The 60948-nt window shown below is 47.7% G+C and overlaps 1 protein-coding gene and 1 long non-coding RNA gene across 6 annotated transcripts; one reads left to right on the top strand and one right to left on the bottom strand.

The window, feature by feature from the left end:
* Positions 1 to 294: 294 nt before the first annotated feature.
* Positions 295 to 10969, bottom strand: LOC115319916. The gene is made up of 4 exons (XR_006077509.1): positions 10612 to 10969; positions 8771 to 8827; positions 6122 to 6178; positions 295 to 481 (listed from the first exon to the last, which is right to left on the bottom strand). It is a non-coding gene; the product is annotated as an uncharacterized LOC115319916 (long non-coding RNA).
* Positions 10970 to 11262: 293 nt separating this feature from the next.
* On the top strand, positions 11263 to 48349 carry LOC8043651. 5 transcript variants are annotated; one of them, XM_040207890.1, is made up of 17 exons: positions 11263 to 11626; positions 11950 to 12049; positions 13683 to 13730; positions 14614 to 14694; positions 16029 to 16079; positions 16167 to 16262; positions 16393 to 16461; positions 17008 to 17254; positions 17777 to 18037; positions 19801 to 19889; positions 21282 to 21336; positions 24119 to 24239; positions 38052 to 38167; positions 38851 to 38912; positions 41743 to 41858; positions 43497 to 43577; positions 46837 to 48349. In XM_040207890.1, the coding sequence occupies exons 2-17, from the start codon at positions 11955 to 11957 to the stop codon at positions 46845 to 46847; spliced, it is 1599 nt and encodes a 532-aa protein (XP_040063824.1). In that variant the 5' UTR covers positions 11263 to 11626; positions 11950 to 11954; the 3' UTR covers positions 46848 to 48349. The 5 variants fall into 5 exon arrangements, with proteins under 5 accessions (XP_040063824.1, XP_040063823.1, XP_040063825.1 ...); XM_040207889.1 differs by having other exon boundaries at positions 38052 to 38197; XM_040207891.3 differs by lacking the exon at positions 11950 to 12049 and having other exon boundaries at positions 38052 to 38197.
* The last annotated feature ends 12599 nt before the right edge of the window (positions 48350 to 60948 follow it).

Here is a 60948-nt window from a genome sequence, read left to right as displayed (position 1 = left end):
GGACACAAACAGGGCTCTATCTGCAACTGAAGCTTTATTCGTGCTGGTGTCCGCTATAAACACTACTGACACCAACAAAATGTGGCTTGTTTTGTTGGCGTCTGTAGTATTCATACTGGATGCCAACACGAATAAAGCTTCAGTTGCAAGAAACGCCGTGTTTGTGTCCTTGCGCTGAATTTGCAGTCATGAATTACCAACCAGCACAATTATCAACCCCCTGAGGGCCCATGCTGGTGAAACCGCTGTTAAGATTGCTATCCTTCCTTCTCCACAGGCAGCACACAATAAAGGTAAAGTATAAAACATTTTTATTGGCCCCAACCTGTGGCACAGACCAGCGGGCAAGGTGGATGATGATAAACTTGGCGGGGTTCCCACGAACAAACGCTTGGTTTCTGTGCAGTGGCCACGAACAAGCGCTGCAGTGTGCCTGATGGCAAAGGCAGCCAAAGAAACGATTCCACTGGAGGGTCATCTACTGGGAAGAAAAAAATGGATTGCAACAACCTCAGGCTCTGTTCTAAGCTCATCAAAAATCAGAGCCGCAAAACACCCCAATCAAATACTTCTCACATTATTATGAAGTGGAACTACATATTACCATAATTTAATTACATTTTTGGAGTAACTTGTAGCTTAACTTAGTCCGGTTACTGTCACTTCTTAAAACCTATGCTGACACACACACCAATTCACCAGACTCATTTCGTGTCAACATCGTCGTGCAATGTTGTCGCTATCTCGAGCGCTACTGTGAGAACAGTGCTGAATCAAAATGGAACGGTGCCAATGCGCCGAGAAACTAAAACAGGAGGAGGAGACGAGAGTGTGCAGAGACGTCAGAACACCGAGCTCTGATTCGAAGGATTAGTGGTTAGACCTAAAGCTAGCTGCTTTTGTCTCCACTGCACTCGTCGAACGCGTTCGAATACGAAAGCTAAACACTGGACGCTGGGGTTCCGCATTCTAGTCTGTTCGACAAGTGCAGTGGAGGAGCCAGCCAAAAAAAAAAAAATGAAAGCCGTTTACAACTTCCTGTAACGCCGAAATAGAGAATTTGCTTTAAGTGCTGGACAAACGAAGGGCACTTTGTGTTGTGTTCTCATGTGACGTGTTGGGGCGGAACTCGCTGCTTGTGTTTTTGCTGCTGAGACATCCCACAAGTATACAGTGCTGTAAGCATTGCCAAGCAATTCCGAAAAAAGAAAAAGAAAACTTGCTATTGTTTTACTGGTTCCCGGCGTGACAGATTTTTATGAAATGTAAGCAGACGTAAAACAATGGATTGCAAGCGTCCCGGCTGGTGCCTCTCGTGCAATCATGTTGACATGCACATGAGGGCAACTTCGCAGGCTTGCAGTTATACGTGCTTCATCGCGCAAGCGGAGACAACGGCTGCTCGACCGAAACCAAAACCATGCCACTCCGCTCCGTCGCCAACTGGTTCCCAAAATAGTACGCAAAATGTAACTGTCCAGCATACGACAATAAACAGTCCAGCAGCGCATGCTTGCAAGGCCGGCAGGCAAGGTACAGGCTAAACACACAGAAAAAAAGAACCTGAGCGTATCGATGCAAGACATTGCGAATCAGGGTCAAAAAGCTCTTGGAGCGTATTGTGCAACGACTGAACTCGAGACAAACAAGCGCGGTGTGCGGGTTCAGCGTGCAGACATTGCCTTCTTTGCTTTAGCTCACTTCTCGTCATGAACTTTCTTTCGCGGCAGATTTTTCATGTACCGGGGTCCCTCTAAAAAAAAAGCCCACCGAGAGAAACCTAGGTAATCAATACTTCGCCAAGCAGTTGAGTTAAAGAGGAATTTTTATAGCAGCGTATGATTTAAACAAGAGCAAAAATGTCGATGCATTTCAGTTTAGAAAGCGTCATATCTGCATGCAGCAACGTGGGGATGGCAACACACGACGCTCTCGCGCGACCACAGTCGCCGTGGTCGCGCGAGAGCTTCAGCTCACAAAGTAACTCTCGCCGCGCAAAAACATGGTTTTGTTTCACAGCATGACCGCATGTCTGGCATACAGCACACTAACGTCGAAGTGTCCGCACACGCCCGCGTCTATCGCTAAAAAGTTAAAAAAAAAGAAATTAGAAAAAAGACGAGACGAGATTTCCGAAACAAGAGCCCGAAACGCGAGACGGCGGGAAAAATCATGCAAGACCGAACAGGCGATTGATGCAGGGTACTTTGTGTCGGGCGGCGTCTTGTGCCACCTAGCTCACGCATGCTCAGTTATGGTTCTTAGTTTAGTTTCGTTTTTGAAATGCGACCAAAATTGGTCCTTTGGCGCAGGCTTGGCGCAGATTAGCCATATTTTGGCGAAATGTAGCAGGATGTAGCAGGGTTAGGCCCTTGGCACAGTTTGGCACAACAATCACTTCACTGCAGTCCACAATGGGCTGCAACTTTCCAGAATAGTAGAGAATCGTAAGATCTGGACTGCGCAGGGCTCGAGTGGAATTTGAACCTTGTTTCTCAGCGTGGCGACCGTGTGTGTGGCCAACAGGCGCCAATATGCTTCCCAAAGTAGTCCTTACAAGATTGGCTTCTCTGAAGAAGATACGCTTTCTGCACTTGAAACATGTACATCCGGATAAAAAAAAAAAGAACACTGATCTAAAAATACATGCAGCAGTACCTTCCACTTACCAAACAAGAGGAAAATTAGTTTCGCTCCATGAGGAGCCAGACATATTTACTATAGGTTTTGAAAAGAGAACGAGTATGATAAACTGAAGAAAAGGAACTTCGTTTACTTTTTACGAGCAACTTTTACACCTCTGTACGACATGCATTTCATTTCAACACACTTGTCAAGCTACGACTGGAGAAAAATTATTTCTTAACACCAGAGTTTTGACGACTTTGATACATCTGATGGTTCGCGTATTCAGGAATGAAATCAACAGTACAGTTAAGTACACTAGCTTGTATCGCCTATAAAGCATTGCAAATAACAAATATGAGCTTTTCAGAAGATGGAAGTAATTTCTTGACAAAGGGACGGACAACTGGGACTGCTGAGACAATCCATGTATTCCACAGGCCCACATAAAACACTGACATCGAAAGGCAACAACCTTAACTTGCAGTAAAAAGGCTCAACTGCAGGCGCCCTTTTTGTCCGTGCATAAACAAATAGAAAAAGCTGGAAGGAAGAACTTGGAAAGCAATTTCACGGAAGCCTCACAGCTGTGTTGTACATGTCCTGTCCTTCAATGTGTCATTCTTTCGCAAGTTTTTACACAATGCCAATGCACCCACCTCTAAACAGCCTCAAAGTAGCAGTCAAGATTTCGCTGAGACATTTAGCCTCTTTAGACACAACTATGACTGCAGTGATGTGATTGGCCTGAATCATTTGGGAGCAGCTTTTGGAGCAGCCAAAAGTCCATTTTGGAGGAACAAAGATCTTTTGGACCATAAGCAGACCCTTCATGTTTATTCATACCACTGCGAATAAAAAGGGGCGATGCAACGATTTTTGTACTTTTTTCTTCTTCGCAAATACAGCTAGAACTGATTTCTGACGTTAATGACCTGTGAAACACCCGTTCGTTCTTCACCAGAAGCAATCGAAGTCGAAGAAAAATTAAGGAAAAACGAGCAGCGTTCACCCTTCAACTCGCAGCCAGAACAAGTGGCCACGTGATCTGGAGTCGATTATATGACGCCAATGCTGACCATAGCCACGCGCTGAAATTGGCAAGGCGCAGGACACACACTGAGTCTTAGACATTGTTATGGTTCAGCTACTGTCGTCATTGCAGCAATTGGACACTTGCCACTTCCCGAATGTTCCTCGAGCTATCCATTATCACGAGCCCAAACCAAATCGAGTGCCCATGCAATGCTCAAGTTCAATCTATTAGCCGCATTCAAATATTGTCACTGGAGGATACTGCGGCTCCCCAGTTACGTCAAGTTTTGCGAAGGAGCGACTGAACTGAAACACTCGCTTTTGTCCTTGTAATTACACAGCAACAAAGGAGTTTTTTAGCCGGTGGCCTTGTGTGCGAGTATCCTTAAAGTGAAAAACATTCCAATTGAATGTTGTAGCACCGCTCCTTTAAGATTTGAGTGTTGGCCGATCCAAGTAGAAAAACATGCCCACTTTGCCTTCACACTTCTGTTCAACTTTTTGTTAGGATAAACTGAACAGCAGGTTTGACTCCCTTGAACACAGAAGAAGCTGTTTAGTTGCACATAGAAGCACTAGCCATGGCAACAAGAAGCTGACTGATGAAGGTCAGTATAGACTGCTGTGAATGGTTAAAGCAAGGAGGCAGGCAAAAATGAAATGTAAACCAAATAGTATATTCCTCAGAAATAATGTAAGAATAATCTCAAGCACAGAAATTGATGCTTCATTTAAGTTCTAAAAGTTGTACCAAAATTAAAATTATTCATTTAGATTAAAAATAATACATTTTGTCATTGGATTATGAACATAACCATCAAACTCCATGCTAGCAGAAACCGGCATGTGAATGATAAATGTACTAGTAAGGTTATTCCCCACTGCATCTAATTTAGTTTTATTTCATTCCATGGACTGTACTTCAAACACACAAAACCTATGTAAAGGCGGTAACTAAACAGAATAGGTGAAAGTAAGAACTTGTGGAGCAGTTAATATAAAGTTTCTTGCAAATAGTACCCTCGCTAAATATTGAATTAAAAAAAAGATATCGCCAGGATACTTCAGTCTATCATAATTAGTAGCGGCAGTTAAAAACTTTTTCCTGCAAAGTAGTCGTTACATTAGCACTCAATAAGTTCTCCCTCCCTTTTTTTTAAAAAATATATCCGACGCCTGCATGTTGAACATATCCCGCTTTAGGGAGTGCATTCCCTTTAACAAGAGAGTGCACTGTGGCAAAGCAAAACAAGCAAAATCAGGCAATTACTTCGCGGTTGTTGTTTCACTGCAGTACATGAGAGTGCGGTAAGAAGCACATTGACAAAACTAACTTGCTGCAAACATGACTCGATATTGTGAAATTCTGAGTAATGCCAGTGTTCGACAGAGAGATCAAATCGAATAGTATGTTATCTAGGGCGACAATTGAAAGTTCTGAAAATTCGCACAAGCCTGCCATTACCATTCGGATGTGTAGCGGGGGGAGAGCAAATTTCTCACATTTTGGCTAAATGTAGCAGGATGTAGCAGGATAAACCCGTTGGCGCAGCAACTGCATCACAGCGAATAACATATAAAATTGATTTAAAACTCCCTTTTTTTGCAGATACCGGCTACTTGAACAGGTCAGTAGAGATGCCCACCTTCCTGACATACCCTCTCTGGAGCAGAATGCATTTGTGCTGTTTGTGGCAGCTTTTCCATGCCCTGCTAAAACCACTTTTCGGAAGTGCACCGCACCCACAGCCGAACAGCTGCTTCCAGCTCATCAATGACCGCTGAATGGCTTTTTCGCAGGAGTTCTTTCATGGGCCCAAGCATGCGATAGCCACTGGGGGTCAGAGCCCTACTTCACGTGATTGCATGCGACGCCGTGAGCGCACAAACGTTTGGTCGTTCATAGAGGCAGGCCTACTTTCAGACACATGAACCATCTTTTAGACACGTCACAGGACCTGCTGGACGTGCATGTGAAGGGGCCAAATTCGCCCCTAGTGGCTGTCACCCATTTGTGGCCACATAAAAACTCCCTTGAGAACATTAGTTTGCAGCCACTGATGAGCGGCTGTCTAGGCCGTGGGTCCAACGTACTTCGAAAAAGTGGTTCTGGCAGGGCATGGAAAGGCTGCTACACAGGCGGCGCAGACGCATTCGGCTAGAGGGGGAGTATGTTTGGACATGTTTACTGACTTCTAAGTGGCTGGAATTTGCAGCAAAAACATCAACTGTAAATGAATGTGGTACACTCCTTGTACAAGACAAGTCTCCCAGTGAAACAAAATGTCGGTTGCCACTTTAGTTGCATGATTCAACACACCAAAATTTCATGCAGCCAGAACATGAAGCCGTGAAAAAAGGTTAGAAAAAACCTGGTCGGACTAGGCAAAGGGCAAAGGAGAAATATGCCTGATGCATAGCAGTCATGCAGTCAGGTATAGAGACTGACAATTCTACTTACTCAGCTGTATAGGCAAGGGCCGCTTCAGTTAGGATGGCTAACTTTGGTCCGGCAACCCTGCAGGTGGGAAGAGCATCAGTTGAGAATCCAGCAATCAAGTAGACCCTTTTCTCACACTTGGTAGACACAAATATTGAGAGCTAGATCGCCTTATAAAAATCTTCTCAGAATTAAAACTGGGCTGCCAGTTTTATAAGTGGGAAAAAATTGGGAAGCTTTTACAGGCTAAATCTAGAATACATGGTCCCTCCAATGAGGGTGAGATGTTCTGGCAATGTTAAACAATCACGGAGCAACCCTAATTAGGAAATGTAAAACTTTCCTCCCAACTGACTTTGAAGGGGTGCCAGAATGCCGAAAATAAATTTATGTGAGATAAACCCTGAATGGTTAAAAATAAAAGTTTCTGAAACCAGTTTTTTGGAAGTTAATATACACAAATATAACATTTCTAAAAACATTTTCTCAAATTTTAAATTTCCAGGATAACACACAGCAGTATCTTTGTTCACCACATAAAAGTGAAAATTAGTTGCGCTCCATGAGGAGCCAGAATTTTATACTAGGGGTTTGAAGTTGAAATGAGCATAGATAAACTGAAGAAATTATGTTTTATTAATTTCATTACTTTTTATCATGCTTGTCACATATTACTGGACAAAAATTACATCTTAAACCCTCAAATGGGGAGCGTTTCTTTGGTGTGCGACCATGCCTTGGTGAGCTTTTCATTTTCACTAAAAATCTCAAGAATTATTTTTGCACAAAAAATTTTCTCTTCTTTTTCTATGCGAATGAGTAACATGTTGCTTTTTTTTTATGCTTAAGCACAGGGAAGGGGAGAGACTGTTAATTTTTACTTGGCTTTGTAAAGTAGGTAATGAAGACAGGTGTCTTATAAGTAGATTCGAGAAAAAAAAAAATACAATGTCATGGTTGGCTTTTATATATTCCCAAAGTTTTGCTGTCACTCAGCATGTACTCATTTCCAAGTCATCGCCACCACTTCGCTGAAGTAGTGAAGTGATTTCCGAGTCTCAAAGCTTTGCACCGCTTCCAAGCATCCATGATCCAGAACGGAAACAAGTAGATGTATTACCTGACAAAGCACTTCATTTATTTCTCCAGCCAGTGAATGCAAATCAACTGAAATGCATTTAGTATTGCATTCAAGAGATGAGAGCATTTATACCCTCCATCAAAAATTGGTACACATTCCACAGCACGCTCTCCCCCTCCATCTAAAGGAAGTGCAATGAGTTTTTAGACACACTCCATATTTCAAGGTCAAAATAGAGGCATGCTTAGAGGCACGCCCCAGTTAAGGGGACTGACACTGGAGTTTTCAAGCCTTCCGATATATTCGACGGCTCTTGTATTCCAGAATGAAATCAAAAGTATGGTGAAGTGCAGTAGGTTGTATCAGCGTTACAGAGTTGCAAAGAAATATAAACTTGTAGAAAGATTGCAAGAATTTTTTGATGAAGGGACAGACTACTGGGACAGCTCAGACAATCTTTGCACTCCAGAGGCCCACATGAAACACCGATGCTTAAAGGACAAACGCAACTTGCAATAAAAAGGCACAAGTAAAGGTGCCTGCCTTTGTCTGACTGGCCACAAGTCACCAAGTAGTCAAGGCTGCTAGAAAGAACTTGAAAGCGACCTCACGGAAGCCTCAAAGTGGCAGCAAGGATTTCCTTAAGAGGTTTAGCTTCTTCAGACATAAATATGAGGGGTGTAACATACTGATTTACAATTAATTTACTGCACATGCCGGCCACACAGAGGTTAGCAGAGATGTCCACCTTCCAGACATACTTCACCTCGTGCCGAATACATGTTCACCACCTACGTCGCAGCCCCTTCCATGCCGTGCCGAAACCACATTTTGGAAGTCCATTCCACCCATGCCTGGACAGCTGCTTCCAGCTCATCAATGATTGTGGAACGGCATCCTCACAGTAGTTATTTCATGGCCCAAAACAAGTGATAACCATTGGGGTCTGGATCCCCGCTTTATGTGAATGCATGCGACGCCGTGAGTGACCACCGTCTGATCGGTTTGGACCATCTTTCAGACATGTCGTACGACTACCCAGACATTTGGTCGTGCATGTGTAGAGCCTGACCTGACCATCAGCAGTTGCCACCTGTTCGGGGCCATAAAAAAACCTCGCGAGAATGTCATTTTGCCGTCACTGACGAGCTGGAAGCAGCTGTCGAGGTGTGGGCATGATCTACTTCCAAAACGTGGTTTCAGCAGGGCACTAAAAGGCTGCTATACAGGTGGCACAAATGCATTCTGCACCAGGGGGAGTATGTCAGGATGGCAGACATATCTACTCTCCTTTAAGTAGCTGGAAACTGCAGTGAAGAAATTAACTATGAATCAATATGGTACATCCCTCATACAAGTCACCCAGTGGAATGAAACGTCAGTTGCCACTAAGGCTTCCAGGAGGGTCCTCCCACGATTTGTTTAGCCGCGTGATTTGACACACCAAAGTTTACTAGTACCATGCAGCCAGAACATGAGGCTGCAAAGGTTAGAAAAAGCTCTGTTGGACTAGGCAACAGCCAAAAGAAAAATATGCTTAATGCATAGCAGTGATGCAGTCCAATATAGAGGCTGACATTTCTACTTACCCATCCGCATAGGCAAAGGCCGCTTCAGTTAGGATGGCTAACTTTGGTCTGGCGACCCTGCAAGCGGGAAGAGCGTCAGTCGAGAATCCAGCAATCAAGTACACCCTTTCTTCGCACTTGGTAAAAACAAAAATCGGGAGCTAGATCTCCTTACAAAGATCTTCCCAGAATTATAAGCGGGCTGTCAGCAGAAACGGAGGTACGATTACCACAGGGGCCAAAGCAGTCCTGCGATTCACGCCCATAAAGCGCAGCGTTATCAGTATGCTGGAAGCAGTGCCACATTGCACTCTGGGACTTTTAAAGGAAATACTAACAAAAAAGGGCAGATTGAGCATTTTATTTTACTCTGTAGAGCTACTGTTCAGCTGTAAATGGGAACCCGACAACCTTATGTTTTTGGTCTTCTCGTATAAAACACTACTGCCAGCTTACCCATGGCACTGATAGGAACACAGGAGGCATGAATTGGGCAACTACTTGGCCGAGCAAGCGCTGGCCAAACCTCCCCTTCTAGCCCAGCATATGCACGTGCTGTGAACTTCGCACTAAAGGTTGTGATTTTGTGAACACTGAAAAGGTGTGCAGATGCCACATGGAGTAACCCGTGTGTGTGGAGCACACCAGGGGCCCTAAACTCGTAAAACACGAAGTTGGGGCCGAAGTTGAGGGAGTGCACCGATTGGACAATCACAACGATGACTTGGCGTTTTTGTCGCCAACATCCAATCGGCGCACTCCGCGAACTTTCGGCCCGAACTTTGTGTTTCACGAGTTTAGGGCCCCAGCTGTGCAGTCAAAGGCAACGTCACTTGATCAAAGAATGCCTGGTGCCTTTTCGTGGCACGTGCACTCGCTACAATAGAGAGTTTTAGTAGATCGTTCCAATGACTCCGATAACGATACCCGATACTCCGCCACCGCCTCCCCTTGCGCATGCATAGTATCGTTATCGGGGCTATCGGAACGATCTACTAAAACTCTCTACTATGAGCCCGCTTAATGCACAGAAGCTGACGAATCGGTGAAATGTCAGATGCACGTTACCTGCAGTGGAAAGGAATTTTATCGGGATATTTATGGTAAACAATATCAGCGCAAAGAGAGCGTCCTCGAAAATTGTTCTCCTCCGCTGTTCATGGAGGCATTGACGCCGGTGGGGCTAGGAACGTTACCAGCCCGCACCTGCTCGTGTGCAAACAGAAAAGAACCGATTTCGAACGCCGCCCTTTTTGTCAGCTGATAGATTTAAGAACGTTGGTCAAAGGTGCCCATGCGCTCGCGCACCGTGGGTGGACTAAAGCGGTACAGTACACACTACTTTTCAGAAATGCCACAGAGTTTGTTTACAAATCCGCAGCACGCGCGCGTTCGTCGCTTCAAAAAACTACCAAAGCACGCGCCGTAATTGCATCAGCTAGAAACCAGCTCGCGGACAATGCAATGAAAGGTACTTACAAGAGCGCGCGCTCGAACACTTTGACCGCTGATTAGGGCTGTGTACGTGCACACATCTTTTCGGAAATGAGTGGAACTACTCGGCTAGGGTGTCTCTTGTATGGTACGGACCCTCGGAGCCGGCTTTCGCTTATCAAGGAAAACGGGCTGGGAGGACACTTGGCAAACACAGGCTCTAGAGCGACAATCTTGATGGCGTGGAATGAACGCTGCGAAGGAGTTATGCAAGCTGACCGACATGAAATGTTAAGCATGAACCGGTCATACTAGCTGTAGCCATTTCCACTTGGATTAAGCACTCATGCCTCCTCCGTGGCAAGACCACAAGCCCACGAGTCCAGCGAGAATTTCTAAGCCTGTTCCTAGGTGCAGAGGGTACCTACCGCTGTCGTCTGTGTTTACAGTAGCTCACAGTTTGGTCGGTCCCCAGAACATTGGACATGGATCAAAAGCATGCACACTTGAAAGTTTTGACGCGCTCAAACAAATCATGAGACCATGCTTCAGTGAAACCGATACCACGGCCACGAGCACACCAAGAACACGAGACCACGAGACCGACTAGAGACTGCGGATGCTGCGCACGGCGGACCCCACCGAACACGGTCAGCCACGGTTGCCACTGTGGTTGCCACGGTGACGGTCCCCACCCCTACCAACTTTACTCTGCTCTCTGTACGTGATTTGGGCCTTCTGCTGGAAGTGCTTTCTCTACGCACTGCAAGTATTTATTCACACTGATCAGTTTCTTTTTCGAAAGCACTAAACATTATTTGCACACGTCACTGCGTCTTATACGTGAATAAAGTAAATTACGACGCAAAACACACACACACACGCACTATACCTCCGTCAAAACGCTCACTCTCAGGTTATAATAAGATTGAAATAAAACTTACGATATACCGCGTTAAGTACTTTTCAACCAACCTAAGAAGGTCAAGAAGCAACAAAGTTACGCTAAAGCTTAAACGTCTGGTGGCGCCACGGCGCCGACGGCGCCACCACGCGTCATTGTTGAGCGACGTGTTTTTCTGGTGTTTTTGAAACGGCATATTTTGCCGTCTGCGAAATGTCTCGTTGCGCCGAGTCAGTCGGCCTAGACAGCTATTGTTATCGCTTTCATTGCCGAAGCTCTGGCTCTGCGGCCTAGTCAGCCTAGTCAGCCAGCCCCGAGCAGAGGGTTTCAGTGAGTGCGGTAGTGCCACCGGCATAAATCCTCGTGAGCTCGCCCGGCTCGCGACCACTCCTCGTGACATTCAGTCAGTATTGCCCAGTGCCTGCTCTGTACACCACGCTTCCTGCCTGCCGTGCTATCTCGCCCGGGCCGCGTTCCAATTACGGCTTGCTTTCCACGCGTATAGCTCGGCGGTGGACGTCTCCATATCGTATAAACAGGTAAGAAATCAGCCGTCCGTCTCTTGCCTCGATACACGTCATCGTTCCCGAGTCCGTGAGCCCCGCGTTCGATTCCAGAAGAACGCGTCTAACCCCAGCCCGGTTGCTGCGCCTTCTGATTTCGCGTAATGGTTTTTACATTTTCCGATTTTCCTCTCGACAGTTTTGACGTCGCGCCAAATAGAACACGGTAGGTTCAGCGAGCGAACGCTGTTCGAATTCGGTAGTTTCGGAATTCTGAGTTGTCAAAAATGGCGTCTCGGGAGCGCGCGCTCCCGTTCGCTTTCTTGCACTGAGTTTTGTATCCTTGGGCCGAAACGCAGGCGAAATGTCGAACGTTCTTCCCAAACGTGAGCGGCGGAGGAAAGTGAAGCCCAAGCTCTCGTTTGGGTCTTCGAGCGGAGCGTGTAGTAGCCTGCCATCGTGAGTAGAAATTTCGGAATTTCTCCGCGTTAGTTTCGGAAGTGAGAAAGTGACACCACTCCTCTTGCCTTCTGCGGTCATCTTTCTGGCTGCAGTCCAGGTTGCATCTTTCTGGTCACAGTCCAGCGTGCTTGTCCGGCTAATGTCGTGCCGCTGTGGGAAGCTCGAGGCCATAAAGTTCAAAAGCAGGGGGCGTGGCTGCAAAAATTTAAAAAAATTCTTTGCCTAGCGTTTTTTTCCCTCCTGTTTAGAGTGCCGTTCAACGGCACTCTAGCAGAGCTATATAATTATAGTGCAATTCAATGCAAAGGTGCAAGCGAGCTGGACAAGAATGAGGAAAATAATCCCTGGAGAAGGGTTCCCCTTCTCCAGGGATTATTTTCATCGCACTCTAGCCGAGCGTTCAAGTGCCATCCGACGGCACTCCACTCAGGTTTTTAAAGGGGTACCCCGGGGATTTTTTTTTTTTTTTTTTTTTTTTTTAAGCTACCGCCGTGACGTGACGTCAGTGGAAGGCAGGCTTGCCAGGCGAGCAAACACTAAAAATAGATCAAGCAAAGCATTTGTTCCGTGCCGTGTGCCGGAGAGCGGATACTGAAGCGAGCCTCCAAAGCATTCGACACCATGAAACTGCTTTTAATCAGTTGGGAGCAAAATCTACAGCCCTAAAAGTGATTCCCCTGGCATCACTTTTTCATTGTTGCCGGTATACTTTCAGTTAAAAAAAACAAACACTGAGGGCCAGAATTGTAAATTCAATAACTAAACAAAAAAAAATATTTTGATTTAGTTTTTGGGATACTATTCCAGCATTGTTCGTTGGTGTGTTCAGCAAATTTCCAGGCAAATCAAGGACAATGAAGAAATCCCCGGAGTACCCCTTCAACTGGCGTCCAAAAGTGTTAAGCACAAGTCACTTATTCTGACATGTGTTCCATCAGCCGCTTACTGACAATTTGTTTTAAGATGAAGCGCAAGCGAGGCAAACAATACAGGAGTGAGCACATTGCTTTCTTGTGTAGGTTTATGCCTGCCCAATCTTCTGAAGTTTGCTGAAGTGGCACTCTCCCAAATGTTGCAATTGTACTTTCAAATATATTTTAGTTTAAATCTCACATTCTCCAGTAACAACTACATTGATTCTAAATATTTTTGAGACCGTAGAGCTAGGCATGCTAACCATTACGCTATTGAAACGAGTCGGGGATGTCATCCTTTGGTTTTCAGATATTATTTGTTATAAGAAACATTTTATGGCATCCGAGTATACACATGATTAGCAAATTTAACAGAAAATAAAGTACAGTGAAAGTAAGCATACTAATTTCGGCCACAGAGTGCCAGAAGCAAGACATTCTTCACTAAATCGCAGCATTTGCTCGCTAGGACGGCACTCAAATGCAGGCTGAAAGTGCCGTCGGACGGCACTTGAACGCTCCGTAAGAGCGCCGCCTAACGGCACTCGAGACACTGCATTTTTTTTTGTGTGTGTGTTTTGTTTATTTTGGGCTCTAGTTAGAATCCGTGGAAGTTGGAAAATTTCGGCGCATTCTGCTGCTGGTTTTAAGGGCCGCTGGCCCACATTGCTTTTGGGGATTGTCTCTTGACCTCAAGCGTTTATTTTTGTTTTCAGTAATATGCAAGCCAATTTGCCCGAACTATTCGAGCTCCTCAAGGTTCAGTGAGTATATATGCCTCTGTCAATTATATATGTATGTATTGCAAGGATCTTAGAAGTATGGTGATTTAATACTGATGGGATTTAGTGAAGGTAGATGGAGTGACAACTTGACAGTTGGGGCAAACGAGCCGTTGAAACGAGCTCAACCACCATGAGCCTCCGAGGGTCGGTCCTACCGCGCATGCCCCTCATCTTCTTTTCCCAACAATATCTCCCGGTTGGCGAAAACTCCGGCCATCCGGCGTTGAGCGTGTAAGGTGCGATTGTCGGGTGTCTGGGCGGTAACGTGGTTGCATTCGGGCGACACGCACATTGTCGGAGGTGGGAGAACGACTATCTCGCACCAGATATTTGAAGATCTGAACAAGAACCCAGTCTGACAGTTGCATCAACGTTGCCTCTCGATTGACTGCAATTGTTATTCGCGCCAGCGGCCAAGTTGAGCTTGCTGCCTATGTCAGAGGCAGCAAATCTGACCTCTGCCTGCATCCGAGTGAAGCATTGCCTGTCGCTCTGCGCTTTCTCTCCGTTGTTTGAGCAATGTTTACTCCGGTTGGGATGGCCCGTATTGAGGAATAAGGTTGTCTTTGTTTATTACGCCATTATTTCACAGTTGGGTCCTGTACGTCCCGTTTCTGTAAAACTTTTGGCAAGCATTAGTGCCTTGTCGGTTGTTTAAGGGGTGTTCACTCGAGAGAAATCCCGTAGATTTCCCCCTTTTGTGAATACCATTCAAGTGCTCTGGCAGGTCTGCGTTCTAGTGTATCAAGAAAAAGCTCTTTCTCGTGCATGAGGAAAGATTTGTTGCCGAGTTGTTTGTTAGTGTACAGGCCCCATTCAAGATGGCTGGTATTTACAGAAAACACCCTTTTTCTCCCTTTAGACACGGCTTGGCCGAAGGCAAACCCTTTCACTCGGAAACCAACGGGTGCTCTTCAGAGTGGTCATCTCGTAGTGGACAGAGGTAAAAAAAATGTTGAGAGGGGGTTGAGGTCTATCTGAGAACAGCCTATCCCTATATATAGGGTGCCTGAGCTGCTGTTACTGAAACTTTCGATCCACAACTATCGTAAAGTGCCAAGCATGTGCCCAAGTCACCCACTCTTTTTCGAAGGCTCGCAAAATAAATTAAAGGGGCGGTGCAGTACTTCGCACAATTCGCCCCCTCAAGTATCGGCCAGAACAAGTTGCCACGTGACCTGAGGCCAATTATATGTTGCCAACATTTATCATAGCCCCGCATTCGGGCTGGCAACTTGGCGCGTGTCCTAGGACGCTCGCCAAGTTCCAGATATTGTTATAGTTCAGGCGATTGTGGTCATTGCTGCGATTGTTCACAGGCCACTTTCCAAATGCTTGTCAAGCTTGAAAAAGACTACAAGAAAACGCTCGCTTGAATTTAAAATTGCACTGCAACAAAGAAACTTTCTTGGTCAGTGGTGTACGCTGGTGCCGGTAAGCTTGTGTAGAATGAAATGTTCCAACGGAATATTGTTGCACCGCCTCTTTAATGTCGCAAGCTCCCACCCCATGGTTCTGAACCCACAGAGTTGAATGAAGGCTGATTCAAACTCTGGGCTGCTCACGGCCGTATTCTTGGAATCTCTTAGGTGGCACGCCCTCTATGAAGTGGCTCTGGAACATCATTTCACTAGTGAAGGTTTTGCAGTATTTGTGAGATGAAATTTACATACTATACATGAGAAATAGTTGTCTATGACATTGTCAAGTTTTTCGAGCCAACAAAGAATATTGTTGCACCCCAAGTTTAGAGCATGTTAACCTACTGTAAACTTGGGGTTTTTGTTGTAGTAGCCAAAGTCCACTCCACGCACTCTGCAAAAAAAAAAAAAAAAAAAAAAAAAATTCCCACTAGCAAAATGTTGCACCGTTCATGCCACGAGCTCGTGCTCTAGGACTCTTTGGTGCACTCTGGTTCGAAAAAAAAAAAAAAAAGCGATCGGAACAAAATAGTTTCACGTCTATTATGTTCTGACTGCTTTCGTTCAGGTGAACGCGACACCGATGCCCAACAAACCCGCTGTGCCGTGTCGCAGCTGTCGTTGAGACTGCCCTGGATTAATGCAGGACTGCTCAATTTTTGCTCTTATACCTAACAAGTGCTCATTGCCCAGGTTTTCAAGGTTATCTTACATTTTGCGCGAGCTCTAGCTGGGTATTTGTGGTACGAGTACAATATCATGACACAGGCTCTAGCTTCATAATCCAGGAGTAATAGTTTTTTTTTTTTATGAGTGCAGACGCTTAGCTTGTTTGTATTTATTCTTGTCCGCATAGGAAGGCAGATCCGGAGGAGAGTCGTACGCCTATCAAGTACATGGCAAACGGGTGAGTGGCACCGCCGAGCCAGATTTTGCCGACATTTTGCTTTGTTGCGAGTCTTGGATGCCAGTTTTGGTGTGTGCCTTCACGCAGGATGAAAGAGAATGGGGGCTTTTATGCCGGGCTGCAGGAGGCCATCATTGCGTCGTCGTCTCCACCGAAGGACACTAGCTTTGCTCTCCCAAATGGGTAACCTGTACCGGTGTTTATGTCGTGGAGATAGTCCTATATTAATTCCTTAATTATTTTTCCTGGAAACTTGTTGGCGCTAGCGTCTGCGTGGGTGCACAAACGCCAACATCCCGTTTTGTTTTTGCAGCCTGCAGAGAAAAGCCTTAGGACCAAAGTTAGCCATCCTAACTGAAGCGGATATTGCAGATATTGTAAAGTAAGTGGAACTTCTGCACCCTCCGTTTGAGGTGGTTCGGGATGTCTCGTTCAAAGACTGCCTGACAATTATAGTATCTGGTCAGCCTTCAAAGGGAAACTAAAGCAGTTCTGTATTTTAGAAAAAGAATGCTTCGTTCACTTTCATTTTTGCCTCCAGTTTTAATTGACAAGTATGTTTTCGATATGGCAGTGAAGTTACTCCTTCCTGGTGCATTTGGTGCAAGGAGAAAAATGTGACATGCTATGTGGAGATTTTTTTTACGTCTTCTGCAAGGCTTACCGGAACCATGAGGTTTCGGTTTGCCTTTCTGCTAGAGTCATTGGCTCGCATCTTTGTTAGCGTAGTTAGTGCGTCATTGCGGTGGATCATGTGTGCGAGGCAGTTCAAGGGCTTCGGCTTACTTCAGAGGTTGTGGCTTAACAAATCCATCCTCGTGTGCGACACGGTGCGCTTGTCGAACGCTTATCGAGTTATGAACGCACACTTCACTTCATAAATCCGGAAGCTTCCTTTGACACGAGGTTACGGTTCTCTGGCACCCAGGAAGCTTCGGGAGTTTCTCCGGGACAATGGGCCCACTCCCGAGACGGAGCTGTGGGCGGAGCTTGAGGCCGAGACGTCCGCTTCGGTCCGGGCCCAGTTCGGCTCGCTGCGGACGCTCCTACTCCGCCAGCGCGGCTTCTGCCAGGTGGAGGAGGTCCTCGACTCGTTTCTCTACTACGAGGAGGAGGAGGAGGAGGAGGACGTGCCTTCACGAGGTCCCGGACCTCTGGCCCCGCCGCCCGCCAAGGTAGTTGGCCGCAGTTTTTCACGTAACACGAACTGCCAGACGTAAAAGGAGTTTTTCGTAGAACCGCTAAACGAGCCATGCTTCAGAACTGGGTCGCTTCAGCCGTGTTGGGAAGGGCCGGTGTTTGCCAGTTGTCGCCAACTTATCATCCGCTTTCCCGACTAGAAAAATGCCGGTGGCACTCCCCATCGTCCCACTCATTGAACCGGTCTGCCGTGGAGCGAAAGGGCAGTGCCAGGATTTCCGATGCCGTATCCAAAGCTTCGCCAGCAATATGGTCGAATCGGGACCACGGGCGTCCGCGTCTTTGAACCACCGTTCCAAAGCGGCTTAAATGAATCCAATTGTTTTCTCTAGATTATTATATAAACTCTACGGATTCTGAACTGTGGAAGCTATGCTAGTCTCGGCAATATAGTACAAAATAGTCAAGACCGAGTATAGCAACAGAGCCTTTGTAACTGTTGGCCTTCATGTCGGTGTGGTAGCGTCTTGACACGCCCCTCTCTTTATCGCGTACAGGCTGGGCGCACGGTTGGTGCGGGCCTTTCGAGGCCTGGGACCAAAACTGTCAGTCTGAGAGCGGCCAGTTTTGGATCGACCGGCGGCACTGGCAGCAGCACCTCCTACGAGTCGGCGGAAGACGAGGAGCCGCCACGAGGCAGGGACGTCCAGACGCAGACAGCGGCCCCCCGGACGTCCACCCGCAGCATGGGCTCTCAGACGGGGCCCCCGACCACCGCAGACTCGTCTGCCCAGACGGAGGGCTTTGACCCGGCCTGGGTGAGCCCGCTCCTACAAACTCCTTGTCTGCTTGGTTCCTTTCCTGGAAGTCCCAGGGAAGGACCTTTTTCAGTAAGCTTCTGCGTGTGCATACACCCTCTCCCCTGGCCTTGCTTCCTGCCATTGGCATTTTTGCAGGGCACGACCAACATTGTCGGCATCCATCTTTGCACAGATATATATATTGTTTTAAATGCATTAGCATTAATTGCTTTGGTGCGTGCAGCTGTCTTGTTTAGATGGTCAAGGTTTGCACTGGACAGGGCTGGTTTCGCGAGGCCGCAGCGCTATCCCGTTGTGCTTTCTTGCTTCGTTTGCTTGTTATGTCCACAATTCCAGTCCCTTGCAAGGGGCGCAACGAGATGAGGCATGGTTCACCACGCTTGCATTGGTGGCGCCACGTACGCGTAGTTGAGCATCTCCCAAATCACTCGGAAGCGGGCGTGGTCGTCCTGGTTGTACTGTCGTCTGCTAGCTTGCAGCCACTTCAAAACTGCGCTCTCGTTACACAGTTAATGCAACTACGCGTATATAAGTGGCATGCACAATGTCCGAAGGTTCATGAAGCTTCCTGCTCGTCAAACTTTAGTGCAAGATCTACATTTCGCGAACGCAGAGCAAACAGTATGCTGACCGTAGGCAGCAATTGAGGGAGGATGCGGTGGCTGCATCCGAAACCACCAAAGCGTGGGAGAAGACTGGCTCTCCGAAGACAACAGTGTGCGAACCGTCGCGAGGTTGGAATTCCCATCTTTCTTCCGAGTGGGAACCGCTTTGCTAAATGCAAGAGAGTGGTTGTTTGGGCGAGTTGGTTTGACATCTTGTGCAATTTTGTGCGCAGCAAGGACGAGGACAAAAGAAGAGAAGAGGACACAGCAAGGCGCAACTTTCAACTGAATTTTATTGAATATGTGTTCCGGTATTATTGTCGCAACCATTGTCACAATGACAATAAAACTACAAAAGCAAAGGAAAATGACCATCACGGAGCATAATTGGAAAATAACTATCTCGATCTCAAAAAAAACAATTCCTTCTCCTATAATGCAATTGACGGCATAGCAACGCACGTGTCCTAAATAATCGATGTGCTCGGCTTCTATGATTTCGCGTGTTAACGTTGACTTGCATTTCCCAATTTTTACGCATCCATCCAACAGTGGGAAACAACCGCATGTCCTGTAATGCAAGTCAAGAAAGCCACCTTTCTTTTTTTGCACATTGTTATTGTGCTCGCGAAGCCAATCATTGTTGCTATGCCGTCGATTGCATTATCGGAGAAGGAATTGTTTTTTCCTGAAAACGAGATAGTGTTATTTTCCAATTATGCTCTGTGATGGTTGTTTTCCTTTGCTTTTGTTGTCATTATGATGATGGTTGAGGCTATAAATACCGGAACACGTATTCAATAAAAATCGGTTGAAAGTTGCGCCTTGTTGTGTCCTGTTCTCCTCTTTTGTCCTCGTCCTTGCTGTCACAAGATTGTATAAGATGCTAAATGCAAACGCATTTCGTCGAGAGTCGGTGTAGCCACATCAGCAATTTCAACGTTGTTTTTCTTTTTTTTTTGTGAATTTGTAGTGTGAGGCATAAAAAGTAATGAAAACCGATACAACGGCATGTTGGGCCGCCCTTCATTTGAAGTTTGCAGGCAACCTCTCGGACGGCGTTCATTGCTCAAAAAAGGTTAATTGGCATCTGCACCTGCTTAGTGGTGGCTACGGCGTGGCTCATGGCAAACTTGTTGCGCTTCCTCTTTGCAGGTGGAGGTTCTCGAGTGCCGTCTCAAGAAGAGGAATCAAGAGATTACAGAGCTTCAGGAGAGGCTCGCACTAATGGAAGAGGAGCACAGGTGTGTTTTTTACGGGTGTAAAGGCAACGCAAAAAGAAAATGACTTTATTCTTTGTCGTCTTTGCTCCTCCAATAGTGCGTCAATGGCGGAAAAGGAATTAAAAACTGCCATCATTGAGGGCTTATTGCAGGTGACAAGAAGACAAAGGATAAAGTTATTTGAATGTAAATTAGTGTTTAAATTGTGCAATTGTATCAAAATTATGAAATACGAAACAAAGCAATAGTAGAACGCAGGGGCGGAACGGTGGCGCCATTTTGCGCCAGACTCATTTGCCTGCGCCATCCCGTGCCATGTTGCAGAAACTGCCACAGCCAATACTTCGCGCCATTATGCACCAAATTGCAAAACATGCGGCGAAAAAATTGTATTTTGTCTTGGTTTTGATTTTTATTGACTCGATTGGCAACAATGAGCGCATTTAGCTTGGTCTGCCTTGCAATCCTTTGTCCCGTTTTCTCCCCGTTTATCCCAAGTGTTGAAGCGTGGGAAAAATGGGGGGTCGGCTTCCAAGGGCTACACCACCTGCGACTGGATTGTTATTCTTCAACCATAAGCGGTTAAGCAAGTCAACCGAGGTGAGATCAAGTCGTTAAGCGTCAGATTGCCTGAGGCTCTGCGGTCCGGGATCCAGATGTCAGCCAGTTGAAAACAAATCGGCGAACGATTCTTTTTAGTACTTCATCGTTAGAAGTTGGAACCGCATTCCCGCAAGATAAATCGTGTCTTGATAGAGCTGAAACGTGGACAGATCCGAAACCTTGCCGGCCAGCAGTTCTCACGCGAGCGGTACATCTGCTCGGCGTACTTTAACCTTGCTCCTGCTTATTGCTTCGAATACGATAACCCCGTTAATCGTAGTCCACTGCTTCTATATTGAGTTTCACTATAGGATAAACTCGAAATTTGTTGCCGTGTTCCTCCGTGCAACTGCACGTCCATTGCTTATGCACGTCACGTGGTTCGCACATATAATTACCATGTCGAGCCCGTGTGAGTTCTGCAATAAGCAGTGCTGGTTTGCATTTTGAGCAGCCGAAAGCCACTCGGAAAATATCAAGGACGCTATCTTCAGTAACATGTGGTACTTAGTTTTTGGTTCTCATTAAGGCTCGCAAAGTTCCAAGTTTTCGCATCTGTTACACTGTTACCCATCTACCTAGGTCCCTAACCACTCATGTTCATCTGTGCTGCTAAGCACGATCGAAATTACTCCCGTGCTTGTCTCAGACACAAGCTGAAGTGCAATGAAAGCTGATCTGAGCTTGCCCCAGCCTGCTCCAGAATGTAGTTTTAGCTGCTCCCAACCTGCTCCGAAACGGCTGTTTCAGCTGCTCCTGTGGCCGCTCCCAAGTACATTTCATGAGTTCCACCCCCGTTTTTCCTTGCAGGGCTGAAATGAACAAGAGGATTGAGAAGCTGCAATGCAGATCTCAAAAGCTGCTGGTGAGTGCAGTTTTAAAGGTTTTTGCTCATAATTTCTATACTCTCGAGCCAAAGAGCTATATACAATTTTAAGTGTGGCAGCCCATTTTACAGTTTTTGATATCCCTTTAGTGTAAGAAAAACGTATTTGTGATAAATGCTAGATTGTGACATCAAGACGCTACACCCAGTTTATTGTTCGCTGCACAGTTGTTGTTGCCTGGGTGCATTCAGCGTGGTGCGGGATACGGGTGCGGAGCGGGTAGGGGGCCGCTTACCCAAAACAGCGCGGAAATGTGAAATTAGCAGTGAGGTTGGGGGGGTGCTTGCTTTAGGGTGGAGGTGCTTGCCCGCAATTTTACTGTAGTTAACCCAACCCATTCGCTACCAAAGCCGTTGAATCGCGGGTCGTGCCGTCAGGGGCCATAGTGCCAAAGCTGTAGATTCGCCGGTCTACATGAATTTGTTTTAAAGAGCCATTCATCTCGCCTACGTAGGGGCGAATCTGCCGCCGGCGCACCCTTGGAGTGATCGTGGACGCGTCCCGATTTCGGGTTACCTATACCAGCCTCCCCGGGCGCATCCATTTCCCGCAGGCTACATAAGCCGGCCACAACCTGTGGCCGCGCCCAGCCAAAAATTCTCATTAGATTCCAATTGGAATTTCCAAGTGGTACCAGTTAACCTTTTGGACGACCAATTGGTTTTGTAATGGGAACCAACGGGAACCATTTGAAACCCATTAAGTTTCCAACTGGGGAGACCCATTGGTCAGTGTGCTTCCAATTGGAACCCATTAAAACCGCTTGGTTCCAATTAAAACCAGTTAGAATTCTAATTGGATCTAATGATAATTTGTAGCTGGGCGGGGCTCTTGGGTGGGGGGTAGCTACGCTCGACAGAGCATTCATCGTTGTTTTACTGCTCCCCCTTCCCGTGGTCCTGCCAGTTAAGGCAGCGCCAACCTTTTTCCTCTTTTTGTACTGCCTACAGGCAAAGCGTGTGGCGAAAGCCAAATAAACACGTTGTACGGTATCCCTGTGTTGAACGTGGTCTGCTGTCCACCAGAGCCTAACGGCAGTGAACGGTCGGACCCGGCCGTAGCCGCCATAGCAACGGACTACGAAGTGGGTGTTGCCTCGCAGCGATCAGCAAGGTAAGTCGAAATCCACATTTTGCAGCCGGCGAGTTACGGAGTGCGTATTTGCCCCACTGAGGACTTTCGGGTAAACTAGAATCCCACATCTGCCGCCCTACGTGGAGTGCCACATGTGGGTTTGTCTACTTTACCCCTGGTCCTCGTTGAGGTGAATACCCACTCCGTAGTCCACTCTTTGTACAACTACGGCCGGGTCCGTCCGTTGATTGCCTTTTTGGGCACTGGTGTACGAGAGAACACCAACACAGTGAGTCCGTTTTCCACGTGTTTATTGACTCAAATGCCAACACGCTTTCCTCTTAGACAGGAAAAGTCTGGCGCTGGCTCGGTTGCCAGTATCACCCGGTCGGTTTCCTGCGCTGCCGCAATAGACAGATTCACGGGAAGTCTGAGGCCCACAAAGAACAACCGAGCTCCGTAGAGCCAGGGCCTCTGCTGTCTAGAGCCCCCGACCTTCCTTCGGGAGCCGGCTTATGTAGCCTGCGGGGATATGAACTTGCCCGGGGAGGCAGGTAGTAGGTCACCTGAAAACGGGTTGCATCCACAATCGCTCCCTAGGGTGTGTCGGCGGCACATTCACCCTATGTGGATGAGCGGGAGCCGTCCCCTTGGGAAAATACGGCCTCGGTTCCTCAAATCCGGGTAGCCGCCGTCATTTCGTGACGACTCCCACGGCCTGCTTGAAGCTAGACTTAGATAGGAATATAAAGAACCCCATGGTTCCCACACTATTCATGGCGGTTGTACGTTTGGCTGACCAAGGTAAACCTGCGACGTCACTGGCAGACTCAGTAAAACGTCCGTTAAGATTAAAAATATTAATTATTTATTCTAGTAAAAAGCATGATGTTAAGAAAGTAACAAAAACGATGAGTGAGCACATCGAGCACACTAGTTGCTTGCGTTGCAGGACGTCTTGAGAAGTAGGTCTTTTGTCTTTCTTCAAGCCAGACTGATGAATTCTGCAAAGCACTTGCTTGTGCTGCAATAATTTTAATGAGTGCGCGAAAATCTGTCAAGTCCGAATGTTGCTTCAAATAGGGAATGCATGAACTGGAGGATTTCGCCCGATCCTCTTCGGAGAATTAACATCCACATCTTGCACATTGTGAAAATTTCTCTGCTTGGCTTCCTTCTTTTTGGGTTTACTAAGATAGTACAGAATACTCTACAGATGCTGTAAGTCAATTCCATGGCCAAAGACGTTCTGTTAAGATGAGACTACACGGGTCTGGCAACCACTTTGTTTATTTATGACCTCAGTGCGCGCGTTGTCTTGTCTCATGGTCACAAGACTCCGAGGCCTCCCGAAAGCATGATAGAAGAGAGAAAGAAGGAAAGATAATGTGTTATTAGCTCTTCTATGTAGCAACATACAGAGTAATTCTAACCTCCTCACCGAATCCCGAACCCCAACTCGTCGTGGCCTTGTGACCACGGTGCGTGGGACGTTCCTACGACCGGCACGTTTGGCATCCCATTCTGGCCGCGATAGAAAGTGGTCCCGAAGTAGCGACAAAGGACGTTGCAAAAGCCACTGTGTTGCACCGTCTGGTGTTGCAATCTTGTTTCTTGGGCGTAGGAGTTGGCCGGTCAGAAACTTGTTCCAGGCACGGAGACCCGAGGTGCCTTGGGTCCTTGCAGGAGCCCGAGCAGCCGCAGAAGCGGCAGCACTGTGCGCCTGCCCCGGAGCGGGAGATCCACTGCCTCCCCATCGAGCCCCCGGACGAGCCCTTCGTCGAGCCCAGGGCGCCGCACAAGCCGGGTGAGCCACGGGGTTTGCACGACGGGCGCACCTAGGGCTTGAGGATGCCCCATTTCTCTCGATGATGTAAAGCAGTGAGGAAGCCTGTAGTTCTTCTTAGTGGTACCTCATGCTATGGAGTAATTGGTCCCTAGTTAGCGTCGGTGGGTGGCTCGGATCTGCTAAGATAGCGGATAACTTGGAAAAACGCTTTACTCGGGGTCGGCAGAGAAAATTGGGGAGCTAGGGGGAACCCTCGAGGGTACTCTGGGGGAACACCCGGGCTCCGAAGAACACTATTTGAGAACCGATGACCTCGGCGAAGAGCCCCGCTCATTTCGGCTGCTTCGAAACAGCGGGATGGGGAGGCATCCGTCGGTGAAACCGACTGGCTCTGGGTGGGCCCAGTCTAAACTAAACTCGGAGGCAGCACTTGCAAGCTCGGTGCTTTGTTGCTCTTAGCTCTATTTTGAGAGAAAATGCCCGCATCCTGCGCAGCATAAAGTAAGCGAGCACTCAAACTAACTTGCAGTAGCTATAAATAAATACAGTAGTTGGCTGTGATGTGAAATAATTTTGCTTTCCCCTGGCACTTGCAGAAAAACAATTTGGATATTTTTAGTAACACTTGGAAGTCCATGGGTCAAATGTCGAAGTCTTGGGAATAATCCGATCTAATGAACAAATTGCGTTTCTTCCAAAGTTTTCCATAGGGCTTAATGCTTATGAACTCGAAAGAACAAAGTAAATTGATTGTCAAACCTGATTTAAGGAAGCATTCCCGGGAAAAATTATATGCCAAAAGGTTGCTCTACATTTATTTCGTCCAGAATGGTTCTAAGCTTGCCGTTCACGTGCCAGCTATGGAATCGAGTTACCGGAGGTATTCTACAAAACGAAGCTGCACGGAGCACTGATTCTCCGCATGGCTTTGAATAGACTGCCTACACAAGATGGTGCTAGCAACAATAGTTGCTTCGCGACGCGTGCAACAGATGGCACTGATAGTCTGGCACTCTGCTCTGTTAGGATTTTTTTCTTTCGCTTGTCTCTCCTCGCTGCCGGTTCTTTCTTCTGCGTTGCCGAGAAATAGAGCCCCTCAAGAAGAAAAGAAAATTGCTGACCCTTGAAGAGAAAGTGAATATCATTCAGGCTGTTACGAGCGGGTAAAAGAAATGTGAAGTTGCCGCAGACCATGGCATCCCAGCCAGCATGCTTTCGACAACCTTAAAATCGAAGGACGCCAGGGTTACCCCTTTGGAGACTTTTCCGTGCATAATTAAAAATTCCACTGCGTGGACACGTGAAATCAATACTATGGTAGTTATCATGATGCCGCGTTAAGACTTATGGTATATTCGGCTGGTCACTTTCGAGCACTCCAATCATCCGAGTCGTAGCTACCAGATCCTGGAGCGACTCCGCATCGGAGCAAGAGAATCGGCGCGCCCAGCCGAACGCTCTTCAACTTTTCAGAGCGGCAAGCTGAGCGGATAGAGGGTGGCGTGCGCCACTAGAGAACGGCGCGAGCCGCCCTCTAGCGGAACTTTTGCTCTTTGGATTCAAAAGGTTGAGCAGTATTCAGTGATCCATCCATCCGTAAATCCTTGAAAAATGGCAACCGTCAACGCAGACGCTGATAAGGTCATCGCAAGCCAGCCGTGCCAAGCGGAAGTTCCTGTGAAACTATAAAAAAGACAACATTACAGCTTGAAAACTCTCATACTTTTTTATGCTTACCATTTTGTCCGAGTAGGTTCGCACTATAAAAACATAGGCCTTGACCTTGGGCACCGTACAAGGCAAAGTTGGTACAAGGCAACGTTGGTACAAGGCAACGTTGGTACAAGGCAACGTTGGTACAAGGCAACGTTGGTACAAGGCAACGTTGGTACAAGGTGCGTCAAACAACTCGGCATACTTCGCTTCGCAAACACGGTCCTCGTCGTCGTAGTCCGAGCTGCTGGTGTTGTCGCTGTCTGCTAGCCTCGCCAGCAGCACTGGCGGTGCTACCACTAACATTAAAGGGGCACTGACACATCAAAATCATATATTTTTTTATTGTCTAAAACGATGCAAATTATAGTCATAGACACGCAAAAAAAACCGCATTGCGAAAAAAAAATTTCTTGCGCGCGCACGCGCCTTTTTATTTTTGGCGTTTATATTTCCCGCGCTCACCTCCTCGCTTCTTTTGCTCGATGACGTCAAAAATCAGGAAATTTAGAAGCTTTGTAGGTGACATTTCTATAACATTTAATAATGGCAATCGTAAAACATGTTTTTTAATGCAACTGCGAACGCACTACGGCCCCTCTTTTTGAAATACCGAAAATCAGATTTCGGTGTGATGTGTATCCTCCTTCTGAAAACTTGGCGGCGCTCGAGCAGAGGCTTATCGGCCAGTCGGGGAGCAACCGGTTTTTCCCGCGCTAGTACCCTTCTATCCCGCCTCCTCACCTCCTCCCCCTCGCTTCGGGTCGCCGTGGCAACGGCGCGGTGGAGCGGAGGTCGGAAAGAAAGTCGAGTCGCCGGAGACCGCAAAATTTGACTCACTGCACTGGCGCGGATCGCGCGGGAACTTCAAATTCGGCATTTGTAAATTGTTTTTTTTTTAATAAAGAAATACTGAATTCCCAAGTTTCAAATTTCGAGGGTAATGTCCCAGCATCGTTTTCAATCATTTCGGATAATAAAAAAAAATATGATTCTGATGTGTCAGTGCCCCTTTAAACGTCTTCGTTTCAACGACATTTCACCTCATTTCGGGGAGCACAACACAACGGTGACAGTGTCGAGACTGACGGCTGTTTTTCGTAGCCCTCTTTTTGCGGAGTAGCTGCATTCTCGCCGTCCGCTTCCGACACAAAAGCAAAATGGCGGAATGGCTGGAGTCACGTGACCGGTCGGCAGCCAGATCTCTTGCGCGCTCCCCCCCGCAGGGGGCACCTGTGAAAGCAGGTGTTTGGAGAGTGGCGTCTCCACGGACCCCGAGCCATGCGGGTTCGCCCGCCCACGTCTGGCTGTGCGTGGCTTTCCCGTGTCCGGGGAAAAGGGCATCCTGGTGGTTGAGCCGAGCCCGGGGTAGGTTTGGACCCTTCGGGGGCCCCCCGGGCGAGGCAATACACCACTTCGGCCCCCGCTTCCCGTAGACGGGTGTCCTGGCTTGGCCCGACCAGGATGATTCAGTCAGTCGCCTTTTCTTCTACTATCCTCTCCCTTCTTTCTCCTTTCTCTGCTCTTCTCTTTTTCATTCTCACCTTCTTTGGCGGCAAGGGCTAACCTTGGGTGGAGACAGATACCTTTCTCGAACCACACTTGGTTATAGTTACTTGGTAGCACTGGTAGTGCAGCATACCCAGCCAAGCCATACTTGCTATGGGGTGCTACCTATCCCCTTGTTGGGCTCGGTGGTGGGTGGTGCGCCACAGTTTCTGAACATCCTCCGCCTTTCATGGCTTCCGCAAACCCTAAACCCGGTTCGGGACGAACCTCTAAGAGGCAGCGTCCAGAACCACAGACCATTGAAAAAGAAACTGTCGAAACATTTTCAAAGTTTTTTGTTATTCACTCACATGACGAGCAAAAACCTGTAGCAAAGATGTCACCCTTTATTGTCGCCAAAGTGTTAGAAAACCTTGTTGGATTTTCTTACAAGGCCAAGAAACTGCACTCAGAAGACCTTCTTGTTGAAGTGAACACTAAAAAGCAAAGCGAAGCGCTTCTCAGACTGACCAACATTGTGGACGTGGAGGTGTCGGTGAGCCCTCACCGTACACTAAACACGGTCCGTGGCGTCCTGTCTGAAGAAGCCTTTCTTTACACCAGTGAAGATGAACTTCTTGAGGGACTGAAAAGTTCAGGTGTCGTCGATGTCAGACGTATAGTGTTCCGCAAGAATGGTGAAAATATCCCTTCAAAACATGTTATTCTCACTTTTGAAAGACGGGCACTCCCAGAGACGGTCAAAGCCGGTTACCTCAACTGTCGCATCCGCCCATACATCCCCAACCCCCAGCGGTGTTTCCGTTGCCAGCGCTTTGGCCACGGATCACGCAGCTGTCGTGGGAAGGAGACATGTGCCAAATGTGGAAATGAGGGTCACGTGTCTGATGGTTGCGAGGCAGAGGCACACTGCGCAAATTGCAGAGGACCACATCCTGCCTACTACCGAAGCTGCCCCCTCTGGAAGCAAGAGAAGGACATCCTCGCAGTTAAGGTTAAAGAAAACCTGTCGTACGCAGATGCAAAAAAGCGCTTTTCCTTCCTTTCTAAGGGAGGTTATGCCGAGGTGGTGCGCAGGGGCCCTGCACCACGCTCGGAGACGAAGGCCACTCAGGTCTCTCCTGAGATCTTGGTTGCCGACCTAAAGGCCCTGTCCCCACAACAGAGGCAGCATGCTGCTCCCCTGGGCAAGGCCGGGCCGGCGATAGCCGTGCCCGCCCTCCCTTTCAAGACGGTGGCAAGGGGTCAGCGGGCTCACTCTTCTCGCGGAGAGGGCGCTCCAGCTGACTCCTCTGCTCAGGACAGGCCAGCACTGGCTGTACCTGTCAACACAGGCCGCACTCCTATGGAGGAGAAAAAGCAAGTTCCTCAGCCTCAGTCTCTGGAGAGACAGCCAGGAACCAAGGAGCTGTGTGGGTCGCATGCAGCTCCCTTGTCGGGAAACGAGGTGGAACAGATGGATGGGGTAGAACCCCTCCCCAGTTCATCAACCACCCTTCCACCCAGTTCTGGTCGTGGCCGCGGATCGGGGCCTTGCGGCACGGACCCTCCCAGGCCGGCAAGCAAGTCTGCCTGCAAGGCTCAGGAAAACACTAGCGCTGCCTTGTCTGCCCCCTCGTCGACTCCGGGTTCTGACCAGGACGAGATGGAGTGGCAGACTACTAACAAACAAAAATCAAAAAAACCTGTAATTCCTCCCAAGTGAAACAACTGACTCACCTTTCCATCTGCTCCAGTTTTTTGTCCCTAAAATGGCTTCAATACTCGTCCAGTGGAACTGCCGTGGCCTTCTAAGAAACCTGGACGATGTAGAGCATCTTCTGGAGGAGTACAAGCCACGAGCGCTGTGCTTGCAAGAGACTCATTTGAGTCCCAGTCGCTCTAATTTTCTGAGACGTTACCAGGTTTTCCGGAGGGATCGCCCGGGCTCTGGCAATTCTTCTGGTGGAGTTGCGGTGGTCCTCCCGAGAGACGTTCCCTGCACTGAGGTCCCACTGTCCACACCACTTGAAGCAGTGGCAGTTCGGTTCATGCACCATAAAGCTCTGACAGTATGCTCTTTATATTTACCACCTTCTTTCACCTTGAAATGTTCAGATTTTAACTCGCTGTTAGATCAGCTTCCAGAGCCTTTCCTTTTGATGGGCGATTTTAATTGTCACAACCCTTTATGGGGGAGCACACGTCAAGATGTCAGAGGAAAAATTGTTGAGTCAGTTTTAACCACAAGAAGTCTCTGTCTTTTTAACACGGGCCAGCCAACCTATTTTAGTCCATCATCTTTGTCATCAACTTCCATCGACCTTTCAATTGGTTCTGCTATTTTACTTCCAGATTTTTCCTGGAGTGTGGATTCCAATCCACGTGGAAGCGATCATTTTCCTACTCTTTTAACCTGTAGCGTAGCCCCTCCTTTAATTCATACACGCCCGCCTCGTTGGAAGCTTGACAAGGCTAATTGGGGCCTTTTTAAGCAGGCATCGCTTCTAGCATATTCTCGTCTCGAAAGTCTCACAATTGACGAACTCAATCATCTTTTAACCGAGCGCATTATCACAGCCGCCAAGTTGTCCATCCCGCAGACATCTCAATTTCTTCCTAGGAGGCCAAAGCCCTGGTGGAATTCGGAATGTGAAGAGGCACGCAAGAAACAAAATCGGGCCTGGGGTATTCTGAGACGATACCCCACTAGAGATAACCTCATATCCTTTCGGAAAATGAAGGCCCGTGCACGCTACGTCCGAAGAAAAGCCAAGCGGGAAAGTTGGCAAGGCTATGCTTCCACTATAAATAGCAGTACCTCACCTAAGGAGGTCTGGGATCGAATACACAAGATCAATGGTTCCTATCATGCATTTAAAATCCCCCTGCTTTTTAGGAATGGAACATGCCCAGACACACTCGAGGAACAAGCTGATATTTTTGGAGAACATTTTGAATATATATCCAGTTCACATCATTATCCATCTACTTTCCTTCGACACAAGCTGAAGGCTGAGAGCAATCCCTTGAAAACCTCAGGAGGTGAACAGGAAGAATATAATGCTACATTCAGCTTGCACGATCTTCTCGCAGTTCTTCATAACACAAAGCCCTCAGCTCCTGGACCAGATGGTTTACATTATTCAATGCTGCAGCATCTTCATCCTTCTACACTCGATGTTATTTTATATCTTTATAACCGCATATGGCAGGAGGGTTATTTTCCTTCATCTTGGAAGGTAGCACATATCCTTCCACTTTTGAAGGCTGGTAAGGATGCTTCTTGTGTTTCCAGTTATAGGCCCATCGCTCTTACCAGCTGTCTCTGTAAGACACTAGAACGAATGATTAATCGTAGACTAATGTACTATTTGGAGCATGGTAAGGTACTCGACAAATTTCAGTGCGGCTATCGTTCATCAAGGTCTACAGTCGACCACTTGGTCCGTCTCGAAACTGTTGTGCGTGAGGCCTTTGCGCACGGGCAGCACTGCCTCTCCGTGTTCTTCGATCTCGAGAAAGCGTACGACACGGCTTGGCGCTTTGGCATTTTGAGGGACCTGTCTGACCTCGGACTACGTGGTCGCATGCTTCGTGCAATTCAGAGCTATCTAGACAGGCGCACCTTTCGAGTTCAGCTGGGAAACACACTCTCCCGTGAATTTCTGCAGGAAAATGGAGTGCCGCAGGGGGGAGTGCTAAGTGTCACCTTGTTTATTGTTAAAATGAACTCCATTGCTTCAGTAATCCCTCCGTCGGTGCAGTACTCTCTTTACGTCGATGATTTACAAATTTCAGTTTCCTCCTGTAACCTCTCAGTCTGTGAACGCAGGGTTCAGCTAGGCATCAACAAGCTTACTAAGTGGGCTGACAGTAATGGGTTCAAGTTCTCTCCTGAGAAGACTGCATGTGTTTGCTTCAGCCGCAAACGTGGAATTCTTCTTGAACCCTCCCTAACAATCTACAATAGTAATGTTAGTGTCCAACCTCAGCACAAATTTTTGGGTCTTACGTTTGATAAACTGAATTTTATTGCTCATGTAAAAAGCCTGAAATTGACAGCTCACAAATCTCTCAATATCCTTAAAGTTCTCTCGCACCGGTCTTGGGGCTCAGATCGACTGTGCCTCCTGCGGATCTATCGCTGTTTGGTACGCTCCCGACTAGACTATGGCTGCTTTGTTTATGGGTCTGCCAGACAGTCTGTGCTCAAGATGTTGGATCCCATTCATCATCTTGGGCTTCGGTTGGCTACAGGTGCGTTTCGTACATCCCCTGTGCCCAGTCTATATGCAGAGGCTAACGAGTGCTGCCTCGAGAGACGTAGATTCGCATTGGGCATGATGTACTCTCTTCGCATCCGATCTGTACTCCAGCACCCTACTCGAGAAGTTGTTCAAGAAACACGCTCGGAACGACTGTTTCTTGCAAAACCTAGCGTGATCCCTCCGTTCAGTATGCGACTGAAGACCTTGGCCGAGTCTGTCGGATTTGATGTGGCATCCCAGGTAGTAGAATTTCCTGGCATCATAGCACCTTGGGAGCACCCTGACATACACTGCAACCTGTCTCTTGCACAGTATAACAAGAAAAACACTCCAAGTGCTGTGCTTCTGCAAGAATTTTATGAACTGGCTCAATTGTATGAAGATCATACAAAGTTCTATACAGATGGAACAAAATCTGAGACCTTTGTTGGCTGCTCTGTCATTGGCTCTTCAGTGGAAGTTGTAAGGCGGATAAACACTGCCGCTACCATTTTGACAGCGGAGCTGTATGGCCTCCTGCTGGCTACGGAACACATAGCCCGCCACAGGATACCGCTGGCAGTAGTTTTCACGGACTCTCTCAGTGCCTTGCGAGCCATCTCTTCTCTGCTGCCTACAAGGAACGCCCTTGTTGTTGAAGTTCAGAAGAAAGTTATTGTGGCAGCTAGAAAGCATTGCACCATTGTCTTTTGCTGGATTCCCAGCCATGTTGGTATCCCAGGCAATGAGGTGGCCGACCGTGCTGCTCGCACATGCGTCAGCAGGGAGGTAGACATGAAAGGAATCCCTTACGTGGACTACCGCTCTTCTGTAAGGTATCGCATACAAGCCCAATGGCAAGCCGAGTGGAATGAAGAGATCTACAATAAGCTGCATCTCATTAAGCCAAACCTGGGTGAATGGGCAAGTGCCCGACACCGAGAACGGTTTTATGAAGTAATACTGTGTCGTTTGCGCATTGGCCACACGCATCTGACTCATGGCTACTTGCTCCGTGGGGAGGATGCCCCTTTGTGTGAACAATGCGATAAACCTCTAAGTGTTCTCCATTTTTTAATTGAGTGCCCTTTCTACGAACGGGAACGCCAATCTCACTTTGCACAGTTGTACAGAAATCACACTCCCTTACACCCAGTGCTTTTGTTGGGTGATGAACCATTCGTGGCTTACAAGCAGGTTTTTAAGTTTTTAGATTCTATTGGTCTTCTACATCAATTGTGAATTTCAGTTTCTCACTCATGCCCATTGTTGTTTGTGATTTAATCTAGTTTTGTCTCATTCCTTTATTTTTAACCCTGACCACTAGAGTTCTTTCTTCTCACTTACCCTCATTGCAATAGTTTCCTTCTTTGGCGCTCTTTGGCCTCAGCAGCCCTTGCGCCATAAAACCCCAACCCCAATCCCAATCTTGCGCGCTCCCAGTTCCAAGTCGGAGCGCCTCAAACCGCTCCGATTCGGAGGATGGCGAGAGTCGGAGCTTCGAGAGCGCTCCGAAAGAGCCAGGCGAATATACTTAGAGCGCCTGGCATCGACCAGCCGAATGCACACCGGCTTTTAGAGCACTCAAAGAGGCCGAAAAACGACCAGCCGAATATACCATTAGTATTTACGGACGATATGTCCGAAAAATGACTGTTGATTTTACAAAGTTCCCGATTTAACGAAGTAATTCGCGGCTTCCCTTCACTTCATTAGGTCGAGTTTTGACTGAGTCTGCTCTATGAACTTACCGTCTTCGTGTTTTTCTTTTAAAGGGGTCATGAAACGATTTTCCTATTTCTTCCTTTTTAGCTTTAATCCTCAACTCAAATGCGAATTGTGAAATCATGTGGTCGTGACATTCCTTCGGCACCGGTGCGATGAATCCTAATTTCCACCGTGCTTTTTATGCACACCATAGAACTTGCCATTCCCCAGTGACAATAAGCTCCGTCAGGGCACTCATTGGCCACGAACGCGAATCCAAATATTCGTCGACCGATTGATTGTTGACGAGCGCATACGTCCGAGTGACGCAGTTCTCGTGTCCAATGCATGAGCTGGGCTCTGCTGACGTCAGTTTGGCACCGGTGACGTGCTTTTGGAACCGCAGATGTATCATAGTCAAAAGGCGGAGTGCTTTCGAAGGCAAGAAGGTACAAAATAGTCCGCTATATTTTCAAATGCTCGTACCAAAAATCTGGCTTTTGACTTTCTAGCCTCTTTCTTCTGGCCAACTAAACGACATGCGATTAGTAAAGTCCCAATTTTAAAATCATTCATCCCAGCCCAAAATTCGTTTCATGGCCCCTTTAAAATTGAATGGCTGCCATGAAAACTAGCATAGTACCGAAGTGGCAAAATTTGGCGTGTCTGTGCTCCGTCCAAGTAAAAGGCTCGAAAGAGCAAACGTTAAGTTTGTGCTAGCAGCGCTGCGTATTGTACGGTATGTGCAGATCCAGAGTGTTCGGTGAGACACAATCACTTTTTGCGCTGGCTACGGCATTGCAAAGACCCCGCTGCAGCCATTTGCTGGAGGTTAATTTGTTAATCGCCATTTAGCGTATATCGGCTCAGTCCCCGTCACATTCTGGTTACAAACTTTAGCTGCACGTGCGGCAGTAATGTAGACTGCAGACACCATTGAGCGTAGAGCGCGCTGTTGCAACGCGGATGACGCCGCTCGCACTACTTGCACCTCATCCATTTACACGATAAATCACGCGACTGTTGGTACCGTTGAGTGTGCCATGTTTAAATGTGGAGCCAATATTGCTCGCTGCAGCCATAGCCCATTTATTTAGCACTTGTTGCGAGATTGTCTGTTAACTCAATATTTTTTTTAATAGAGGAGCGTTGCCCTTTTAAAATTGTATTGTAGTGCTTTCGTCACTCGACAGCTAAGTAAATGTGATCGCTTGTGCAAAGGGTAAATGTTATGTCGTGGTAAAAGCTTTAGCACGTAACCCCGTGCTTCCTGGGGTACAAGTGGATCTCCACTCAAGTCACGTATGGGTGCCGCAGACTAAAGCTGCGGTCGTACTGCTAATACATCAGCTTGGTTGGATTTACCTGCATCTCCTGCACTGTTGCAGAAAAGTGCGGGGCAGTGTACTTCTGGTGTATGTATTGAGATACGACTGGAAGTACACCGGCCTACACTTTTCTGCACCGGTGCAGGAAAATTTACGAAAGAGTCTACAGACGCTGTCTTCCTTGCACAACGGTCCTGTTGTGTGGGCAGTGCTGAGTCTCCTGCGTCGAAGTGCTATTTTTGCTAAGAATCGAGCCGCACCTGCGCCGAGCAAACCGAAGGCAGAACTAAAAATATTTTGTTATTGGTACGCTGTTTTGTTGCATTGCAAACACAAACTATGCATTGCCGAATGCTCATTCTCCGCCCAAATGTAGCGCCAGTGATCTGAACCAGGTGCCAATGTTTCAGAATTATCTCGGTTAAAAGTTATAGGTGACTTTCTGAAAATATCAGTGGGAAAACGGGGCCCATTTTCGGGTACTGGGGCCATTCGGCTCTATGTATTCGACAGGTCCGTCGGCTGCCATTTTTCTGTTAAAAAACCTTACGAATAAGGTAGCAGTTAGTTCGGAATCTTTGTCATCTGCTTCGGACTGCCAGGGCTACATTTGGACGGAGAATGAGCGTTCGGTGATGAATGGTGTATTTTTGCGGTAGAAACGATCCTGTAAACTTATTGGGGGACACAGAAGCGCTAGTCACGGGACATTCACTGCACTTCGTTGGTTTAAGGCCTCTCCAAACAGGATACTACAAAACTCACGACTCCGGCAAATCGTGCCGCGCTCCACTTCCGGCCGCCAGGGGGAATTTTCCCTCCGTCAAAGCTCCCGCGGGGAAACTTCCCCCGCGTCAAATCTCCCCCTCGCTTCCTTCACGGCGGCCTTGCTCTGCTCATCAGGTGGGTCCGGAGAGCCACTCACACGCTCTGTTGGCTGTCGGTCAATCGCTCAATGCCTCCGCTCACAATACGGAACCGCGTCAGACGCCATCACGACGAAAGTGAATCTCGACAAAGAAAGCAGATCAGAGGCGGGCGAAACGCACCCTTCGACGCAGGAATGTCCCAAATCCACCCAAAGCCGAACCTCCTTGGCCTTCGAGCCGAGGCGACGGCGGTACGCGAGGGCGTTGGCGAGGTGAGCCAGACGCAGGTGGCGTGTGACGTCGGAGCAAAGTGGAGGATGCAAAGAGAGAAGTCGTGATCGTGAAAATTTTCACGACTCCTGCAAAAATTTTTACGACTCCGACAAATCGTAAAAATAAAAGCGTCCGCTTCAATTTTCACGATTTGTCGGAGTCGTGCGTTTTGTAGTGTCCTGTTTGGGCACCCCTTTAGTCGACGGAAGAACACTTAAGAGACTATGGGCAAACGCCACGATGTGGCACATTGATGCTCTTTGGTTGGTCCCATTGGCTCAAAACAAAGTATTGCGATTGCTCGTCAATCTGCTCTGGCGGCTCAATCGCCGACTTCGTCTGAATTTCCAGGCGACTTCGGCGATGTCGGGAGCTTAAATAGTAGGATGGCAGCTACTTCTAAAAGACAGAGCTGGGGTCTAGTACTCCCGATGAGATCACTAGATTATCGCGAGCTTCAATTTGCACCGGAGTGCTACGAGCAGTGGCTGACATGGGTGAGGGTTAGTGCAATAGGCTCTGATATTATACTATTGCGAGTCTAGCTTCTTCAGTCCAAAGCCGTATATGGGGAGAGTTTGGCCTGTCTATGATCTCGCCGCCGTAACACCCCCCTCCCGAATGAGCCAATCAGCCCGCGGCGCAAAGCGAGAGGCAAATGCATGCGCATGATGTCCCGGCTGCTCCCAGCTGGGGGTGGGAGGGCCGCCATTTGCGTTCATTCGTCCGGCGGAACGTATGGGATCGACATCCAAGTTTCGGTTCTTTCCTTTTGGCAGGCTCTGGCAAGAAAATTATAGTGTTATTCCTCGGTGGCTTAAAAAGCTAACAAATGAGGTTTCTTAACGTTTGAACGCAAACTTTTGTTCAGGCGAAAAAGAAGTAAGCCCATAGCAGACGACGCATAGCCTGAACAGCGCTTAGCGCCGACAGCGTTGCATGAAAATGGCGGTCGTCACCTCTCTGCTCCCTTCTTTTTCTCTCGCTCCTTCGGCGCTCTCCTCCCTTTCCTTCACTTCTCTCCGGCACCTTCGTCGCCACACCCACTGGCCAAACTCTTCTCATATTTGGCTCTGCTTCGGTCTTGCTTGTAGGTTGATCTCAAATTTTGTAAAACTGCACAAAGAACAAGACGAAAAAATGTGATTTTATATTTGAACAAAATCGGGTAGTCGAGGTAGACCCTAAGCAGCTGTGGCTTGATAGAGCAGCACTTTTTGATTAAACTCCGGTTACAACGGTGCTGAAGAGCAGTGTCAATTTTGAAGTGCAAGTGTGTTTTCATAATAACTGTGGTTGGGGTTTTCTGCAGTTCTGGATATATATTAGTCTCGAGATTGGTAGATTCATAGAACTTGGGGGAAGCACTTTTATTGATAGACGTGCTAGCAGATACGGTGGTTTTTGCTTGCATTTAGCATAAATTATACACAGGCTATATAAACTACTGGGTCTAAAAGTGGGAGGGCAGAGAGGTTTTATCCAAACTGAAGTGTCGCACTGATTCATTTTTCAACCATTTCCTCAGTGCCAATTGTAAATGGAACGTACTCTGACCAGACCTATGATTATTTCTAGAAGGAAGGTTCTGCGTTGCTTTTGTGCCAGCCTACCTATTCTTACTATGAAAGGTAATAAGCATGAAGGTAGGAAGCTTCTGGAGACTACATGACGCCATATTGATACGCCCCCAATGATGACCAAAATCAAAATACGCTATTGGACAGAAATACCGAACAGCTGATTTGACGACAACAGCTGTTTTGGTCACACTTGGGGGCGTTCGCACAGACTCCGACCTCCACTTCAGTCTTGACTCGGCATTTTCTCATTTGGCTGACCTGAGCCGGTATGTCGCCTCCCCTTCTTCCTACCTCCATGGTAATGAGTAATGTTCTCCAATATGAAATAAAAACCCTCAATCATAATCGAATATGTGCTAACGGATGTTGGCCTCGAAAAGCATCATTCGCTGCTCCAAACCGATGTATTGCCTGCTACAGAAGCTGCTACAAGAGGCCAAACGCCACACAAAAACCGTCTGCAGGCAAGCATGCATATACGCGAAGCGTGCCTCGAACATGCTTGTGGTGCATCCGCGAGTAATCCTGTCAAGTCTGCAGCGAATGGTCTTTTTCGGAGGACCTACGAGCAGTGCGGCTTTAAGGATGTCGCGAGTTGATGCGTGCGTCTTGCCCGCAGCGGAGCGTTGCCCCATTCCGGACTTCTACGAACTGCAGCTGAAGATGGAGCGTCAGGGCTCCTCCGACGTGGAGTCGATGTGGTCGAGCAGCGGCGGATCACCCTCCAAGACCAAGGCGAGTTCCGACCAAGGCGGGGACCACAAGGTGTGCTCGAGGGAACAGGGACGGCGTGACACGCTTCATTTCCCCTCAAAGGGGTCATGAAACGATGTCCGGTTCAAATGTTTGACTTTACAGAGTCGTACCGGTCGCTCGAATGGCATTTTAGGTGCCAATACCATATTCACTCAAATCTAGGCCGATAGTTTCTATAACAAAATTAATATTGCAACTCGGGGGTCAGCCTAGGATGCGGTTCACGTCTACACCACTTCACAGCAATGCAACCAAAACTGAAAGCAGCTAAAGCGCGCACTTTAGCTGCTACTAGCGGCGAGCTTACTCGCGTAGCACGCGCGAGCAAAGCTTTCAGCGCACTGAGGCGCACTGCCGAAGGTTGGGGAGCGCCGAGCGGAAGGCGTAAACACATCGGAGTAGGCCACTCACCTTCGCCCCTAGGGTCACTTTCAGGCGGCGCAGCCTGTGCTGCGAGTCACGCGTTTCTTTCTTTGCATTTCATTTTTCCCCGATAGTAGTACATTGATGCAAGTAAACCCCGACAAAAGAAAAAGTGTCTCCCAACCTTAGGGCAGGTGTCTTTTTGTTTTCTAGCTTTCCCAACGTATCGCACGATGCATAATCTGGGTGGTTTTCCGTCGTCCACCCTTATGATAACGTATTTTGCGTTTGTCTCGCAGATGGAAGAAAAATGGGACAAGATAATAAAGATGGTCAAAAAAAAGCAACAATCTTTCACGGAGTGAGTACCATTTCATATCGACAGACGCGAGAGTTTTATTGGAACGCTTTCCACGTTGAAAATTGTGGCTGGAGTTTCTTTTTGTCAAGCTGAAGCATTTTGATATTCGGCCTCTTTGACCCGCTTATTGAGACTGCAGGCAGCTTAAAACCATTTGTTACGTAAATTCTCCGGTCGTGCTCTTCTTTGCGCATTATGTCCGAGCGTAGGGATAACTGCCCCCTCGCCGTTGGGGTCTTGTAGCTGTACTTACTTTCTGGAAGCGGTAATGAACCTTTTATGCGCACCGCCCTATTTGCCTCCTACCGTCAAACGCATTCGTAACGGTAGTGAGGTAGTTGCGGCAGTATGATCGTAAGTCTTTTCCACCGACACTTAAGTTCCTGGGGACTCCAGTTATCGCGTCGGTTTTTCCCATTACGTTAGTTTTTGCCTCTGTGCGCGTCGGCATAGATTCATTTTATAGAGTGCGGGAAGCTGCAGCGCATTTTTGTGGCCTACAGCTGTTTTGGGGTATGCTTCTGTAAAGGCTGGTCCACATACTTGCGAATGCTTGCGACCGAGCGCCACTTCTGAGGATATGACGGGAGAACACTCTGGCACCGTTTTTTGGATAGGCTTAAAACACTTTCCCTTTTTTATTTTCTCCTTTTCCCCCTTTTTTTTTTTTTCGCGCATCATTTTTTTTATTGACTTGGAAAATTTTGTAGAATGTTATAAGTAGGGTTTTGTGTTTCCGGAAAAATCCAAAAAATGCTTGCCGGTAGATTTGACATTGTTTTTAATTTATCTGAAAAAACTGAATCAACGTCCACTTCCAAAATAATACCGAATATTATTTTGACATCCGTGACGCCACTTCTTAAAGACGGGAAATTGTTTTCAAAAATGTTTAGACGTCCCCCATGAAAATATTTTTGTCATTATTTTGACGTCTTAAACTTGGAAATTCGGAGCTTTGGAGTCCAAACTTGAGAGCGATCGGACATGGCGGTCAAAAAAATATCATGTTGCTTGCAGGCAGCATCATGGGTCTATACGGATTTTCCGAAAACAAATGTCATGCAGTCGACGGCTGTTTTCATGACCTTTTGTGGAATCCAGAACGACCTTCTCAAAGTACATCCGCTATCAGGCCGAAAGTAATGTTTGCTTGGTTGCCCCAAGCATTCCAGGATGTTGCACCGTTGTTTTTAACCATTTATTTCATGCGATTTATACAGGCAAAGGAACTGAATGCAGTGTCATATAATTCGCAGCTGGTTGGAAAATGTGTACCTCGTACAACTTCGCCAGAACCTTTGTTCGTTTGCTGGTCAAGAAGCATCAGGGAGGCAATGCTTGCATTCACAACCTTTTGTTTAAAATCCCAATCATTTTGTAGTTAACCTGCTTGTTACACGAACCATACAGAAAATACTCTCAAAACTTGGTTAAAAACGGGGCGGGAGCTAGATGCAAAGCGACACTGCACCCATACGAAGATGCGCTCGCACGGTATAAAGGCACAAAAAGCATGCCAAATTTCTCAGTGTTATGTAGTTACGCACTTACATTTGTTACGTGCAGGGAAGACAGAGGGATATTCAGCTCGTTTTTGTTGTAAATCCAAACTTTCGAGTGAGATGTGTGCCGAGATGCAAGCTCGGAACGCTCGGAACACTGTCACTGTGCATGTTACGTCCGAAAGGATACTGTTGGGCCGGTCTCGCACACACGCTGAATAAAACATTTCCACTGTCAACTGGGACCAATACTACCCGTCAAAACGCGAACACAACACCGACGACACCATGGGAAACTAAAAGAAACCACAAAACAGTTGCCACTGTTACAGCTGCTGCATTAAAAGAGGACAGAAATATATTAAAGCAACTATTCGACGTTTTGTGGAAGTGATGGACGTCAAAATAATTAGATATCTTGTTGGTGGACGTCGAAATACTGTAAAACCCTTAATGTTCGCGAGCCCTCAATTTTCACAAATTTCACGAATTGAAGAATTCGCGAAATTTAAGGGCACGTGAAAATTTCGGTCCTTAAGATTTTCAATGCAGGCATCTGGAATTCGCGAAATTTAATGGTCGCGATTATGTCATCTGTGACCGATTCGCGAAAAATAGGGGCCGCGAAAATAAAGGGTTTTACAGTAGTCGCTGCTATAAAACCGCGGGACTGTTTTACAAATGAACTTCGTAAAAGCGCAAGGTCACTGCTTCCAAGGGAATGCCGCTTCAGTTTCCTTCAAATTCTTGAACTACCGACAAAGGAGCTTGCCTTTTAGCTCGTCGAGGTTCCTTTGTGACAATGGGTTGCGGTACCTGGATTTTATTTATTTTTGAATTTTAAAAGTTGGGAACACGGTAAAGAAACTTGGGATTTTGGAGAACTTGGAATCTAGCAAAAATAAACTTTGATAAAACCCTGAATTTTCTGCGAAAATTGAACTACGAAAAATGCCCTCCAAATTTATTAAGAAACAAACTCTGAAAACGCAGAATCCAACCTATGAGCGACCATTTGTCGTAGATAGTACATACATTTGATCTCTCCAATGCACAAAACCTTCGGTCTAGTGGAGTGTATTTGCCAAACCATCTCGTAGATGGAGCCACTATGCCGGTGTGCTTTTGTCTTTAAGAAATAAGCAAGGTTTCCGTCGTCGTCGTAAGAGATGGCGAGAAATCTGTTGTAAGCAAATGCAAGCATTGAAAACCGGCCTTTAGACGCAGAGCCTTTGGCCTAACTTGTCTCGCTGCACTTGACGGTGGAGCGCTTATGCCTGCCGGGTGGGGATTGGTCTTTCATTGGGCCCCGACCCCATCTGCAGGGAGCAGATCAAGGAGCACCTGAAGCAGTTCCGCGAGTCCCAGGGCGGCCTCTCGAACATGAAGTTCAATGCCATCGTGGCCGGCGTGCTCGCCCTCATGAAGAACAGCGCGCCCAGTGAGTCGCCCGGCCGTGCACGTCGCGTCTGCACGCCCCACAATGAGTGGAGCGGCAAGGGGTGGTTGGTAGTAGAGCCGCCGAGTAAGCTATGCTGCGGACTGAAGGCGCTCGAGCCGTTGGACTGGATTCATTTGGCTTCCTCTTTGTGACGGGTGATCACGTAACTTTGGGTTACGGATCTAGCCGGTCGGCGGCTCTGCCACTTCCGTCCGAGACTGGAGCTAAGTCTGTTGCGCCATGCCCCCCACCCTCCTCCCCCTCCCCCTCCTTCGTCATTTACTGCAGTCTCCAGTCGCCTTTTTACCACATCCGCCCTCAACCGAATGTCCTCCCGCCGCCGCTCCTGGGGCTTTTCCAGCCATCCGGGTGCTTGAAATTGTTGCCTGTTAACCAATGCTTTATCTGAAGTCACAGGAAACTTTTTCATCTTATGGGAATATTTAAACGGACAGAGAAAAACCAACGACGTATAGCTCGGGAAGTCTCGTTTGCTAGTATTCTAACGGTTGCCAATTGCGCCCGCCCCGCACCAGACAGCCAAATGGCTGCACTGGCAAGAAAATTGTGGAATGAAGGGCCAATGCCCTATACTTTGTTTCACTTCAAAGGGATACTGCAACGAAATTCAAGCGCCTGCGTTATCTTCTAAATGTCAACCACATTCTGGCCGCACCACGATGACGCCAATTTTTGCTCGAAAAGACACCGAAACATTATTTAAAGGGAGTAAATGGAATATTGTTACATCAAACTCTATAAAAGCAACACACTGTGCGGAAGTACAGCGGCAAGCTGCTTGCGCATAAGGCCCATAAAACTTTGCAGAACCAGATTTCCCTATTCAACTCCTGCAGGAGTTGTGTTACGTGTCGCAGCCTGGCCGTTTGGGATGCCCGCTCTCCGCAGGAGTTGAATAGGTACGGGACAGCAGGGAAATCCAGTTGGGCAAAGTTTGACAAGGCTTAATTGCGTGCACACAGCTTTTGTGTTCAGTCTTACGGTGACGACATTCGGTTTATTCCTTTTAAATGTGTTCTTTCGAGCAAAATATTGGTGTCTCCGTGGCCAGAATATGGTGGACATTTAGGCAATAAATAGACTCTAGAATTTCATTGCAGTATCCCTTTAAATCCAGACGCAGCCGACGCTACAACTTAATGTGACCAGTCAGTGTCGAAAGTGCCAGTCACTGGGTCTTTTGTACCCAGTTGGTTGAGCGACGTTAGAACACGTACGACACTTGATGAATACCACAATGTTGCATTTTTTATGTTGTTTGATTAATCCCTTCAGCTGCGTCTTGACTCAGGGTTAAACAAAGTATGGGTGCAGCTTGTTTAGTTTTTCTAGTTGCTGACGGGAACCTGGTAACGAGCGATGCCATGGAACCTCTCTAGTAAAAGCTGATGTGGCAGAGCCATAGCGAAGCAGAGTTGCAGTCTGCTCGTCCTAAAACTGGGACGGGAATTGGAGCCGCTAGATACATAGGGAGAATTCCTGGCTACACCGGCTTTACCCTAGAGAGGCCCCGCCGTAGTCTCTCGCGAGCATGCCACCCATTTGGGTTTGTGTTTGGACGCGAGGTTGTACCTGTCTTGCATGGCTTGCCTGGGCCCCTCCTCCTCCCCCTGCCAGAAGCCCCGCTCTCTCCTCGGGATCGCCCGCTGCGGGGAAAAGCTCCTTCCCGCGAGCGGTCAAACCCCAAAGTAACACGAGGTGCGTCCATTGCCACAAAGACCAATGTCGCGGTCTCGCTTTTAATAAGTCTTACAAAAGACTGACACTGCCTAAGGCATGTTCCTTTTTCGTCAGACGCTTCTGTCGCACTGGTTGTACGAGTACTGCCTGCAGACATGTTTGAGGCACATGCGGCAAGCACGTTTCAAACATGCGTCAGGCTTGTCTGCAGATATTTTTGTCGCAGTGTCTTTTGCGTGGTGTATGTGCAGCGAGACTGCGGCTTTACGATTGCGCTTTATGCACGAGCATGCACTTCAAGCACTTTGTGAGCAGCTTTATGCATGAGCACCTCCAACTCTGGAAGGCATTCCCCCCCTCCCCCCCCCTTCTCAAGACTTTTTCCTACAAAAGCCTTTTCGTTTGCCGTCAGTTGAAATCCCGCGCCATTGCGGACTCCACTGGAGCACCACCCACTCAGACGGGTTGTATTTGCATCCAGCAGCGCAGTTGTTGGTTGCTTCTGGATGAAGAATGGCCATAAACGAACACCAAACACCTAAACTGCACGGATCACTCATGTCAATACAAAAAAATGTAGGCGCTCCAGCATGATCTTGACATTCGATCAAACGACTTGTGACTGAATTGTGCGATAAACTGCGAAAAGAAGCCACAGGGAGTGATGCGTGAGACTGTTCCAGCAGCCTCCGGAATTGCTCTCCCTGGGAGTCGGGTGCACAGTTTTTCACCGCCGTACGTTCGGGCTTATTTGCGAATCGCTATCAATAACTCGTTTGCGAAAATACAAATAAAAAAGAACTTGTAAGTTTCAAAAATGAGCACACAGAATAGCGCAATGCTACAGGTACAGTTGGCTGGACTCGCAGCATGCTGAGGTGTTCTTGATATTGCGATCGTTTCAATTTTGTTGGCGGTGGAATGCTTTGGTTCGACTCCCCCCCCCCCCCCCCGCACTTCAGATTTTTTAAAAATTGAAAAATGGGTCGACCTACATTTGTGTAAACATGGTACGATAGCAGGTATGGCAACACACCTAGCAAAAGCATGATGGTGCAATGGACGTTCTGTGCATGGAAGTGGTCAGTCAAAAAAGAAATTTCCCTTCTAAGGATTTTTGTTTACTCGTTACCTTCTTGCTAGGCCAATTACGGCGGTAAATTGAATGAAAAAAAGTCACTCTTGCCCGGTGTCTGAAATTTTTTTTTGGGGGGGGTTTGTGTCATTGCTTAGAATACAGCTAACACATACGTCTGCAAGGCTGTTTTTTTTTCTTTTTTTTTTTTTCTTTTTTTTTTGTTCTACAATGCCTTTTTCATGTCTTGTTTTCTTATCCATACCGGTATGTTTTCTAAGTGTTCAGTTCACATGCTTCTGGTTCCCGGAGGTTGGGGAATCCCATGCCCATTTTGTTCAAATTGAGCCCCATCAATGTTTTTGTTGAACACCTAAAATGGGCACCGAACAATGCCAAATCTTTGAGAAAATAACCCCCCACCCATTCCACCCAATTTGAAGAAAAGCAGGTAAATCTTGGCAACATGAAACCCTAATCATGACGAGGTTATAATTATATTAAATTGTGTACTGTAATGTTTTATTCACTTGTTTTGGTGTAAGTCGAAATGTGGTGTTAGTGTGCAAGCTATCTTCAAGAAATGGTTGCTTATAGCACTGAGACATAACTCTCTTATGGTAAAAGAATTGAGTAAAAAAATTTATAGATAAAGGCGGACCGGAAGTGTCGGGCTACCTGATATATGGTTCCACGGAGTTTGCTGCCCAACAGAAAAGGGACAAATATTTGGAATTGCACTTTTTTTCCCTACACTATTGCATATCTTGATTGAACTTGTTTTTTATATTTCACACCTTTTGTCACACAAGTCAGTCCAGTTGTGAAGTAGAAAATGTTTACAGATTAGTGTTTCTAACAGTATGCGCATTAATGAATGATTGGATGGTCGTGTCTCGTGACCATTATGCTGGGACATTGCCATAGGAACATTGGTCCTTGGTTCAATGCTGTAATTAAGTGGTTGCTTGAGATTTTAAGAGCTTGTCCTGCTTCTCTTACCTACTAACAGACCATTCGGCCAAGGGCTGTCTGGGCGGTGCCATTTCGTTTGACTGCAGCGCCGTCTAGATACACCCGGGCATTTCAATGGAATCGTGGGGGTAGAAGGGGAGGGGGTAAGGGCGATCCTGATAGCAGATGACAAATCGACTGTCCTGCACTGGCATGTCAGCGGGATAGAAGAGGAAAGAGGGATGCACCGTTCTCATCGTTTGGGCAGTTCCGGTGAACTATGCCGCCGGGACTGCGCAAACATAAAGGCTCATTCCCCCCTCGGCTCTCGCCCTTGTAGAGTGGTCTATAGACTATACTGAGTTATGTCCTGGTTAAGGTAACAGTCGAATCATGGAATGGGTAGTCTCGATCGAGTGATGTACCGCTAACTCGACTGCTAAGAGAAGTTTCGTCCTATTCTAATGTTGAAGTGCAGTCTTCTCAAGCTCGCTCAAAATCTGTTCACTTGCGATTAGGTGTGGCAGCCGGATAAGTATGACAGAGAAGTCGGCCGACCCTCACTTTTCACGCGTGTCGGCTGTTGTTGGAAATGGACGAGCAGACTCTTTGGCAGCCAAAATGGGCCCGCGGATGTGCAGGCGCAACTTGGATGGGCAAGGGGTTTAATAAATGAGGGTTTACAAGGCCCAAATACATCCCCGATTGCGCATCCGGGGGTCCACAACCTCAGTTCCAAGACCTGTCAGCTTTTTAAAACGGTACCAATGAAGGATTGATTACATACTAACGTGGAGAACTGCTGAAAAGGTTCACGAGCATGGCTGCTGACAGCTCGCCAAAGGTAAAATGTCTTTTCTTGAGGCCGCCCTACGATGTCGATCGAGCGGCAGTGGCTAGAAATATGGAAGTGTGGAATTTTACATACTTCACTAGAGTAAACCCGTAAAGTCCAAGCAAAGGTAATCATTGACATAATGTGGGGCAGCTTGTCTTATTCCTGTCGCCAAAAGTAATAGTGTCGCCTCCTACTGGTGCAGATCCCACTAGTAAAGCACTGGCCTTTGCTGCTACCTGCTGCCACACCTTGTGGGGAAGGGGGACTCTTGCGAGACATTCTCTGCAGGCACTCGCTGCTTTATACTTGGATCTATAGTTCTATGGCTGTGTTCCCGATTCAGAAGGATGTGCTCGTTGCTATGGCACTTTTTGGTTGCTCCAACGATTGTTTTCTTGTATCTTGCACAGATAAGAACTAAAGAGGGGTCACTCCCCTTCCCCCCCACCACCAACCAGCCGGTGTGCCCACTCGAGGAGCAGCACCACCACAAGGACCCTTGGGGGTCTCTTCCAGCCCTGACCTTTGCCAAGAAGGCATTAAACCTGCTGTATTTTTTTATTTTTTTTTATAAACATTTAACATGTTAAATATTTTTTTCGTGAACAGTGGGTTGGCTGTTAACTTCATTTAAACGGGGTACTTCTCCACCTTGCGTTGGGATTGTGCGTTCAGGTTATGCCGAATTTGTTTGTGCCTCTGTGGCTTGGAAACAAGTACCGTGCGGTCTCTCGAATGCTTGCAAGCAGCATTTCTCGTAAAGGCTGCGATTAGGGCAATGTACTAGTCCCAGTTTGTCCACTAGCATTTGTCAGCTCAGTGTCTAGATTTAACTGGAATGTGTGCCAACAAAGTGTTTTTGGTGCCACATTGAGTCTGTGCCTTATGTGTTGAAGGAATAAGAGGTATTTGTGTTATTTTGTGACGTTGATACTTTAAATAAACAAATTGAGGAATAAGTGCAATTGCTAAATCTGCTCACCCTTTTGTCAAAGGATGGTTCCCATAGTTCCGTTTTCTTGCGTTGTTACGGAAGTTTGTCTCTAGTCAGAGACATCTGTGCTTTGTAAGAAGCGTGGCAGCCAGTTCAAGTAGACTGGCACGCGTCATTCGAGGCACGGCTGTCCTGGAGAGTGGTAGAGAATTCAATTGACTTATGTAACAAAGTATAGCTTGATGAGAATGGTGGGGCTTCTGATGCCGAGCCTTCAGCATGCGCCGCTTTCGGCAGTGCTTTGGAACGTGCTCGAAGCTCACGGGATGAGTGCCTTCGGGAGTTTTCACCGACGTAATTTTGTCCCCCATTTTGATGTTGCGAGCTGTTTGGGGCGTGCCGAAGGCAAGCATTCCAAGGATTTACATGGCCCCTTAAATGCGTAGAGCACAGAAGCTTACAAGTCTTACCACTCTGTCATCTCAACAGTTTGCGATGTAATCCTCCATGTTAGTAAATTTGTTTGAAAAAACAAAACTAACAACATAATGGCGGATTGACGTCATGTGAAAACTGCCTATTGAAGCAAGTGATGGAAGCAACTGTAAAAGACTCCTCCGTCTTGCTCTTTCAGTTAGCGATCACACCCCCCACTCGGTCGTCTGCTAGGCACCAAGCTGTGTCCAGATGGTCATGATTGGTTATCTCGAAATAACTGTTTCATAAGGCTGCGATTCAAATTGGCGAGTCTCGAAACGTGGCGAGTGGCGAAAGAAAAGGATTGCAATATATGGGGAGCACTAGAAACAATCTTTGATAGAGCAGCGCAAGAAAGCGATTGACTACGCTTGCGTCCAAGCTCCTCACCAGCAGACCATATTCTCTTCCGTCGTAGGTGAAGCGTCCGGGAATTTAGTTTTTGTCGACAGAGTATCGAAGGCGCTACTGTCAATAAAGAATCTGCCCTTTGAGGCGTTTCCTCTGCCCTTTCTGCGAGTATGGCTCTTCGTTCATAAAGCGGTTATCACGCGAGAGTCGGATTTCTCCTCGACCTTGTGTACCGCAGTAAAGGCTACACGCGCAAGCTCCTTGCTCTGGGGCACATCTCGGCGGCACAAGCTCTCGTGCATTAGGGGCAGCTGCCAACGCTATGAGGTCGCGCTTCTAGCCTTCGCTGCGGTACAACATAGGGTGAAACAGTGTTAATCAGCTAGAGCCCGTTGATCTGGGGACCTTGAGGAAGCGAATGACGGAGGGGCACTCGCTCGTGGTACCGGTCTTGCACCTTCGCGCAACAATAGTTGGCGTTATTTATAAGAGATGCCAAATACTTATACCCATTGTGCGAACGCTCGTAACATCTCGGGCGAGTGCTGCGCCGTCATTCGCTTCCAACCGCGATTTTTAAACGAGTTCGCAGAGGCGTACATAGTCTGGCCCAAGTATATTCGCACAGACTGCCACTTTTTCAGATGCAGCTTTGTCGGTGTGAAATTTAAAGGATAAACTGGACTCTTTCTTTCAGTCTTGCCTTCGCAAACCACCCGCCTGACGATCGCAGAGCGCGGCTCATGGATTGAACATAGGGTGCCTACATTTCTGTCTGTCTCCGGGTGAAGACATCCATTGTTGCCCTGAACGCTTTAGCGCACTCGGTGTTGGCGTCTATGCATTACCGCTGTCCTCGCGCAACGCAGCAGGGGCTGGTTGCACTATTTCACTACGTGGCGCTGTGCCGTCGGGGCCGAGATGCGCTCCGATTGCAAACCGAAACTTGAAAACCCGTCGAATTTGTGCGGTTTTTCAGAAAGCCGTAAAATGCTGCACGTGCCTTCTATCGTTCTTCAGTTTGTTGATTTAGTGTTTTCGATGATGCTCAGCAATTTTCTAATTGAAACCATGCCTTTAAACACACAAAAAGTTGATTACGCAAAAATAAGTAACAATCTAATTATCCCAGATTTTAATAATGTTGTTAAAAAGGCCCCTGGCCGAAAACCGAAACAACACAGGCCTTTTTTTTTTTTTTTTTTTTTTTTGTCGAGACTCGTAGTTTTCGCAATATCGAATTTGTCCATCTTTTGTGAACAACTACAGGTTAATTAATTGGCTACTTTTTTAATGTAAACCGAGCCAATAATACGAACAGCTTAATATTTAGCTATAGAGAGTATTAAAAAAAATTGGGTTGTGTGTATGTTTATACAGCCTAGAACTTGGTCTGCCTCACAGGGGCGACGAGTCTCCCAGCTGTAGATGAGCAATTTAGCCAGTGCAGTACAACCGCTAGCCTGGGGTCTTTAACGTCCACCACGCAGTAGTGATACACGACCGCACGCCGGCACGATGCTCATCCAAATCGAGACGGGCAGGGGTGGGGATTGAACCCAGTATTCTGGGTTCTGCAGCGCGAGCTTTCGGTCCACGTGCTCCGAGCTGGTGTGCGTTATACTTAGTCTCATCCTACGATGGACTAAAGGCCAAAGCCACGGGCCGCAAGGTTCAATCACGTTGCAAGTTGAAATATGACACGCTTAGCATTGGTTAGGGGTGGACGAATGATCCTCCAAGTCCAAACGCGCTGCATCATTTTATAATTATAATGCATTTAAATGCAAAGGGGCAAGCGAGCTGGACAAGAATGACGAAAGTAATCCCTGGAGAAGGGGAACAAGGGGGACAAAGGACAAACCCGTTTGCTCTACTGACGTCTAACCCCTGGTTAGCTCAGTTGGTAGAGCGCTCCACCTGTAATGGAGAGGTCCCGGGTTCGATACCCGGACCAGGCGGATTTTTTCGGTCGCGCACCAGTCACCTAGCTGTGTTTGGAGATTTGTTTGTCCTTTGTCCCCCTTGTTCCCCTTCTCCAGGGATTACTTTCGTCATCATTTTATAGCTTCGACACTGCAAAGAGCCTGTATGACATAGCTGTCTTTGCAATGTAAACCGGCTGAGTCACTCAGTGCTGTTCAATCCAAACTACCGTCCACCCCTCCCATTAGTGATTCGAGACGCGGGTGCCGATACGCGCATCGAAGCGAAATACACGCAACTTGTAAGTGGCTCGTGATTGGATCTGGCGGTCCGTAGCTTCTGCCTTTAGTCCATCATAGGGTGAGACGAAGTATAGCAGGGAGTATTCACTGGCGCTTATTAGCGGCGAGATGTTTTGGTGGCGCCCTCCTATGGTTCCCCGTTGTGACGTCATTACCTTGCGAACAACAAGTTCGATGGTGTTTGTAAATAGCATGGTGGATGCCTGAAATCATTGCGCTCTCAAAGGAGCACTGCCAACACCGTCGAAATTAAAGTTCATTCATTCTTCTTATTTCCGTCGATGGTATACCCTTTCCGACGTCATAGTCAGCTTTTGGGCCAATCGTGAAAGGCCGACCACAGCGACGCTTTCGGTCGTGCACGTCGCCAATAGCTATGTGCACAAATGCTGAGCGCGTGCTGAGGCGAGCTTCCACAGTTCTTTTGCATTCCACACCATCAAGGTTGCCGGTCTTAGCAGCCTATTAATGTGAGCTTGTTCTGAGCATGCGCTCGAAACAGCGACCTCAAGTATGGCGCCCAGTCTGGCGGCCATATCTGTGTGCGCGTGCTGATGGCGAGCTTCCACAGTTCTTTTGCAACGTGGATTCCGCACCATCGAGAGTGCCGGCCTTAGCAGCCTATTGATGTGAGCTCGTTCTGAGCATGCGCTTTAAACAGCACCCACAAATAGGGCGTCCAGTGAATACTTGCGCTTTAAACGCACGCCAAATTGAGCGGCCAATGCCGACCTTGTCTTCCCGGCTCCCGAGATACCGAAACACTGAAGTTGGCATTGACGAGCCTCCACTAAGGTCTATGCTGGGTGCTGGGGAGGAGGACACAGTAGCACCTAAAGTGGCAATAACCTTTCCTGCTGTGGCAATGAAGTGAGGCGAACGTAATAAGAGGAAACAAAGACTGAAGGTCCGTTATGGCGGCGCTCATGCACAGCTGCTGCAAAGCATTACTCCGTTTCGTACTGAAAACAAAATGATGTGAGCGGCTGAGCGCGAGCTCCTCGCTTCAAGGTCGGCCAGCGAGAAGCGCAATGCCATAGCCTCCTCTATGCTAGCAAAGCCTGGCTGTTCGACGACGGAGCCATAGAATGCCCGGTCGCAGACTTCGAACGCGAGGATCAGCATCGAAGAGCCATTTCTCGAGGAACTTGGACGTGAGCTCACAGTTTTTGCAGCAGCAAGGACCCGAAACACACTTGTTCGCTCGGGGAAAGTGTGTTTCCCCGAGCGAACCCGCGGGTGGGACCGCCAGCGGCCATTGCTTGGCACCAGGCAATACACGCACGACTATAGGAGAAACACGCATAAGTAGGAATATTGAAGCTTCTACGCGGTGCTCGAAGGCCAGTATTTTATCATGTGCTGCGATCATTATATCGGGTGTTTGGAAATCGAATCAGTATTTGTCAAACGTTCGAACGCCAATTAAAAAATCAAACGTGCAAGAGCACCCACGTCTGAGCTGGCAAGTTTGCTCTCGTAGCGCAGTAAACAAAGGAACTTGCCGTCAATTAGACGGGGATGCCCAGAAGTTGAGGGATGTCGAAAAAGTTCCACCTTCACAGCGGCTTTCCACGAGTGAGCGAATTCCGCGTAGCCAGACTTGCGCTCGTTACTTGAAAAATGTAACGGATTACAATTACAAATTACCTAGCCTCAAATGTAATGGATTACCGTTACAAATTACTTTCGCTGAAAGGCAACGGATTACTTTACTCGTTACGTTAGAAATTTAACGTTACTTTTTTCGTATACTTATCCAGAAAACAAAGGAAACAATTTTGATATTTTTCAAAAATACTCCGCAACATTACTTTTCACTTCTTATACACCCGTATTATGGTAGTCTTTGTAAAAATAAAAATAAAAAAATGTATTCAAGAGAAAGAGTGCAGGTGCACTCGTTCACCTGTAAGCTGACAATGCACCGAAAGCTGCAACCACACCCGCCATCTCGCTAGCTCACGGCCTCCGGAAATAATCCCTGGAATTATCGAGACAAAGCTAGTGGTGCGCATGCTCAGTAGAAGCCTCTATTCTGCTACGAGATTCTGAGCTAAAGAAGCGATCTACAAAAGCTCCCTTTTGACTCGGGTGTTTCGCCTGTTATTCACGAGAAAAGAAAAACTTGGTTCTAACGTTACAATGTATAGCCAATGCTGAATGCAGGTGTCCCAGCTTACCTTGATGTGTTTCCGTAGATTAGAGTTTGTTGTTCTTGTTGATGACAATGTGTGTTGTTTGGCCAAGCAAAGTATGCACTGAAACTCGAGGTTTCCGTTCTCCGTAATGCCATGGAGACGACGGACACTTCATGACCGAAAACTGGACCAGTCAGAGCAAAAGCGGCGGTTATGGGTTATCGATCGTTCATGGGTTCTCACTTTCATACCGATTCGCGACTCCAGCAAAACGAACGGCACCTAGCGGGAAAACACTGAACTGGCCGGAACAGGTCCCTTCGCGATTTCTGCTCGTCTCTTCTGGCTTCCGTATTTCCATGTTGTCGGTGGTTTGCGCGACAGAACAGTTCTACCGGTGACTGTGTCGTAACCGTAGTATCGTCTTGTGACCCAAGTTGCTCTGCACGCGACCTATGGAACCGCTTGAGCCAAATATTCGGCGTTTCTCAACGTTCATCAGCACCGTGGAAGGACAGTGGGCAGTCTTTTCCTCGTTTCCTCCAAGAAAGTCAAGCCTGTGGAAGTTTGCTTACCCCAACACATCGCCGCAGGTTCGAAACGTGGAAGATCAAACGCGGGGAATCCAATTTTGAGTCCAATGCTTACTTGCTGGTGCCCCAGCGTTGTGCGTCGAGCTGGCACATGGCACGGCATGACCTAGATTCGATCGCCATATTTGCCCGATAGTAGCGTCCCCTATAGGTCACTGGAGTCGCGTATGACATAGAGAGCGAGAGAAGCGGTGGCCGTTGGTCTCACAAAAACAATAGAGGATCACAGGATTTTTACGCGTTCTCTCTCTCTGTCAGCACTTTTTAGATGGCCTAACCCCCCCCCCCCCCCCCCCTTTTATGTTGACAGTTCACTGTAAAGTGAGGTGTGGACTCGACCACCATGCTCAGACAGGTAAACCAAAATAAGTATCGTCCGTAACCTGGAAGACGATGCTCTTAGCCTCGTGCCGGGCGCTTCTCAGCCGTGCCTCAAGAGTTTGCTCAGTAGTGCCATCAAAGACAAAAATAATTCGACCCTTTCGCGCGAGGCTACATCGTCTGTTAAGCGAGTTGTCACCCGCGAATCGAGGGGGTACGGACCCGCATTTGATGTCTGTGCAGGTGGCGGGAGACGTCGAGGAAGAGTGGAAGGGTGAAACGGTGTAAAAAGACAAAAACAAACACGAACAGCCTTCGCCTGCCAGGGAGAAGATGAAAACACGATGGAATGAGACGGAAAGCCAACTCGGCGATGTCTTACTTGATCTTTTTTTTTAATATTTGTACATGCATTGCCCGGTTTTCTAATGATTCTAGTAAAGGGTGATACAAAATATTGTGTTTTCTTTTCGGCTAATCTACCCTTCCTGATGTTTTCTATGTTGCTGAACGTTCTCTTCTTATGCTGCTGAATGTTCTGCTCGTCTTGTTCCGGTGTTATGCTCATATTTAAAGAAAAAACGAGTAATTGAAGTAATTCGTTACCAACATTTTGTAACGAAATTACGTTACAAATTACTTCAGAAAAAAAAATAACGTGCCAATTACAAAATTACTTGGAAACGTAACGGATTACTTCCCAAGTCTGCACGTAGCAAAGCCTTCAAGCTTGTCGTCTGTTAAACCCAACTCATCGAAACCGCCAGCGACTTTGCGGTAACTCTAAGTAACTTGTCTCGTTGAGCTGCACTACATTTTTCGCCGAGCGAAGTCACTCTTGACCGCAAAACATTTATTGATAAGAACTGTGACGACTGTCAGTTTTAATGTTTGTGCACAAGCTATTTGACAGGCTTCCCGAAAACCAGCCAAAATGTTTCAGTTCCAACAACAGCCTAGAAACCGGGGAAATGAAACTTTTTTCTCGTCTTTTTTTTTTTTTTTCATAAAGACCCATGCATTAGATGGTTTTAAGTGAGAGCTGTCGGTGGTGCCACTCGACCCAAGCAAAACAAGCCTCGATCCGCGATCCAGCGTACTACAATAGGGATCAGTGCGTTGCACCGGTTGCACCCCGGCACAAAACACCGCCGCTACGTCTTTTAATGCGAAAGCATTAACTGGTCCCATGGAGCGAGCCGACGTCATCAGCTTTGAAGCCGCGCCAAACGGCGCATAAACTCCTTTCTCCAAGTGAAGTCGAGATCTGATAGCTCCCAGCTTTGGAGCCGCTCGAAAAGCCTAGCCTAGCCAAACAGCACTTAGTTTCCCAGCTCCCAATGGAGCGCAGTGAAGGCGAAATCTGATGGAGTTCGGCTTCGCTCCCATTGGCTGGCGCGCGTGATAGTTTCAAGCAACGTTACTAGAACACTCAGTTGGGAAACTCGCCGTCGAAACCTGGGCCGCTGGCGTCCACCGAGACCGAGCTAAATACGACAACAGCGCCACTCTTTATTGTTTGTCTGTTCTGTGGTCACCTTGAGCTTTTAGAAAGCATGTTTTTGCCTAAAAACAAACGGAAAAGACTCTTTTTGTATGAAATTTATTCAGTTGAGTACCAAATTAAGGGCGCGTGATGTTTTTATAATATTTAGTTTGCAAGGTTTTGCGAAACAATTAATATTGTTTTTATACAACCATGGCTTTCAGGTAGCGATTTACTACCGAAGTCAAAATGCACCTAGGTCGGGACGACCTAGGTGCATTTTGACTTCGGTAGTAAATCGCGGCGCGTCCGTTGGGGAGACGGGGGTGGCACCCAAGGAGGTTAGAAGTACTAGGAGGGGGCACGTTGCAATACTGGTGAAGCCTAGTCATAAAAAGTTTAAACGATTTTGTGCCCAGCGTGACCGCAGATCTGTCTGGCGATTGGTGCGCGTGACATGTCACGTGCGAGATGGATGGTTGATTGTAGGAGGAATCCTTGCAGGCTTGCGCGCGCTCCGTCCGGTAGGTTTTATCAGATCGAAGGCTAGACGAAGGCTAGCTACGGTCACGTGATGTGATGAGAGTAAGGAGGAAAATGAGAAAGAGGCGAGGCGTCAAGGGAGCTTGGCTTGTGGAGGCTTCGTGGCTGACGTCATGCCCTCTCCTACCCTTCTATTCTCCATGGTGGCACCCCTGTAACCTCTTTCGCTGTAACTGTTTCGGCGCCAAGATGGCCGATTAAAGCAAAAATAGAAGTAACGTGCAGTTCTTCGAGTGGCCGCTGCGAGAGAGATGCCGGCGTTGTGTTCGCCATTAGCTCGGTTCTGGAGGACAGATCGGGGCCACTTTTTCAGAGCAGCCTCTATGGCAGTTTCCCAGCTGAGTGGTTCTAGTAACGTTAGTTTCAAGGAACAGGCTCCCGTTGGCTGCTGCACGTCAGTTTCAACGACCGCCACCCTATGGCGCTGCGTGTCCGCGCCGCCAGCGCGCCGGTAACACGAAGGCGTCTGGCCGCCGAGCGAGGTAGCGGCTCCACGCCCGAGGTCGGCGCGGCGAGGAGAGCGTGCGCTCGGCCGTCGACGCAAGTACGCCGCAGCCGAAATAAGGGCACGGAAGAACGACTATGCATGCTTTCGTATCCACAACTCCTAAGAAGTGCTTAGGTGTACCTCGAGCCTTTTATTTATTCTTTCAACTTGGTGCTCTTGTAAGTTCGAGAATATTGTTATCTGATCGAGTTACGAATGTTCTACACGCCGAAAGTTCTACGCCGAATATTCCAGAAACCCACGGGGGTACGAAAGGTGCTCCGCGTGGCGTGCCGGGGTCAGTCTCGCCCCAGCGTTTGATTCTGCTGTTACGCCGACTTCTACGCCCGCGACGCTCTGTTGTTATCCTGTTTCCCTTTTGTTTAGGGCACAAGATCGCCCCATTTAACGTTTATTTATTCCTGTTTATTCATTCTTCTTTTGGTCACCGCCCGTGGGAATATGGTCGAACGACGGACAGCGTTTGACGGTCACTCACAAGCGGTGGGTTCCCGCGTGGACGAGCGGCCCACCGGTCCCGCTCGTCCACGCGTGAACCCATCGCTCGCAAATGGCTTACAAGCGCCGTCCGTCGTTCGACCTTTTCAGCAAAGTTCGGTATCGCAAAGTGTTGTTCTGCGTCAACGGTAAGTGTCTGGATCTTTGATTACTATTTTAATGTGCAAATAGGCCGCGCATGAATGTATTCTTGTTTTTTTTTTTTATCATGCTCAGGGCTCGTAGGCTGAGTTGGGACAATAAACACTTTATTGCCCTGAGGGTAAAAGATTCTTTGATCAACCGCGCAGGCTGAGCTAGGTTGATGCTCTACTCGGTCCAAAGCCTTTTACTCTTGTGATGTGCAATGGCGTAGCCAGAAACGTTTTTTTTTTAAAAGGGGGGAGGGGGAAGGGAAGGGAAAGGGGTAGGGGCTAAGGTAGCTGGGATGTCTGTGACTTGGGGTGCGGACGGGGGGTCAAAGTACATGTGTATCAGCCAGATTTCAGGGAAATTAAGCCCCCCCCCCCCTTCCCCCCGGCTACGCCACTGCTCCTGATGAGATCATTTGATTATCATGCCTGCCGCATGCCTCCATGCCTTTTCCCATGACCGTTTTACTGAAAGAGGGCGAGAGAGAAAAGGGGAAAGGGCTACCGGCGCTTTCCCCCTTTCTGATTGTGTAGAAAGAGTGAAAGTCCCGGATGAGAGGCTTGGCCGGTGTTGGGTGTCTGCTGTGCCCCAACTTCCATTCGCGCTTTCTTTTCTGCAGTTTTGAACTCGCAAACTTAATTAGAGTAACGGGCTTCGATGGCAACAGTCCCCCGGTCATCGGGACACCATTGCTGGGTCATAGGGTGCACGAATAACGACAGAAAGCGTCGAATTCTGTCCGAGGACCTATGTAGCTTGCAATGAATCCGGCAAGGTGAGAGCGGCTGCAATGTCTTTAAGCTCCATCGCTTTCCACATGACCCCGATCTTGGCGGCAGTGGATTGCGTTCGTAAACCGAAAAGACATTTCCTCAACACCATCTTCTCGACTGTGCTCGGAACAGCTTGTGAATGAAGCGCGCACCGAACGCTGTACCGCCGATAAACATGGGGTACGCTCGCAAGATGCGTGCCAGTTTTCTCGTGATAATTGCTGTTTCAGCTTGTAAAATTTTGTAACTGAATTTACCTTAATATTGATAATTTGCAGTGGTGACTGACTCGATTTCATCATTTACAACACTTAGTTGAAGGCTTATTTCCACCGCCGGGTGAGGCTAGAAATTGTTGAAAAGGTAGTTCTATCGGTTTTCCTGAATAGCGATCCCCTGTGCGATAGCAGAGAGTCGGAAAAAGCGCTCCTTGGAGTGCCGCTGGTGGATTGTTTGGGTTGTTTCCGTTGATGGGCGCTTTGAAGCGCTGGATAGTCGCTCCAGGGTACGACTCGTGTGTTGCGATCTGCGTCTTCGAGCCCAGTGTGTACGTTTCTTTGTTCGAGTCATGGGATTCGCCAGTGCAGCAACGGGGGGAACAGCGGCAGCGAACGTGTCAGTGATAGAAATTGGAGGTTAGTACTCAAAATATTGCATCAAATAGTAAAATAATTCGTGGCTGCTTTGACGCTTTCTGCGGTTTGATATAAGCACATCTAGAACGTCTTCGTCGTTCATCCACAATGAAATATGAGAACACGGACACGCAAGATAAAAGCAGCGCAGCAAAACGATATGTAGCTGCTCCGGGTGTTTACATAAGCTAATTAAGGTTCCCGTTTCGTGTATCGCTTGTTCATTACTAAAAACGGCTGCGTTGAAATGGGCCTATTGCAAGCAAAAATTTATGAATGGTTCATCATTTCCAGTCACGCGGAAAGCGGTGGAGCTTCAAAACATTGCAGCCGCACGTGCCTTGCCGAATTCCATGCAAGCTACGAGGTCCTTGGGCGGTATTCGACGCTTTCTGTCGTTATTCGTGCACCCTATGCCCGAGCAATGGTGTCCCGATGACCAGGGGACTGTTGCCATCGAAGCCCGTGGCTCTAATTAAGTCTGCGAGTTCAAAACAGAAAAGAAAGCGCGAAAGAAGTTGGGGCACAGCAGACACCCAACACCGGCCAAGCCTCTCAACCGGGACTTTTACTCTTTCTACACAATCAGAAAGGGGGAAAGCGCCGGTAGCCCTTTCCCCTTTTCTCTCTCGCTCTCAAAATGGCGCTACCCACGATAAAACGGTCTATATTCTGTGTACTCTCGTCCCCAGCCATCTAATAGGCGTATCCGGTATGGGCGACGAAAAAATAATCCAACGGTTCAACCTGCAAATAGTAAAAAAATAAAGGGGAGGCAAAACGAGAAAGTGTGACGGTTACGCTTATATCCTAAATGCCTTCTATTGGCGTGGCAAAGGCAAAACAATGTTTTCGCCCATACTGGAAGTGACGTCAATTCAAGATGGCGGCGCACTTGCAGAAAAGGTCTTTTAGAAAGCCTGGCGCGTCGCGTGAAAAGGCGGCCGCCGTAAATGGGAAAGGAGGGGCGGAGAAACGGGAGCGGAGAGAACCTTGTCCGCTAGCGCCACAAAAGAGCGAGCGGCCAAACGCAGAAACAATCTTTTTTTTTTTTTTTTTTTTCTCTTTTCTTGTAGCTATTGTGGAGAGGAGAAACTCAACGTCCACCCTTTCCCGTTTCTCCCTGCGCCCTTTCGAATCGCCGCGCCCGTTTCTCCCGGAGTACGAAAACGACGGTGACGAAAACACAAAAACAAGCGTGGTTCGGGGAGCGGCCGCTCATGACCCAAGCGCTCGCTGTCAAGGTCTGGCCTTTCTGCTCTGCGCTACCATATTGGTCACCGTTCGGCGCGCTCCTCCTCTCCTTTTTCCTGCGACCGCGCGCTCTATGGCTCCGTCGTCGATGTGCCAGGCTTTCTCCGTATAGACCTTTTCCACAAGGGCGCCGCCATCTTGAATTGTCGTCACTTCCAGTATGGGCGAAAACATTACTTTGCCGTCGCCACGCCAAAAGAAGACATTTGGGATATAAGCCTAACCGTCACACATTCTCGTTTTGGCTCCCCTCTATTTTTTTATTGGTTACAGGTTGAAACGTTTTACTATTTTGTCGTCGCCCATACTGGAAGTGACGACAATTCAAGATGGCGGCGCCCCTGTGGAAAATGTCTATAGAGGAGGCTATGCTTTTCCACTTGCGCCGCTCGCGTCAACCTACACCGCCTCTCACCAGAGCGCGCGCGCGCGTCGAGCTTCACCGCTTTGCACCGGAATGCTAGGAGCAGCGGCTGACACGGAGCGCCTGAATTCGAGCAATAGGCTCAGAAATTATGCTCAATCAATACAATTGCTGGTATACTTTCTTTGATCTTGACGGTACTAGGTTTAACCTCTAATTTAAAAAAAGCTATGCAGAGAAATAGCGGATATGCTTGTATTTGATATCATTTTACAGAAATTATTTACACAAGGTAAATAAACTACCGCGTGTAAAACGGGGAGGGGAGTGAGGCTTTATCCCAACTGAAGTGTTGCTATACGATTCATTTTTCAGCCTTTTATTTTTTTGTAACCTATTGTAAATGGAACTTACTCTGACCAGAGCCTTATTTCTAAAAAGAAAGCTCTGTGTTAAACGGGTAGTGCAACGTTTTTAATGTTGAAAGAACTGGCAGTTTGCATTTTTTTTTTTTTTTTTCTTATCCAAGCACAAGCGACCAAAAACGCGTTACCTTGCCCCGATAAGCTTCTATTTCGCTGCGTAATCGCAAAGAAAGAAATGAATTATTTGCCGATCCGCGGCCGCGTGTGGCGGTTACGGAAACTACGATGCAAGCGCCTCTGGGGGATACACGCAAGCGAACAAACCCTGTCCCCCTCCGCTGCTACACTCGCCATCAGCCCCGCGGCGAACCGTCTTTTCTGTCGATCGCTCATTGCCGCGGCCTTCGACGATGCTAATCCTCTAAAGTCGACAATCGCGGAGGAAGCTGTCGGGGTCTCTGAAGAGAGAACTCAAGGAAAAACCACGTGATGCCCCAGAGTACGTCACTCGATAGGCGACGCGGAGAGTTGAGAGGCACTTCGACCTTCGATTTGTTCTATTTTTTAAAACAAAGACTAGCTCTTGCATGAAAATACAAATTTCTGTTCTTCGAATTCCTTAGGTGACACAGATTAATTTCCGCAGTTAATTGGCCAAACTCCGAAAATCGGTGCACCGCTTCTTTAATGAAATGAACGTAAGGGCGCCAACGAGCTGGGGAATATTAGACATGACAAAAACCCCGAGACTGCGGGCAAAAACGACACATACACTAAAAGAAAAACAAACATGACGCATACCCTAAAATGACTTTTTAGTATATGGGTAATTTTTGCCCGCAGTCTCGTTTTTTTTTTTGTTTTTTTTTTTTGTCGAGTTTTGCATTTTTTTGTGCTCCTCGTACTCTTATTACAAAGG

The sequence above is a fragment of the Ixodes scapularis genome, unplaced genomic scaffold (assembly GCF_016920785.2).
Source record: "Ixodes scapularis isolate PalLabHiFi unplaced genomic scaffold, ASM1692078v2 PGA_scaffold0__279_contigs__length_252992795, whole genome shotgun sequence".
In the NCBI taxonomy this organism is placed as follows: domain Eukaryota; kingdom Metazoa; phylum Arthropoda; class Arachnida; order Ixodida; family Ixodidae; genus Ixodes; species Ixodes scapularis.
The sequence above is the reverse complement of the archived record's forward strand: the minus strand, read 5'-3'. Positions and strand labels throughout refer to the sequence as shown.

Excerpts from the sequence above, each read along its gene's own strand:
- LOC8043651 (XM_040207889.1), top strand. The coding sequence starts at position 11,955 with ATGTCGAACGTTCTTCCCAAACGTGAGCGGCGGAGGAAAGTGAAGCCC. Across the intron at positions 14,695-16,028 it reads TCATCTCGTAGTGGACAGAG|GAAGGCAGATCCGGAGGAGA; the intron begins GTAAAAAAAATG and ends TTGTCCGCATAG. Across the intron at positions 38,198-38,850 it reads ACCAAGGCGGGGACCACAAG|ATGGAAGAAAAATGGGACAA; the intron begins GTGTGCTCGAGG and ends TTTGTCTCGCAG.